Genomic DNA, 72,089 nt, shown 5'->3' with positions numbered 1-72,089 from the left:
GTAACAATGTGTGGATGAAGCAAAGTTGTCCATGTTGAGAAGAAGTACACATGAAGGTCATCCTTTGCATTGTGACTGCATAACGTAGCATAATTGAATATAGGGACATCACACTTCTAGTAGTAGCTGGAAGCTATTGGACTTGCTTGATGAGGACGGTGTATTTAACATGGCCAATCGTGCGGTGCTCACCACAATTGATTGCAATGGTATTAAGGCAGAGTGTAAGAGGGAATTGTGCAAGTGGGTCAGGGTGACAGGTCTAACCATAGGCGAGACAAGCTCCCTAGGTATGTCCTGCCCTTGATGTGCCCTGAACAATTGTGGGTGATGCTAAAGGGCTAGGGAACTAGGGACGGAGCCAGTCGACCAAGGTCACTAGACGTACCTAATTTGAGGACCCCTAGGTGCTGTGCTATAATCGTGGGTACTTCTTATCTTTTCGTTTGTTTCTTTTCTTTTTTTTCTCTCTTTTTTTTCTTTTTTGTTTCTTTTTCTTGTGCTTTTTTCTTTCTTTCTTTCTTTCTTTCTCTTTTCTTTTCTCTTTTTTTTTTTTTGGGACTTGCCTGAGTACAACCATTGCAATATGTTGAGGCTATTAGCCTTTCAATGGGTTGGAAAATGTCAAGCTTCGAAGGCTCAGGAAATGGATATTACAGTGATGATTGTGCCCTAGTCTTGTTGTTAGAGAAGCAGTTGTTGAGATGGGGAGATACATTTGAGACATTGCAAACCTCTTTGAGACACGTGATGTTGGTACAATTGAGGTAACCATTGCCGTGAGCCAACTATAGAGCTTGACCCAGAAAGAGAGCGTAGCCCATGAATATGCTTTGGGCCATGCGATGTGGGCGGTCGGCAAGGGTGATTTTTGCTTTCGGTAGCATGGCTTTGTCGTGGCTCTTTGTGGGATCGATGGTCTTGCGGTGATCGGGCATTGAATACTTTCGCACAAAGACTTGTAACATCCTGCATCCACTTGTCACTTCATGAGAGTACATGCATGGTATATGCCGCAACTATAATAAACCAGTGCAATGCAATGAGACATCACTTATCTGAATTCCATGGTGTTGACTTAGATACTTATCACCTGTGCTTGATTAGCTTTTTCTTTTGCTAAATACGTGAAATATATTAAACGCAGATATGAAAAGTTTGTACAATTGGGAAACATGTCAACACTTAACCATTTAAAGACAAAAAGTCATGGCCAGGTATCATTTGATAAGCCTTTTATACAACATGGGGCTACTCTATTTGTACGAGGTAGGGCGAGTTTGGATGGTCGGGCGATTGAGGCTGTGCTGGTGAGGGGCTCCTGTGAGACTAGGAGGGAAAAATGTCGGCTGGGACCCGGATGGTGTAGTCCTTAGCCGCAACTATTTCCAGAATGCTTTTAAACAATGCGTCAAATTCTTACGTGTCTTGAGCTACCCTCTCCTCTTTCGAGCACCTGGTGCTTGAGCGTCTGGTAGGAGCCTCCACGGCTAGTGTTGCCACGCCCTGTGTGCTCCCTTGAGCTTCTATTCCCTTGGCCTGGGGATCTTTTGGCCTATGTCCGGGCTGGTGTCGCTTTGTTTTTTTGCATACCTTTTAAGGGTAGTTACGTAGCGTTTTGTCAGAGGCACTTTTGCTACATGCTCCCTTTGACGGCTAATAGCGTCCTTGCAAGGCAACTGCACTGGGTGCTCCATGTCGGCTATTGTAGGGGGACCTACAAAATGTGAACCAAGGATTAGGCCTCAAGGCACGATAAAACTATTGGTATAGAAGGGATTATACAGTGGGTTATCAAGCGCATATGATGAGGAGGGGAGAGGTGAGGCATGCAGTGTTTGTTGTAGAGGGATGGCCCCTATGATGATGTTCGTTTTGCCTCCAGCCATTAGTAGATATTGGCTTAGTTGTGTGGACTGGTTGTCATGGAGTGGGGCAGGGCTCATCCTCGGAAGGATAGACCGAAAAGGGGGAAAGGTGTATAGAAAGGGACAGTACCCTGTCTACACCATCATAGTTGTTGGTCAAGGCTTCCTATGGTGGTAATGAGGGTTGCATGCCCTTCACTTGGAGGTGGGAATGATAACACGACTTTTAAATGTGTGATGAGAGGAGGACCTGAGGAGCATAGCCTGTCAAACCCAACTCTTCTCCCTGTGCTTGACTATCATTGCTTGTGTGTGTTGATATTGTCTATACAGGGTCACACAGAAATCATTGTTTATTTATATACATATTTACGAATCCATGTCACTTCACGAGGATAAAAGCCAATTGTAGAACTCCGGATTGTACTGAAGTGTGGCACACGCATCTAGTACTCATGGCAGCTTACTCAATATGGATAGATATTTTGCAATATTGAGTAGCATTAAACCTTGTCCGAGTCTGTTGGCAACATGTAGCTCCTCCTCAGTGAGAACCTTATCAGCCAAAGAGTTCTCTTGCCTAGTTCCAGCTAAGTTTGTACCCCGAATGGCAGTTAGCACTCGAAAGGAAGTTGGTGCCACATAGGTTGGGTCTCTTTGAGACCGCCATTTGGCCAATCACTCTTCTGAGAATGTCATGATTTGGGCTCCTAGTTCGGCCATTGCAACATGGTTTTCAAACCAATGTTTCTCAAATTGACTTTGACCCTTCGATTGTCGCTTTAGCTGATGTTGTTTTCGTTGTTTTCTCCTCTTTTTCTTGGTTAGTGAAGGTGCATAACTTAATGACTCAAGACCCTGAACTAGGTCAGTTGTTTATGTGCTTGGTTGGGCCTCAACTTTCCCTTGCTTTGGTGTGTCCTCATGGGACATAGCCGTGGCCTATTGAATAGCCTTGCTAGGTTGTGAGGGTACAACTACCTTCATTTTTGGAGAGTCTAGCTCTTCCCTTCTGTTTAACTCCTCCAGTCTAGGCTTTAGGTGCTTTGGAAGTGCTAGAGTTGTTAATGAAGTTGGTTGTGACACCTCCTCCACAGGTAAACTACTAAGGACACGTTCCGCAAGGGGCATTGTCATGGCCAAGGGCTGTGACTGCTGTGATCCCTAATTTGAAGTAGTAGCAGCTAGTTCAGTGGAATTGCTACTATTGGTGGATTGCGGTGTCAAGTCCTTAGGGCAATTGGAAGTGGTCGTGTCTTTTGTTGCCCTTAGAGCATTCACTTGCATAGATCGAGTATCAGTTGAGCTAGTCACGGTGGATTGCACAGGCATATCCTTAGGTTGAGAGCTAAGGGTGGGGTTGTGTCCTGCCTCTTGGACATTTAGAAGCTCTGATTGGGATTGAGTAGCCGCACTTGACGAGTGTTGTGCTTCCTGTGTCCGTTTAGGGGAAGAGGGTGTAGGAGACTTGGGACTCCTAAGTGGCTTTGACATTGGCTGGGAGATTTGCTCGTGGTTGTTAGATGATTTTGCTATTTGCTTTGTTGAGCATTTAACCTTGCCATGAGCAATGTTGTGCCTATGATACCTGCTATCCTCTTGGGGAATCAAAGGCTCCTTGGGCACTAGTGGCTTTTGCGTATCCTCAATGATTACATCTGATGTCTGCTTGTCAAGCATGCCAGGCTGAGGATCTACCCTCCAATTGGTCCCGTTGGGTTTCTTGATTTCGACCATGAGGGGCTCAGTCACTCCACTGTTTTTGACTTGAGACTTGGTTTTTCATTTAGATCTCCTCCTACGCTTCTTTGCTCTTGATACGATCTGGCCTTCAGCAAAGGAAGTTTAACAGGGGGTTTTGGTACCCAAATCCATCAGTTACCTGCCTAATACCCTTGAGCACATAGCTACGCTTTGGATATCCATGGTGGCATTGTATTGACTCTCCATCGATGCCTTCGTCTATAAGGCTTGGGCTTCTTTTGGGGTCTTCTACGATATTTGTAAGTCTAAAGGCCATCCTTGGCATTGTCTCCTGACCTTCTTGTTTTAGGCATCACTGGTTCTCGTTGTTCGAATTGTGCTTGTATTAACTCTTCCAACAAGTCCTTGCTCTCGTCAACAGGCTTGACTGTTATGTTAGCACCTTGCTTGCCTTTCCCTCGAGGTTCGATGAGGTCACCCTTGCTAAAGGTCGTGACTATCCTTACACCTGGTAGTGTCAGGTGTATCCTTTGTGCTACATGGTCGGCCTCACACTTGGTCACCCTTTTGAAGGGTCTTCCAAGGAGGGTTCCCTTCTCACAATTAGCACTATTTGGAGGAACATGAAATATGATAGGTAAGCTTTCAGTTTCAATTGTCGCAAGGATTTTACACTTCCGTATGAGTGCTTGTGGGTGTCCCCTCTAAGGGCTAAGAGTTGCATTAGTCGGTGTGAGATCTGGTTGGCCTAGTAGGGTCCATGATTCATAGGTCAAGATATTAAAATCTGCTCCTTCATCAATCAGAGCATCGATAGTATGCTCTCTTTTCACGGTGAGTTTGACCCTAAGATAAGCAGGTGGTACTATGTCTTCATCTTCCGGGTCTTGGCTTGTAAATTTAAGCCTTCTGACAAATGCCCTTGAGTCCCCAACTGCACAACCAGATGTGGATTCTCCACTAGTGCCTTGGATCGTCAGTGTAGTGCTATTCAAGGAGCATCTATCGTCAGGACTGTCATATCTAGTCATTCTTGCTATTGTAGCTTGATGTTGTTACTTTCCGCTTTGACTAGATGCAGTTCGAATGCAACACGTATGTGTTTTTGTAGTGTGGCCTTTTTGCCCTTGTTGGCTAGATGAGCCCATTGAGGTTCTAGGGTCTCTGTTTGTCTCTATTCGGGTACGAGCTTTTGGTTGCTCTTTTGCAAGTGAGAATCCATGCTCGTATAGAGCCATTGTTACACTAGGGTCTGTTTTGGAGGACCTGTCATGGTGTGCGTTTTCTCCCCAACCTACTCGGGGGAGGTGCAGAGGGGGTAGAGCCATTATGGTAAATCCCATACGTGATTTGAAAGACCATTTATAGCCAAATTTTAAACTACTTGCTCAAAGCTTCAGCCCAGTGATCGATCTACGATATGGTTTCGGCTCTATATGGTCTCTCGGTCAGTTTCACTGCCTTTAGGCTAAAATTTGAAAAAAATATAAATTTGGCATGATAGGTCTGAATTGCAGGGGCCGAGTGCCCGATTCAGCCCATCCGAGAGACGAGTAGGAAGGGCCGAATCACATTCGGACTGATTCGGACCGAATGTGATTGGTCCAAATGTCAAATTCGACTAGTCCAAGTTTGGTTGTCTGAGGGCCGAGTCAAGTGGGCCAAGGGCCGAGTCACATGGGCCGAGGGGGACCGAGTCACGTGGGCTGATTTGGTAGGGCGGAGGGCTGAATTTCAAAGTTGGTCCGAATGATCAATTTGGATAGGTCGAGCGGTGGGTGTTCGAGTTGAGTGGGCCAAGTCAAGTGGTCCAAGTGGTAGTGGACCGAGGGCCAAATGAGTGAGTGGTCCGCGGGCCAAGTCTGGTGGGCCGAGGGCTGATTCTGGGACTCGGCCCAGAATCGCCGTCATTCGGACATGCCGAGCGTGGCGCGTTTTTTATCGGCGCAAAGATGAATCTCCCGAATCACACGATTCAGGTCACGACCTGTCATACACACCTCCAGATCAAAGCTATGGATGGAGGGGAAGAGTTGTATATGCCTAGAATAGCCAATAAACTCCAAAATGCAAATCGGCAAACGAATCAAACCCTCATGCCCTGTTATGACAGCAAAAACCCTGATGCTTGTTTTTCTTATTTTTCTTTGTTTTTTCCTACCCTAATGAACCCAAATCACAAAGCAAATAACTACCCTACTCCAACATGCTTTTCCAAATCCAAAAAACCAAAAACCTACTTGCTAAGGAGATGGAATACCTCTTCAAACTCCCTCGCTTCCTACCTATCTACCTCAAGCACTGGTTTGGGGGGAAAACCCTTACTTCGATGCTCGATTCGAAACCTGCAAGCGCTCAAGGCTTGAATCTGTTGGTCTCAAAAACGGAACCAAAATGTGGGAGCTTTCGCTCAACTGCCAAGACCCATGGACCACTTATTGTTTCAAGCGTTCCAAGCCGAGCACTAATGGCTACCTCTCACATAGCCGACGCGCCATCCATATCTACGGGTGTAGTGAGCTTACCTCCATGCCGATCAAGTTACCTCCTCTCCCGCGCACTCCATTAGCTCCACGATCCAAGTGCAAGCTTCAAGCAAGCTCCATCCTAAAGCTCCATGCTCCAAGCTCCATCGCTGTGAGTAAGAGAAGAGAAGAGAAGAGAAGAGAAGAGAAGAAGAGAGGAGAAGATGGAGAGCTTCTCCTCCTTGGTCCCTCACCCTCACCCACTCACTTCCTCACTCCCTCACACTCTCACACTCCCTCTCTCAAACACAAGCTCAAGCAAGCGAGAAGAAGAAGAAGAGGAGAGCCACTTTTGGCCACACACAAGAATGAGCTTCTCATTCACTTTTCAAGTTTATATACAAAACCCTAAATCCCTTTTGGGCGAACATCCCCTTATCCCCTTTTTTACATGGCCGACCGTGGCCTAGGCCCTTTTTCCCATTGCCCTTCTATCTTCCTAGCTTCCTTCCTACCGCCCATCTACCTTTACAAATTGCATGGGTGAGAGCTCAGTGCTCTTTAAATTAAACCATGATGCGCTTGTGCTCTTTTACAAAAGTATCGATTCACGCTTTTTCTTGTGCGCCCTTTTCCTTTATTTAGGACTTTTCTGTATTTCTTGTGCTTCCATATTTTTCTTGGCGCGCCTTCGTCTTTCGTTTCACTTTTGCCTTGGCCTTTGTCTTCTGCTTTAGCTTTTTTAGATTTTTCACCTTGTTCATCTAATGGTTAACAGAGCCAGTAGACTTGGAAAAATCACTTACCAATCTAGCATGGAGAGCAGGTATGCAAGCTAAGTATAACAACATCATGAAGAAAGATACTTGGGATCTAGTGGATCTCTAGAAAAGAGAAAGATTTTTGGTACCAAGTGGGCCTGGAAGGTAAAGTATAAGGTTGATGGTAGCTTAGAAAAAGTATAAAGCCAAATTAGTTACACAGGGATTTTCATAGGTCGAAGGATTTGATTTTCAAGATTCATTTGCTCCAACTATTAGAATGACCACTGTTTGCACAATACTTAAAGTGGTCGCTCATAAGAAGTGGCTAGTTTACCAAATGGATATCAAATTAGCGTTCTTGAATGGTGACCTCAAGAAGGAGGTGTATGTGGCTCAGCCACCAGGGTTTGAGGCCCCCCATTCTAAGAACAAAGTGTGTAAGTTGAAGAAGGCATAGTATGGGTTGAAACAAGCCCCTAGAGCATGGTACTAGCGGATATATAAATTCTTTCTAGGTTGTTTGAATTTCAAAAGATATGCCTTAGATGCTAGCTTGTATGTTTACAAGGATAATGAAAATATTGTAGTGATTGTCCTATATGTGGAAGACCTTCTTATTATAGATGACTATGAAGAAATGATCCATCATTAGACTCAAAAGGTTTAAGCTCTAAGTTTAAAATGATAGACTTGGACTTGTTGCACTATTGTTTGGGGATTGAAGTCTTGCAAGTGCAAAGCAAAATCTTCATATATGAAAATAAGTATGCACAGGAGATCTTAAGAGCATTTGGTACGAAATAGCTACGCCTATGGAGGTCACCGTGAAGTTATCCATTGAGGATACATAAGCAATAGTAGACATCAGGAGGTGCAAGAGGTTGGTTGGTAGTCTCATCTACTTGTGTAACACCATGCCAGAATATTAGTTTTGTTGTTGGTGTTTTGAGCAAGTTCTTAAACAAACCCTGAGAAAGTCATTGGAAAGTTAGGATGTGGTGCTCAGATATTTGAAGGAAACTCTTGGCTATGGTATCACATACAATTCTGAAAGTGTTCTGATGGGAAATTGTGACTCAGATTGGGCAGGTGACAATGATTATGGGAAATCAATTTTTGGATATTGTTTCTCTTTAGGTTCATAACTTTTCTATTGGATCAATAAGAAGCAACCATTTGTGGCATTGTCTTCTATCAAAGCAGAGTACAAGGCAACTTGTTTTGCTGCATGTGAAGCTTTATGATTAAGAAGGATCCTATGGCATATGGGAGTACAGGATGAAGACCCAACAGTGCCAAGATGTGACAATTAGAGTTGCATTGCCATTGCCAAAAATCTAGTTTTTCATGCATGTACCAAACATATTGAGATCTAATATCACTACGTGACTTGATCAAGGATGGGATAGTAGAGCACTGTCCAACAGAGGCTAATGGAGAAGATATCTTCACCAAAAGTTTGAAATTAAAGTAGTCTCTATTCTTCTCATATTTGTTGTGTGCTCTCTACTCCTTGTTCAGATTCTATCTGTTGTGCCGTGTAATTTCTACAAGAGCAAGGAGAGAGTATCGTTGCAACTAGACCCATGAGAATATCAATCCCATGTGACATATAATTGGGCTATAAATACTCAATGATATGATGGAATATGCAGTAGATTTGTTTAGAGGAGTGTTCAAGATACAAAGAAACAATATGGGAACATGTATGGAACTATCCTATGTGATTGAGGTCGCATTAGTGATGAGTGATTCATGGTTGAGTGCTTTTCGGCTTGCATTTCTTAGTAATCTCCTCTTGACTTGACTTGCTTGTTTGCTTTCACTAGCCATAAATCTTGCTTTCTTGAGCAATGACTCACTTTTCCACCCTTCTATTAGGACTATTCTCATTTGATCCATTATATATATAAGTTTTTTTGAAGATGAAGAGGTACATAGACTATGGTTGGTTAGCAAGCTCAATTCATGAGTATCCAAAGGATATTGCACCAAGGTTGGAGGGTTAAATTGGACCTTAAGTTTCTTGGATATATGAAGCAACCTAGAGCAACATGTTATGGTCATCCTTATGTTTTGTTACTTGTTGCACTCAAAAAGATCACTCTTAATCCTACACTCAAATTGCTACACATTTTTTATATTCTTCAAAGTTCTATTTTTTGCTTATGCTAGTAAGCATAGATTATTTGGTCCCAAAGTTTTCTAATAGTAGCTAGAGGGTTAAAATTTCATTAATGCATGCATTATTTGAGTTAGGGTAGAGCTATAAGACTTCCAAGAGAGAAAGAAGATCCCATAATTAATGATATGCTTATATTCGTAGGTGAAGCATTAAAACTTTATTGAAGATTGATCAAAACTAATAATTTGCAAGAGCTTGCAAAATGGGATATTTATGTCTAGCCTCTTGATTGTTGATGGCTACATGGATGGTATCTCTTTCTACTTCTTCATATATAATAGGTATGCTTCTTCCTTCCTATCTAAGAAACAAACTCAACCACTTGCACCCCATCCTACTTCTCATCCTTGACCATTGTTGTTGAAGTTGCCCCTTGCTGGAGGGTTATGCGGAGGATTTGCATTAGCATTGCTTGCCTTGGTGGGGCATTGAGCATGGAAATGGCATGGTTGGTTGTATTAGAAACAATGGAGTTGGGCTTCTTGATTAATGTTGTCATTGAAAGGGATAGGGTGGTTGTTGTTGGGTGGATGGTTTGGTCATTGTTGACAAGATTGAGATGACCCAAATTTTGAGGGCCCATTTGGAGGTTGCCTCTAGCCCTCTTTTGGTAGGGAAATCCTCAGTTTGGAAGGTGTGGGGTTGCCTGAAAGTTGTGTCTAGGGAGTGAGTCTACCAAGGGTTGAGCTTGTAACATGGTATCCTCATTTAATGTAGGGTTTAGAACTTGACAAAAAGGAGATACTTGCTATTTATAGAAATCTTTGGGGAATATTTTAGGAGGATAATAAAGGAGTAGTATCCTTCCACCATCAAACCTTGCTACCTCGAATTAAAGAATTCATTCTTCTTTTGGATTTGGTAAGATGGGAAATGTATCTTCCTTCGACTAATCTACTTCTAGGTTTGGGAGGTCTTGGTGATGGCCTTGACACAATGCCATTGTTTCCACCAGAGATGGGCTTCTACTATGAGAAAGAGTTGGGTAAGCATAGCTTGTTTTTCTATGCTTATCCTAGTAGCAAAAAAGTAGCCCTCACTCGCATGTGAAACAAAGGTGCAATTGTATGTGATGGTTTGAAAAGTTTGGTTTTTGTTACATGTGATATCATGAAAGAAGGCACAACATGACAATTTCAAAATATAGATGGAATTTTTGTTGCAAGAATATTGCTTGCAGAATCAAGCTTGATTGCTTGCGCAATCAAGCTTGATGATATCACCAAGAGATGGGATAGGCATGTTGATCAATCTCTCTCTCTCTAGCCTGATTGTATATATTTGCTTCTTTCAAAATACCTAAGTGGAGGACTAAAAATTATACTCGATGTGTGTGTGCACACGTATGTGTATAGGAGTTAGTGGTGAGACATGATTGCTCCAATAATTGAGACATCTATAAGAAGATTCTTTTACTTTAATGCTACTTGCTTAAATTTTTAAATTTGTATGCAAACAAAGGATGCAACTTGTTGGAAGTGGTTGGAGATTGGAATTGATGATCCAATGAGAATGTAGAAAGAGAAGAGGCCTCTAAAAGCTATGGAACATAGATACAAGTAGTCTTTATGATATTTAGATTTAGTTCGAAAAATGGGAGCAATATACACTATTGGGCATAAGGTTGAAGGTTGAAAAATCTTATGCTTTTGGCCTCTCTTGGGTTTCACATAATCATTGTTACTATAGTCTTATCTCTTTGGTCTCTTTTGGGTCATATATGTAATAACATGATAATTACAATTATCACTTGCAAATCTTAGCATGTAGTCTATTCAATGACTCAAAGAATGAAAATATATGGTTATGCATTAATTACAAGTATACAAAAGTACATCATGTATATTAGTCTCTTTTTAAAGGTTGAATATGTGAGAGAGAGGTAGAATTGGAATATATCAATGTCGTTAATATTATAAAAATGACCCATGGCACCAAATCATGCAATGCTCATAGTCTCATCTCAATGTAATGAGAAGAAGAAGAAGGAGACGTACCTATTTAGACTCAAAAACTAGAACCAACTCCTCTTGATGGTTGAAGATGCAATTAAGTACTCCTACAATTGATATAGAAGGTGGAGTCATTGGCAAGAACACCTTTAGGTCAATCTTCTACACAAAAAAGTGGCCTCTACAGTACTCTCTTCAAATGAGTAAAATAGGCTCTTATCTCAAAAAGGGAGGTTAGAGTTAAAAGCTTTAATAGAGAAATGATGACAAGCTAGTTGGAAGCTAAGGCTACTAATTGCACTATGCTTTGCATAATTTTGTTTCCTTTCTTGAATATGTTTTGAACATAAAACATATCAATGTTTTGAACAACTTTGTTTCCTTTCTAACATCTATTTTGAACCTCAAATGTATATTCATTTATTCCTTGAAACTAAGAGCATAAAGTGTTCAAATCCAACCCTTTGGGGGGAATGTCTATGGAGAATATTCTAATTGGATAATAGGAAAAAATTGACCTACTTTTCATAGTGGGTGCAACTTCTACATGGAAACTTTACTCTTTGGGTGGTGCTTGCATCACATTGTTATGTATGGTCATCTTGTGGCCCATATTTTCACAAATATGAGAAAGATTTTCCACACTCTACAAGCTCAATGTCTACTCAAATGAAAACATCTACTTACAAATGAGAGGAGATGCCAATGATGAGCTTGGGGTGATGAAGAGAAAAAGAGAGCTTCATGAACCATGTCCCTCACACTCTCTTTTCACATGCTCTTGCTTGTATTTACAACTCACTAAGAAGATGGGATGGAGAAGAAGAGAAAAGGATGTAAGAAGCTTCTCATTGCAATGTCTCTTGATCCACACAACACGTACTCTCACGCTCCCTCTCCTTCACTCTCACTTAAGTAAATAGAGTAGCAAGAAAGCTAGAAGGCAAAGTTTGCACACACATGAATAGCTTGTTCCATTATTTTTCATCTTTTTTATACATGAGTTCTAGGATCAGGGTCCCACCTCCCTTGGACATCAAGGCCCTTATTTGTGAGTGCATGACTGGAGTTATCTTCTATTGTATGTACCTAGACCTTAGTCTTAATACAAAAATTGAGTAATTCACATTGTAACCACATGGTGCTGCTGATTAGATACAATTTCCATAGGAGGGAGCATGGCTCTTAATGAAATATCCAACGAAATTTTACAACAATCTTCATTTCAAAAAAATTATGGGCTTTTCTCTTTATGGTTAATATTATGTCCCCCCTTCTAGACAAGTGCCAATCATTCCAAGGTTAACTTTCTATTATATGTGATAAGCACTAAGAGGATCAATAAGGAGTTTTGGTAGAGAAGAGATGGAGGTTTGATGTTATAGAGCTAGGGAAGAGGTTGGAATGCCGATGTTAAAGGATTTCATGCTTTGATAGTCTATCTCAACGAGAGATGGAGTAATGGTTGGCCAAAGATTGATGGACCATGGTTGTTGTGGGCTGCTGAAGTTGATGTGTCTACAAAGGAAGAGGTCTATTGTACTTGCTATATCACTTGTACTCTCCCAAAGGGGTGCGCCTACCTTATCTATGTAGTGTTTAGCATGCATGCATGTGCAAGTGGGAGCTCGTTGAATTTCAAGTAAATTTGGAATGTTATTCCACGCTTGAGGACCCAATTGGTATGAAGTTATTGTGTTATGTTAATCCCAAGGTGATAGATTGTTTGAGCAAGCCCAAGATCTCCTGCTCTTAATGTGACCTAAGATGGTGATGTGGGATGTAAGGGCTACGGGTTTACCCTAAGTGCAATGGAGGTGTAACATGCTTCTCTATTCTTTTTTTTTTCTAAATGTAATAAATAGACTATAATATATAAGTGAGTGCATATAGGCAACACATCATTTATGAAGTGGCTTTAGTGTTTGGTGAAGGCATCCTATACTGAGAAGATACTCCTTGACAGATTCATGTAGTTGCAACAAGGACTCTTGATAGTGAGGATGGGTGCACATGGTGAACTTAGTATCCACCATGACTTTTAGCAACTATACTCAGAATGTGGGCAATAATGTAGCTCTAAGGTGAAGCCAAACCATTACTACTCAATCAATGCTTACATTTATGTCAAAAAATAGTGGTAGAAACCCATCTTCATATAGTGTCATGGATTGTTGTAGGAGCTTGATGAGGAGCTTGAGGTAGTTGCATGTTGTGATGAAGGAGGAGTTAGGAAAGTTGGCGGATTCTCCTACAAAGTGAGTGAAAGAGGATACCAAGTCTATAAGTTGAAAGAGATAGATTTTATTAGTATGGGTGGTTCTTATGTTTGGGATCCTTGGAAAGTTGTACCTACCATGTTGACTTTTTTTATACTCCTTGCCATTCTATAATGGGCCAGGAAAATAGAGTGGATCCACCCATTGTTCTTCACATGAATGATAGAAGGCTTCCCACACCCTCTTTTTACTGATATCATGTATATACACAACTGCAAGTGATGAAGAAAGAAATTACAAATCACTCTACTTTTTATACTCTCTCTATGTCTCTCCATACAATATATAGAGTGTCTTCTCATCTTTTTATCTTTATCTTCTAGCCCATCATCTTTTGTTCATGGTATCAGAGCACTAGTTCTAATTGTCTAGCTCGTCAATTATTTCGTACTATTTCCAAAGCCACAAATTCCTTATTCTTTCATCTCTTTTTATTCTCATTACTCTAATCCAATGGCTCTTGTCAATGCCACTACTTTCTACAACCACCACATCAAGTTCGAAAAACTCAATGGCAATAACTATCAAGTTTGGAAGTTGAGGATGGAACTCTACCTAATCTCAAGCCAACCTTTGGAACATCATCAATGGAAAGAAGAATTCCTTGAACAAGAAGGAATGGACCAAGATGATTTGATGCAAAGAGATGTAACTGTGAGAATGGAGGTTCTAGTCCATTGTGGAGATTGACAAGTGCAACTAGTAAGAACAACATCCATTGCAAAAGTTATTTGGGATTTCTTCAAAAATACCTATGGACACATAGATATTCGTATATCAAACTAGTATGTTCAAAAAGTTAACCACTACCACTATGTGTAAAGATCAATCTGCCACCCAGTTCTTGGAACAGTGGTGGTAGCTCTTGTTGGATGAAACTAAAATATTTGGCTTTAGTCATTTTTGAAGAACTACAAGCTATGTTTCTCCTCTTCTCCTTGCCTCTATTTTGGAGAGCCTTTGTCGTCACTCAAACCTCCATTCATAAGTTCAAGCTTCATCCTCTCATTAATAGAATCAAGCAAGAACAAGTCATGAGGGATATTTTTTCACTTTCTCTACCCAAGAAACCAAAGCTCTAGCTATAGCTACCTATAATCCAAAATATCTTCACAAAAGGCCTCAGGCCTTTTATCAAAAACCCAAAATATCTCCTCACTCTAACTTCAAAGGAATCCTTGGAAATCCTCATCATAAATCCAATTTGTCAAAAAAGAGAGAGGTTTAACAAGAATCCCTCAAAAGGAAAAGCTCACTTTGTTAGTATTTGACACTATAACACAAAAGATAAACTAAACTCCATCATCAGCCTAGCTACAGCGTTAGGAAGAATCTTCTTAGCATTAATTGTTGAGATGACAAGCTCAACACATGCGAACATTAATGATGGACTGCCTACTTAGATGGGTCCACACATCTACACTTAGCATGTTGATGGTCATTATGACTCTCATATGGCCACTGACTCATTACTTATTATATTCAAGTTGTTACACCTATTTACAACTAGCATAGTTATAGCGCCAGTTGACTAGTGTAGTCGGTTATGCATTGTTTGACTTAGTAGGCCACTTTCCTTTATGTTGTATCTTATCTATACTTTGTGTACATTGAAAAGTGTGTGGATGAAGAAGAAGAAACCAACAAGAAAACGTTTTGGCCTCCATCTCTCTTCTTGTCTCTTGAGTGAGCTTCTCCTTATGCATTCTGTGTGTGTTCGGCACAGTATCTTGAGCAAGTCCCCCCACCACACGATTCATGACATGGTATTAGAGCTGCACCATTGATTGAGGTTGGTTTTGAAGGCTAAAGCGAAGGAGAGGAGCCAAGGATTCGAGCAAGCAAGCAACGGGAAGCTCTTCCATTCTCTACTTCTTTTCTTGGATAGTGCTTGTGGAGGCGTCAGAAGCAGGGCAAGCAAAAATCTCAGATTGCAGTGAGATTTGGTGTGCGCGTTGCTATTTTGGCCATCCAAGGTCATTTCAGGTCCCGTTTTAGACTCGCAAGGTTGTGGACGCAATTTGAGGTATCCTGTAATTTCACATGTGTCTACCGTATACAGGTGTACATGTTACAGATTTTAGATCTATAAGTTCAAAGGTGTTTACCAGCGAATAAACACACGATTTATCTACAAACTGGTTGCAGATTGCATGTATTGTTGAGCAAATAGTGAAAAAGGCTGTCTGGTGTATTGTTGTGCACTACAGGTCAAGGGTTGCAGAAGAATTGCTTGTTGTTTGGTATTAGTTTTGTGATAATGGCAGAGAACAGTGGAAACCCTATCATTGAGAAGCTCGACAAGAACAACTACCCTTCATGGAAGTTCCATGTCATGAACTTCCTTATTGGAAAAGGCCTCTACAAGTTTGTTTCAGGTGAAGAAAAGGAGCCGGAGGTGAGTGATCCTCTAACTGCAGAAGAGACAAAGGCACGGAAGGAATGGAATGCAAAAGACAAAAAGGTCATGTATTGGCTATCTGTAGTAATTGACAATAATATGCTGGGACATATTAGAAATGTAGAGAATTCATATGCAGCTTGGACCATACTTGAAAGTATGTTTTCCGTAAATACAAAGGTATGAAATATTCAACTCAAGCAAGAGTTGAATACATTGAAGAAAGGGAAGATGTCTATCAATGAGTATGCACTGAAGGTAAGGAGCATTGCAGATGCCTTGGCAGCAATTGATGTAATGCCCGATGATGATGATTTGGTGTCGTCTACCTTGGGTGGACTTAACAATGAAAAGGCTTGAAAGTCTTTTGTAACTTTCGTATATGTCAGAAAGCCATTTCCAGATTTTGATGAGTTGGTCTCCCTTATGATCACCGAAGAGATCAACATGCAGAGTGAGACATCTGAAAAAAGTGGTGAATAGATCCAAGCTTTCTACTCCAATTCAGGAAGGGGACGTGGCAGGTCCTCTTTAAGAGGCCGTGGTAGTGACAACTAGCAAAAAAGATTGAATCAGCAATTTGGCGATATGCAGGTTTTAGGAGGTCATGGTAACTTTAGAGGCAGGGGGAGTTTTAGAGGAAGAGGTGGATGGCAGAACAGAGGTTCAAACAACTTTGGTATTGTATGTCACTACTGTGGCAAAACAGGTCATATTGCAACCCAATGTTATGCTAAGAAAGATGATATTTGCAATGGTAAGTTGCAGCAGGAAAACTATGCATCGTCTTCACGATAGAATGAAGACAAAAATGAACGTCCGTTTGTTATGTAGCATATGCTGAATGCTGTTACAGAAAAGGGAACACATGATGATGTTTGGTATGTTGATTCAAGTGCATCCAATCATATGACCAGCCATGCAGAATGGTTTGGAGAGATGCAGAATTTGCAAGGTTATGTGCAGACGAGTGATGATTCATGCCACCCAATTTCACACATTGGAAAAGTTTCCTTGTCCTTGCATGATGGTAAGATAAAGAGTTTTTCAGATGTATTACATGTGCCATCTATTACAAAGAACTTGGTGTTAGTCGGTCAGATGGTAGAGCAAGGGCTGCAAGCCAGATTTAATGCAAAGGGCTGCTTTGTATAAGACTTCAACGACAAGTGCAGGTTGGTTGCAAAGGGAAGTAGAGTTGGACGTATGTTTACTCTGGATGCTGGAATTCCTACTATGAATGCTGCTATGTATGCTAAAGGAAAAGGTGTTGTTGTAGATATTGAAATTTGGCACAAAGGCATTGAATATGCAAATGTACAAAGGCTGAAATTAATGCAGTCCAAAGGGTTGGTTACAGGTTTGCCTACGTTTAGAATTGCAGAATTTCATAAGGTATGCGAAGCATGTCAGTTTGGCAAGCAGGCAAGACAACCCTTTTCACATGACAGAGGTGTAAGCAAAAATATCCTTGATGTTTTGCATACAGATATTTGGGGGCCTACACAAAATGTATCTCTTGGAGGTAGTTCATACTTTGTCACATTCATTGGTGATTGTTCTAGAAAGCTGTGGGTATAATTTATGAAGGAAAAGAGTGAAGCGTTTGAGCACTTTAGAACTTTCAAGGCTACAGTTGAAAGAGAAACATGCTTGAAAGTTAAGTGCTTGAGGTCAGATGGAGGGGGAGAGTACCTCTTGAATGAGTTCAATGATTTTTTGAGGTCTCATGGGATAAAGAGACAATTCACATGTAGGTATACCCCATAGAAAAATGGGGTTGCAGAAAGGAAAAACATGCATATTGCAGAAGTTGCACGCACCTTGATGGCTGAAAAGAACATGCCTAAGCATTTTTGGTCTGAGGCTATTCATAGTGCTATTTATATTATGAACAGAACTCCCATAGTTGCAGTTCATGGTATGACCCTCGAAGAATGTTTTACAGGTAAGAAGCCTGATGTCTCACACTTGAAAGTGTTTGGTTGTATTGCATATGTTCATGTGCCAGATGAGTTGCGGAAGAAACTGGATCCAAAGGCTAAAAAGTGTGTCTTTGTTGGATACTCTTTAGAGCAAAAAGGATATCATTGTTATAACCCTGTCACATGTAAGTTCAGAGTGAGCAGGGATGTCATCTTTGATGAAATGAGCAGTTGGTATGCATCTAGTGGTGATCCATTGGATGATGATGATGATCATGACACTCATGTGCAGGCTGAAAAGCAAGAATCATGGACTCTTAGTGGACTAGAGACGTCATCTGGTAGTCCTTGGTCTGGGGGACTAAGGAGTAGCTCTACATCTTCAGGTGCATCTAGTAGCACTACATGTAAAGACAAAGGAAAGAATAAAGTGTCAGATGGCATTGATGCAGTTCTTGATGAAGACTCTAGTGGCTCAGAGAGCTTGGATGATGACCTTGACATTCCTTCAATGAGGACTCCAGGTGTGCAGAGAGCATGCATCAATGCAAAGACTCCATTGAGTGATCCAGTGTTACGCAGGTCTAGCAGGGTGAGATACCCTGTTAACAGATTTGGTTTTGAAGGTTATGTAGCTCACCATTATGCTTATATGGTGAAAGTGATTGAGGATGTTGAGCCCACATGTTTTGAGGAGGCTGTTGGTCATGCTCAAGGATGCAGCAATGGATGAGGAGATGGCTGCATTAGAGGCCAATAAGACTTGGGATCTAGTACCATTGCTGAAGGGCAAGAAAGCTATTGGATGTAAGTGGGTTTATAAGATTAAGCATAATGCAGATGGTTCTATTAGTAGGTACAAAGCTAGGCTGGTTCAAAAGGCTATGCCCAGACATATGGCATAGATTATGAAGAAACCTTCAATCCAGTTGCTAGGATGGCAATTGTCAGATGTGTGATTGCTTTGGTAGCAGCCAAAGGTTGGAGGTTGCAAAAAATGAATGTGAAGAATGCCTTCTTGCATGGTGATTTGTAGGAAGAAGTGTATATGGATCAGCCAGCAGGTTATGAAGATTTAGAGCATCCCACATATGTGTGTAAGTTGAAGAAGGCACTCTATGGGTTCAAGCAAGCACCTAGAGCATGGTCTAACAAGATCAGAGAGTATCTTGTCAATATTGGCTTTTATGTTTTTGATGCTGATCACTCACTTTATGTGAGAAGGGGAGATGCAAGTTTGGTCATCATAGTCATCTATGTGGATGACTTAATTATTACAGGTGATAGTGATAGTGGGATTGCTGAAGTCAAGGACTTTTTGAAGAAGAAGTTTGAGATGAAGGATTTAGGTGAGCTAAGGTACTTCATTGGCATTGAAATGATTAGATGTGATGATGGTATATGGCTATCCCAAAGACAATATGGCTTGGATATGTTGTCCAAGTATGGTATGACAGCATGCAAATCACTTTCAGTCCCGTTGGAGCAGAATGTAAAGTTGAGTGCTGATGTTGGGGATGAGATAGAAGACCCTACTATGTTCAGGAGGATAGTGGGGAGTTTAATCTACATGACCATTACAAGGCCAAACTTGTGAGCTACGCTGTTGGTCTTGTGAGTCAGTTTATGCAAGTACCTAGAAAGCCACATTTGGATGCAGTCAGACGCATATTGAGATATGTGAAATCCACATTACATTATGGACTTTTCTATGAGGCAGGTACAGATGTACATGTGTTTGGATATACAGGTGTAGATTGGGTTGGTAGTATGTCTGATAGAAGATCTACCAGCGGATACATGTTCTCTCTTGGTAGTGCAACAGTTACTTGGAGCAGCAAAAAGCAATCTACAGTTGCTTTGTCGAGTACAGAGGTTGAGTATAGAGGTGCTGCTATTGCAACATGTGAGGTAGTATGGCTGCAAAAGTTATTGGCTGATTTATATGTGTAGGTGGAAGGTCCAATTGTCATTTATTGTGACAACATGAGCAGTATATAGTTGGCTAGGAACCTTGTGTTCCATGCCAAGATAAAACATATTGAGGTACACTACCACTTTGTGAGAGAGAAGGTACTAGCAGGTGAGATTGACTTGGTGTATGTCAGCACACAGGATTAGATAGCTGATATCTTCACGAAGGCATTGGGTATAGAGAAGCTTCAAAATTTTTGAAGCTTACTTGGAGTTGTAGAGATGCAGTTGAGCTTGAGGGGGAGTGTTGAGATGACAAGCTCAACACATGCGGACATTAATGATGGACTGCCTGGTTAGATGGGTCCACATGTCTACACTTAGCACATCAGTGGTCATTATTACTCTCACATGGCCACTGACTCATTACTTATTATATTCAGGTTGTTACACCTACTTACAGCTGGCATAGTTATAGCTCCAGTCGACTAGTGTAGTCGGTTATGCATTGTTTGACTTAGTAGGCCACTTTCTTTTATGTTGTATCTTATCTATACTTTGTGTACATTGAAAAGTGTGTGGAAGAAGAAGAAGAAACCAACAAGAAAACGTTTTAGCCTCCACCATCTCTCTTCTTGTCTCTTGAGTGAGCTTCTCCTTGTGCATTCTGTGTGTGTTCGGTGCAACATCTTGAGCAAGTCCCCCCACCACGTGATTCGTGACATTAATGAACTCATTTCTCAAGCCTCTCTCACTAGTCACTTCTTCAAGGACCATTGTTTTATCTAGCTAATTTTATCCTCTATCAAACTCACTTGCCCCAAATTAGGAAGGCCTTACACTCTTTTTTACTCAATCCTTAAACATGTTCCTAGTCCTTCTGCTAATTTCACATCACTCTCCTCTACAAGCTCATCTCAAGACTCTCCTCTATGGTACTTTTGACTTGGTCATGCATCTCAACATATCCTCCAATAGCTTCTCCAAAAGGCTTGTCCTAGGCATCCCCTTATCTCTCTCTCATCTTCCCTTTTGTCAAGCTTGTGCTCTCAAAAAAGCCACTCATGATCCTTACTCTAAATCTCACTCCATTACATCTCAATCCCTTCAACTTGTCACTTGACATTTGTGGTCCTATCAATCTTTCTTCTCTCACAAGAGCAAAATATTTCATGGTGTTAATAGATGATTATTCCAAATATATTGTGGTATATTTTTTTACAAAGAAGTCACAAGTGTTTTCAAAGTTTTAGGAGTACAAAGAAGTAGTGGAGAATAAGTACCTACAAATTAAGGCTCTACGAATAGATAATAGAGGAGAGCACACCTCAAATAAGTTTTAGAATTATTCAAATATGGGGTTGTTTGAGCTGAAGGTAGGGCCATTTTATTAGTAGGAAGAAAGTATGTTGATGCCTTACATTCCAGGTTTGTTGGATATGGTGCCATCTATGAGTTGCCAATCTGTGGAGAAGGAGAGATGGATGAGATGCCACGCTATCTTGTGTCATCATTGTGCTTTAAAAAATGGTGGTGAGGCATTGCAGGAGCTGAAAACTTAGATTAAGTAGCATGTGCATGAAGATTTGGACAACTAGGATAAGCGTGAGTAGGCTGTGAGTTGTAATGGGAGTTATTTCATTTGGATAATGTTTTGTGTTAGGTTGAAACCTTAGAAGAGCTAAACTCTTTTGACCATGTGAAAGAGCATTGTCACATGTGGCTTGGAGGGTGGGTAAGTTTACATTAGATAAGGTTTGAATTCCTAGGAGTGAATGCTTCACATGAAACCCATGCTTGAGATTGTGGTGGTTAGTAGAAGGAAAGAGTGATGTGGTTGATTCAACTAGTGCAACTGGATATAAGGAAAGAGATTAAGAATGAGTGATAGGTAAGGATCCCAAAAATATATTTAATTTATGAAATATTGCACTCTGGCCAAATATAAAATTTTTATTGAGAGGATCAAAGAATATGTAAGCTTTGTGGTCATAAGGCTCACCATATCTAGTGAGGACTAGCTGTATGACTCAGGGTGAAAATTTTGATTTGTGGTTAGTATTAATTAGAAAATCTATGCATCCAAATATCTTGAGATATATAAGTTAGGAGGGTAGCCAAGCCATAATTCATATCAGGGAGTATGGTTGCGAAGAGAGATAGAGTACAACCTATTTTGGAGATAAGCTCATGTGGCAATTGCTTCTTCTCAATATTCTTTGTCAAGATGGCCCAAAGAGAGCATGGCACTTGCTACATTTAAAAGGGTACTATTCCACCAAAAAGAGGTTAGAGCAACAAAGAGACATCTTCATCAGTCCAGATACCCATGATATTAGCTTACATTGCTATCATGTCTTCTACTAATAGCACTACACCTCCTGATAATCTTATTGTCTTAGAAGCATCCATCCTCCTTCACCCATTTCTTCATCTAAATCCATCACCATCTTCAGCTCATCAGATTCAGATAAAGAAGAAGTGCTATCAATATCTATCCCACACTTCAAAACCTCGGATGATCTTTCATTCCAAGCAAACATTGTTGTTGGTCAAGCAAAAGATTTTCTCAATGCAAGGATACTTGAGACTCTAATGTGCCTTTAAGTAACTCAACCTCTTTGAAGTCTTGAAGCTCATCATTGGAAAGCTACCATGTTTGAAGAATATTGGGCTCTACTCCAAAATCACACTTGGACTTCAGTTTCTCTCCCTCCTCCTAGACAATCCACAATTAGTTGTAAGTAGGTTCTCACATGAAGCTAAATCCTAATGGGAAAATTGACAAGTACAAAGCTAGTTTAGTAGCTTGAGGATTTGAAGAAACATAAGGCTTGCATTATGGAAGTACCTTCTCTCCAATGCTATCCATGACTTCTTTACGGGTACTTGTTTCCATGGCTATTTAGTTCCATTTTCTTTTGCATCATGTAGATGTTAAATCTGCATTTCTCCATGGACATTTAGAAGAAGAAATCTACATGTCCAAGGCTCCACATTTTGTAGATCAAAGGTTTCCTAGCCATGTGTGTCTCCATAACAAATCTGCATTTCTCCATGGACATTTAGAAGAAGAAATCTACATGTCCAAGGCTCCACATTTTGTAGATCAAAGGTTTCCTAGCCATGTGTGACTCCATAACAAAGGTATATATAGTTTAAAACAAGCACCCAAAAAATGGTATACCTAAATACATACCCATTTAGGACACCATGGTTTTTAAAGGCTCAACATTGATCATAATATTTATGTTATTATGCAAGACAATATTATCATTTGTTGGGGATAAAGGGACCTATACCTATACCGCTCATGTATTCACTACACTTACAGTACTCACACAATTATATACTACAGGTGGTGGGATCACTCGCATGCCTATACACTACAAGTGGAGAGCACCCATCATTGTCACTTCATTGTTTACTTTTTTAGTAACTAATGAATAAGGGAAGGCTAGTCACACCTTGTAATTATTGGAGTTCCCACATCTTGAGTCTCGCTCTCTTGCTCTCTTGCTCCATCCACCATAGCTCACATCTCCCTTGCTTCCACTTGCTCGTGCTCCCACTCGATCTTCTCCCTTCAATGAATATTAGAGCATTGGTTCAAGGAGCTTCATTAGTGATTGATTTCAGCTCAGATTTGAAAGATTCAGCACTTGACTCATGGCAGTAGCTTCAACTTGCAGGGCATGCATTTGATGCTTCCCTTCTTTTTGGTTAATCAAGGCTTCTTCAAGACCTCTATTGAGCTTTATTGAGCTCCCCTTGAGCTTCAAGTGTGCCACATTCAACCCATTTACAACAACAATATTGTGAATTGTGCCTACTATTGTTGGCCCCATTCTTGGGTTTGTTTGACCTCTTCTTAAGCTCTTGTGGCCTCTTGGCAAACTTAGCAAGGATTGATATCACTCTCAACATTGGTTTTGTGGCTTTGGGCATTGATTTGAGCCTCTACACCTCTATCATTTGTTGTAATATATAGTATACTTGCTATTACAAATGTGGAATAGTGTACTCTTAGAGATTGTGGGTCCCATATTTCTCATACGGATGCTCATTTGATGCTAGATATTTGGTACATGCTTGGATAATGTCTTGAGATGCTCTTGGCTAGATTTGAGTTTCCATGCTTAGTTTATGTAGGGTGTCTCACTACTATAATATAGTGAGTAACAAGCATTTACACAAGGAGAGTTTATGCCTATTGCTCTTTGATGCCATTCAAGTACTTCTTTGGATGTATTGATGTATGACATTGATGCTATACACCTAGATATGCACTTGAAAGCTTTTGTGCTTCAACTTTGAGCTTGGTGACCATTATATTGGTAGTGATGGTTACTTGACATAGTGCTCCTATGTTTACAGGCTTGAGAATCTACTATATATATTGCTCTTGTATGTATGGTCTTGACGTATCTTAGCTTCCAGATGCTTGTGCCTTTCATGTGTTGAGCTCGCACTTATGCAGTTGGCATTTGGCTTTGTTCTAGTGGGAGGCACCTATTACTTGGATATTTGAAAAGAGCTTTGGATTTACCTAGTTGAGCTTGAGCTTCTTTCATTGAGATAATGGGACTCATTGAGCTATGTATATGCTCTCTTGATGCTTATTGGATGCAATTACTTTTTAGTGGGTTGATTTGATTTATGCTTTGGATCTGGCACCTATCTTTGTCAATGTGATGTTAGTGATGTATACACACTGCTTGGCTATGTATTGAGCTTTGTTGCCCTTGCTTAGTCGATCGTGCATTTGGAAGTTCTCTTTTATTCCTCCTGAGACCTACTACATGCATGATGTGTATGCCTACTAGATATATATTTTACTGACACATTGAGGTGTGATAGAACTTGATACTGATTGTATGAATCTTCACTACTAGTTATTCTTACATAACCCTGTTTGTTGTCGGATATACCTAGAGTCTAACTCGTCCCACCCCATGAACCTACCAGGCCTCCACAAGGCAATAATCAACTGCGCTTAGGATTTTGCTTTCTTTTTCTTTTTCTTTTTAGGGTTAGAACCCCTTTTTACACACCTCTATATTTTTTTATTTCAAGTATATTCAAATTTTCCTCTTCTTTATACTTTGGCTAGCTTCTCTGATTGCTTCACACTAGCAGGGACTCCTAGAACAGCTACCTAGCACATCAGACTAGTAGAATAGGGTCACTATGACTGCCTTCTAAAATAGGTTTGGTGTAAAAATTGCAAGGCACAAATATGGCAAGTTTTGGTGTAAAAATTGTAGATTAAGCCAGTGAGACATGAGGATGTAAAGCCCAAATGCTGTGATGTGGAGGTATTCTACAATGTTGTTTTTGAAGGGTAGACTACCTAGAAATTATGGGAGAAGATCCATGATGTTTATGATAAGTAGAGCTCTGCCCCTCAAATGTATTGGTTGAAGTATCTCATGGATCTTCATACAAAGGAGGGGACTTCCATGTCCACCCACATAAATGAGTTTCATTATATTTTTAGCAACTTGTCTTCACAGGGGATTGACTTTAAGGAGAATCTTCCACAATTGTTCTTACTACTTATATTGCTCGAGTCATGGGACACATTCCGTACTGTTATAAATATGCTTGATGATAGGCTAAAATTACAGGATGCAGAGGGTGCATTATTGAATGAAGCAGTAAATAGAAAGAATGTTGATGTTTCTTATACCTCTCATGCTTTGACAATTAGAGGCATTAATTGAAAGGGAAGTGGAACCCAAGAGGAAGAAGCTTGGTGGTGAGAGCTATGGCGGATGGAGAGCAAGAGCAAGAGAGAGAGTGAAACTCAAAGTGGGAACTCCAACAACCACAATGTATGGCCGGGCCTTCCTTTATTCAATCTGTCACTAAAAGAATAAAGGATAAGTGACTGTGATAGGTGCCCACCACCTGCAGTGTGCAGTGGTAGATACTGTCAGTGTAGTAATACATGGGCGACTAGGCGGAGGCGCCTTTACCCCCACAACCTCCCACTTAAAGGTGAATCTGCCCTAGTGAGAGAGAAAAAAGAAAAGATAGTACAACATGTACACATGTACAATAGGATAAGGAAAAAGGCGTCATCTCATCCAATGCCCATCAATCTCCTGAGGAAGGCAAAGCACTCGGTAGTGAGGCTCTTCATGAGCAAGTCTGCAGGATTCTGCTCAGTCAGTCAGAATCTTGACAAGGTCAACAAACCTGTCCTCAACGACCTCGCAAATGAAGTGATACCTCACCTCAATATGTTTTGTCTTTGCATGGAAGACCGGATTCTTGGCCAACTGAATGGCACTCATAGAATCCGAATGCAGTGTAGGCATAGCATATGTCATACCAAGGTCTGCAATCAAATGGCCTAACCAGATAGCCTCCTTGCAAGCCTTTGTGGCTGTAATATACTTGGCCTCTATAGTAGAAAGAGCCGTACACTTCTGTGCCTTGGACATCCAAGAGATAGCCCCTCCAGCATAAGTGAACACATCGCCAGAAGTGGACTTCCTACTATTTGCATGTCCTGCATAATCAGAGTTAGTGTACCCCACGACTCCTATATCCTGGCTGCCATAGCAAAGGCACATATATGCTATGCCCTTCAGGTACCTCATGATACCCTTCACGGCATCCCAATGTTTCTTTCCAAGTGTAGCCATATAACATGCCACAACTCCAACTGCAAAAGCTATATCTGGACGGGTGGCTATCATGGCATACATAAGACTGCCCACGGCTGATGCATAGGGAATCTTGGCCATCTCGGCCCTCTGCTCATCTGTCTGTGGACAATTGGCCTGTGAAACCTTTACATGAGAAGGTAATGGATAACTAATAGGCTTAACATCCTGCATGCGGAAGCGCTCAAGCACTTTATGAATGTACTCCCTTTGTGACAGATAGAGTAGTCCCTGAGATCTATCACGCGTCATGCACATACCAAGTATATGAGAGGCCTGTCCCAGATCTTTCATCTCAAAGCTCTTCTTGAGCTGAGCCTTAAGAGCATCTAGCTCCTCATGAGCTATCCCTGCTAAAAGCATGTCATCCACATAAAGTACCAAAATCAGTAAAGAACCATCACGGGCTTTCTTTGTGTACAAGCACGGATCCATATCATTGCGGCTATAGTCATGTGACTACATGAATGCATCAAACTTATTGTACCATTCCCTAGGTGTGTTCTTCAAGACATATAGACTCTTCTTTAGCTTGCACACTAGGTGTTCCCTGCCAGGGTCTGCAAAGCCCTTAGGTTGCTCCATGTAAATCTCATAATGCAAGTCCCCATGTAAAAAAGCCATCTTGACATCCATCTGGTAAAGTCTAGGTCAAGCTATGCAACCAAGGCCAAGACTAAGAGTAGGGTGGTCATCTTGACCACAGAAGAAAAGACTTCATCAAAGTCAACACCATGCTCTTGCTTAAAACCCTTAGCAACCAATTGAGCCTTGTATTCTGGCTTGGGGTGTCCAAGGGTACTTTTCAGCTTGTACACCCACTTGCATGGCAAAGCCTTATTACCTTGAGGCAAGGAAACCAAATCCCAAGTCTGGCAATGAGTCAAGCTCAGACTGCATAGCCCTCTCCCAAGAGTGACAATCACCCCTGTGCGTAGCCTCATCATAAGTGAGAGGCTCTCTTGCATCTATAACCAATATATAATCCATAGAGGGCACAAAATAGTCAGGAGGTCATCTATCTCTAGTAGAATGCCTCAACCCAGGCTCTGTTGCTTGACCGACATCCTGTTCTTAATGAGATGCACTACAGTAGTAACTGCCTCAGCCCAAAAGTGTTGTGATAAGCTAGCCTGGCTAAGCATGCTACGAACCCTTTCTTGAGTGGTACTATTCATGCATTCAGCCATACCATTTTGGGGAGGGGTGTAAGGGGCGGTCAACTGATGCTTAATACCCCGCTCATCACAAAACTGCTCAAAAGCACGTGATACATACTCACCCCTATTATCTTATCTTAAGCATTTTAGCCTTTTCCCAGATTGGTTCTCTGCCACAATGCAAGCTAACACTAAATGTGTCTAAGACATCGGATTTTCTCTTTATGGGATAAGCCCAAACCTTACGTGAGTAATCATCTATGAAAGTAACAAAATACTTTGCCCCACCAAGTGGCTGATAGGACATGGGTCCACATACATCTGAGTGCACAAGAGCCAAGGGCTCACCCATGTGTTTCTTACCAGAATTTTTATGTGTATTTCTAGTCTGCCTGTCATACAAACAATAATCACAAGAAACAAAATGCGAAGAGTAAAATGCGGAAGATATTGCAAAGCACGAAGCATTTTCATTCCTTTAAGGGACATATGCCCCAAACGGGCATGCCAGAGGGATACATGGGGGATAGAACCCATAGACAAAACATAATCCAATGTAGCTCCAGATACAAGTAAAGGATAGAGGTTGTCAGACTTGGCACCTCTTGCAAGCATAAGCCTGCCATGAGTAATCTTCCATGCAAAGTCTCTAAAAGACACAAAATACCCTGCATCATCAAGCTGTCGAGCTGACATAAGGCTGTGAGTCAACACAGATACATGGCGTACATCATGCAAAACAAAAGAACTGTCAGAGGAAAACTGCAGCCTAACATCTCCCATGCCAACAATGTCAAGAGACTTATCATCACCAAGACACACAGAACCAGAGATGGTATGATAGGTATAAAACCAATCTCTACAGGGTGTCACATGAAATGACACACCCGAATCCAAAAGCCATCACTGCGCATACATAGAATGTATCTCAGAAGCCTATAAGGCATCACATGAAGAAGCTACAAGTATGTAATCCTCATCTAAATCAATGGCCTGTATGACATTAACCTCTTTTATCTTCACATTGGACTTTGCAGGTACAATACTGCGCTCAGAAGACTTTTCTTGCACTTTTTCTTTTCCCTTTTCCTTACGCTTATCATTGCGTATCTTATGACATTATGGCCTAATATGTCGTGCTTTCCCACAATAATGACAGGTAAGATCAAACTTCCGTCCACGGGACTTACTGCGACCACGTGACTTGGACCTGGACTTTTGAGAGTCGCTGCCCTTATGATCATTATCATACCTGCTATCTCTGCCACCTCTAACGGTCAATGCATGTGAAGATCGGGAAGCATCATTATTTCTCCTGTTGATTTCCTCAGTCAATAAAGCACTCTTAACATCTTTGATTTTCAGCCCATCAAGCTTGTTCGTGCATATGGCAGTACGGAAGACATCCCATGATTTAGGCAAGGTGCCAAGCAAAAACAACGGGTGCAAGTTGTCTTTGAACTCAATACCCTGTGACAACAGATTCTTCATGATAGCATGAAACTGACTGAAATGAGATGATAGGGATGTCCCCTCCTTCATGCGATCCATTAACTACTTTAGCCAATATATCTGTGACGCAGGACTCTGCTGCACATAAAGCTCCTGAATCTTCTCCCATAAATCCCATGCACTCTTATTCTCATCTTCAACAACATTATGATGGACCTCTTCTCAGATAATGGTAGACTTGCATAGCTCATCAACTTCCATCCAAACATCATCATCCATATCCTCAAGTTTAACACCCTTGAAACGCAAGGGTTTAATCTGGAAATTCTGCACCAAAATCTACCATATCTGGGACTTCCAATACCCATAGTTGGTACCATCCAACTTGGCAATGTTAAAGAGAGCTGTGTCTTCAGATGACCAGCCATACTATCCCAAATCAAAGAAAAAATGCAAAATTGCAAGTTGCTGTAATTAGCAGAAAATGCACTAAAACCACTGTGAAAACTGGCTGAAAGAGTGGATATCACCAAGAGAACCATTTGTCCACCAAATATGACCAATGCATAACCATCAAAGATGCATCCAAAACTGATAAACCTGTGATAGAGATAGGTGCCTGCCCCAATAGGTGCATGAAATCAGCCCATTACAGACTAACTGCAGACATAAAGCTCTCAAGAGAGAAAATGCATGTAACTGTCCCACAAGCTCAAGCTTAAGTGTAAATAAGACTCTGCATACATCCAAATATACCAAGAGAATCCCACTAGAAGTAAAGTTAGATGCAAACAGAGCAAGCAACGCTCTAATACATCGAATATATAGCATCAGACATGCCAAATCCCAGTAGGGTACATCTAGAGCATAAATCCCAAGCTATCTCAGACCCATAAAGCATAAGCCTGAAAGCATGGCAAAGAGCATGTAAATGACAACCAAATGTAATGCCCAGTAGGTTCAAAATGCTCAAATACATCTGAAGACGAAGCTCCAAGTAATTGTCAAGCATGGGCAAACCAAGTGGCATCCATATCTGACCAAAGCATAAATGCAAGAAGCCTAAATGTCAAGCAATGACAATAGGCATAAGCCGGTCCAAAGCATGCCAACTGAAGCCAAATGCCACTGAAGGATGACCAAGTTGGATCCTAATCCAAGCTCAAAAGCATTTCGAAACCAAAAGGAATCATTTGACAATCTCCAAATACATCGGTATGATCATTCAAACCTCCAGTAAGCACCCAGTATCCAAGAACCAATGCATACACCAAGTAAATGAGCTTCAGCCCATTGTATTACAGCAGCATATTTACTATTAAATGAAGCTCAAACGGTGCCCAAACCTGCTCCAAATCAGTCCCAAAGCATAGACATAGTATCCCATAACATTCGGGCATCATTGGGTATCAATAGACATCAAACGGGCAATGCCAAGAAGCATCAAACAGTAAATGTTGTGCCGCCCTATTTTGACAGTTCTAGGACTATGTATACAATAAGGGCTGAAGGGGGAAGCACTCGAATCGATCACCGGTAGCCAAGCACTAATGCCGGGGAGTCTAACAATGATCGGGAAGGTCACCAAGAGTGTCGAGAAGTTGGGGAAGAGACGGGAAATGCCAGGAGCAGGTCAACCCGGTCCCTTAAAAATGCACTGCATTTTGCGCTGGCTATTCCTGGGAGCTAGGGGTCTTCAACAGTGCTCGGGAGCACTTGGCAATGTCAAGGGGGCTCCGATGCAGTCCTGGAAGATGCCAATGAAGGTTCGGAAGCTCGGGGAGGAGACGGGAGATCAAAAAATACCTGCAAATGAAGGTGCCATGGCTGCCATTAAAACTCTAGTTGAAGCTCTTCAAATCTGGGTTGAAGAGAATGCCGGGCAAGCTCCAATGCCTTTGCTTTGATATTAGTTCAAAGGGAAGTGGAACCCAAGAGGAAGAAGCTTAGCGGTGAGAGCTATGGCGGATGGAGAGCAAGAGCAAGAGAGAGAGAGAGTGAAACTCGAAGTGGGAACTCCAACAACCACAATGTGTGGCTGGGCCTTCCTTTATTCAAACTGTCACTAAAAGAATAAAGAATAAGTGACTGTGACAGGCACCCACCACCTGCAGTGTGCAGTGGCAGGTACTGTCAGTGTAGTAATACATGGGCGGCTAGGCGGAGGTGCCTTTACCCCCAATAGTAATGATAAGAGCAGTAATGATTGCTATGGGAGAGACTCTTAGAAGTCTCATTCTCAATCACATTGATAGTCTCATAAGTAAGTCATGTGGCCATAAGTCCACATTGACTTGTCATTATTGTGGGAAGCCAGTTCATATTTGGCAACACTGCCATAAAATGCATGATGATAAGTACAACGAAAAGGAAAATGGAAAAGTGTAGGAAAAGGATGATCGTCACAACATTATCCCTACTAAGTCTAGCATCAAGATTGAAGAGATTAATATAGTGTAGACTAATTGGGATGATAATTACATACTTAGAGCTTCTTCCTTTGATGTTTCAAAGTTGATTGATCCCTCTTTTCTTATTCTCAGTGTTGGTTGATTGATTTAGGGGCTTTATTTCATGTTATCCCTCATTGAGAGTGGTTTCCTTCTATCACAACATGACAAGATCTGTCAGATTGGACAATGACTTGGCATTGGATAATATTGGTATTGGAGAGGTATGATTGCAGTCTGCTTCAAGAAGAATCTTTACTTTGCATGATGTAGCCATGTTTCGACTTTGACCAAAAGTCTATTCTTTGCTGGACAATTGGATGATGTAGGTTACTTTGTATCTTTTGCCGATTCCTCATGGAAGATTACTTGTGGGAATCTTGTCCTTACAGGAGGTGTTAAGTCTCACACTCTTTATCTCTTACTTGTATATGGATCTATTGACTATTTTTTGGCAGTTGTTGCAATATCACATGTATCATTATGACATTGTCGCCTTGGGCACATGTCCTTAAAGGGAATGAAAATGCTTACTTGTTTGCAATATCTTTTGCCACTTGACTATAAATGTTTTGACTCTTGTGATCATTGTCTTCATGGCAGGTAGACATGAAATTCACATAAAAAATCTGGCATTGTGCACATTTGTGAGTCTCTAGCTCTTGTCCATTCTGATTTTTGTGGACCTATGCCCTAATACTCGTTAGTAGGGGTGTGAAGTATTTCATTACTTTCACTGATAATTACTCACATAAGGTCTGGGCATACTCCATAAATTAGAAATTGGAAGTATTGGCTACGTTTCAGCATTTGCTTGCTCTTGTTGAGAAGCAATCTATATATAGACTAAAATGCCTACAATTCGACAATGGGGGTGAGTATGTATCTAAAGCCTTTGAGTAGTTTTGTGATGAAAAGGACATTGAGTGTCAATTGACCGACTTGTACACCCCACTGTAAAATGGTATGGTTGAGGGTATGAACATGATGATTTAGGAGAGAGTCCATAGTATGTTTAGCTAGGCAGGATTATCATAGCATTTTTGGGTTGAGGCAGTTACCATTACCATATATTTGATTAATAGATCCCCATGCACTACTATTGACTATCAAGTTCTAGAGGAGCTATGGTTTGGAAAACCTTCATCATAGGCTCATTTGCATATATTTGGTTATAAGTGTTTTGCCATGTTCCCAAGGATAATTGCAATAAGTTGGATCCTAAGTTAGTGAAATGCATCTTTCTTGGTTATGGGGATGTAGGTGAGATGGGATATTTCCTATGGGATCTGCAAGCTTCAAAAGTCATCAATTATAATGTTATTTTTCATGAAGAGAAAATGCATAAGTAGCTTGAGCAAGTAGTTGAGGTACACAAGGTGATATTTGGGAGGAGTCTTCTGTTACTATAAACTAGCTAGACAACCTACAATTGATGCCTTAACGGCCCATGACCATGATATTAGATAGGATGTATAGGCACCACAACCTATTTTGCAATGGTCTACTAGAGATAGATATAAGCCTGATCAATTTGTGCCTTCCATGGACTATGTTATGGTGACAAATTTTGGTGAGCTTCTCACCTATGATGAGGCCATGTGAGAAAGATGATAGTCACTCTTGAAAGAGAGCCATGCAGTCAGAGTATGGTTCATTGTAGAAAAATCATACATGGAATTTGGTTCCCTTGCCTAATGGAAAGCGTGCTTTTCCATGCAAGTGAATGTACAAGTTGAAGTGTACCCTTGGACACCCCAAGCTAGTGTATAAGGCCAGATTGATTGCTAAGGGTTTTAAGTAAGAGCATAGTGTTGACTTCAATGAAGTTTTCTCTCCTATAGTCAAGGTGACTATCCTATGCTAAGTACTGGCTTTGGTTGCATAGTTAGATTTGGATCTCTATTAGATGGATGTAAATATGACTTTCTAACATGGGGACTTGCATGATGAGATTTATATACAACAGTCTAAGGGCTTTGAAAAAAAGACGAGGAACACCTAGTATGCAAGTTGAGAAAGAGTCTTTATGGCCTTAACCATGCACCTAGGGAATGGTACTGGAATTTGGATGCTTTCATGCATTCATAGAGATATACCCGTTGTGATATAGATTCATGTTTATACACAAAGAAGGTCCATGATAGTAGCCTTATCATTTTGCTACTCTATGTGGATGATATGTTATTGTTGGAAGAGCTCATGATGAGGTGGATGCCTTAAAAAGTCAACTCAGGTAGAGTTTTGAGATGAAGGACATGGGATATGCCTCATATATGCTTGGGATGTGCATCACACACAATTGCTCAAGAGGCTCCTTTACTTGTCATAGAAGGAGTATATCCAAAAGGTCCTTGAGTAGTTTCATATGCAAGATGTTGAGTCTATTGGTTGTTTTTAACCTTCTCATGTGAAGGTTAGTCAAGCTGATTGTTTGCAGTCTGATCACTAGAAGATTGAGATGGCAAAGATCCCTTATCCATCCATAGTGGGCACTTTAATCTATGCCATGATAGCCACTCATCCTAACATAGCATTTGCAATGGGAGTTATGGCACAATATATGTCTACTCTTGGCAATAAACATTAGGATGCCATAAAGGGTATCATGACATACCTTAGGGGCAATGCAAATATGTGCATATTTTATGGTGGCCATGATAAAGGAGTCATGGGGTACATTGACTCTAATTATGTAGGACATATAGACAATAGGAAGTCCACCTCTGGCTATATCTTCACCTTTGCTAGAGGTGTTATTTCTTGGATGTCTAGGATGCAAAAATATGCCACTGGATCAAGGTCATTGATTCTCCTTCTTTTTGTACTATAGGATTTGTTTGACTTTAGTAGAATACGAAAAATTGAACTAATTATAAATGTTCAACCCACTGTATCCTCTGTAAGTCATATTTTATATCACTTACTAAATCAACATAGATGGAGTAATAAATAAGCATCAAACTCCAATTGAAATAGTCGGACCAGCCTTGGATATTAGCATATTGAAAATTTACAAGAGTGAAAATATTTTCCGTGGTTCGAAATATTTCCTCTCCTAGAGAGAAGCTACACTAAGATCATGACCAATATTATCTTGAATTTGTATGATGGATTTTTTCTTTAAAAAATCTATGATTTTTGTCAATGCTTATCATAATTGCATCAATTATACTCTAATAACACGTGTAATGTACCTACTACCACTTAATGTAGAAGGTGATGCTTGGTAGTCATCCAGGGTCTATCCCATTTGCTACAATCCACAATCCTTAGGAATAATTACTTATTGGCCTACCTCGTTGTTGTGAAGCACTTGGCCTTAGTCCATAAGGATTGACCTGAAGGTTCCTAAAAGTCCTTACAATCTCGAATAACATTCTAGCGCTCACTCAAGGTGATCACATTACAATCCTTTAAGATTGAGAGCACATCAATCGCTGCACTTGGTTCACAAGGAGTGAGAGACGTCGGGGAGGAGGGAGTTGAACTCTATCTCTCTACTTGTAAGGAAAAATCTCATCTCTGTTCCCCTAAAATAGCGTGTGATTGGGATTTGAGACTGAATCTTAGGAAAAGTCAGCATGCAATTCTTGTCCTAAATTTCCATATAAGAAAAGCACCTAACTTATTGGGTCCACCTAGCCATTTATCATTTTCCATCAGGGAAAGATGATCACCTGCTTCAAAATTGAATGTGGTTTTTCTTTAGTTTTCTAAACAAAGCATGCTAACACACTATTGACATTTAGAAGCAACTTTCTTTATTATTCCTTAACACTGGATACATTTTACATCTTCATTAAGCACAAGATGAAAGTAACGAAGATAGTCCTTTCAAAACATTTGCATTAATGATCTTTACATTGGATTCCTACTTATAGAGCCAAATTAAAAAATCCACTCTCTTCTCTAGAGCGATATAACTAGCCCATGATTCCCAACCTCCCAATCGTGTCATATTTAAATGAAGTTCTTCTTCATCATAAGATCAACTACATAATTACCCTTTTTTACCAGAGCACCTCTGGTTACGTATTGCCATAGAAGGGAACCTTCTATATAGGACCTTCCTTCCTAGACATTGGTTATGAGATCACATGTAGAATAAAACTAGCTCAAACCAATAGTTGTCCTTGGGGAAACTTGACTTTTCATCAAATTTTCCTAGCATGTGGATTGAATAATAAGTGTAGGCTCTTTAGGCCTTACGATACTTAATCATTGGATGGATACATCCATTTCATTTTATTTTCTAAAATATTTATAAGTATGAATTTTGTAGATCCTTTTGTCCTTTAAGATTCATTTCCTAATTATGAGAGTAGTAGATTATAATTTTTATGTGATTTTAAGTAGGTAAGATTAGGTTATCTATGATACTTAAAAATATTAATAATTTAAGATATGAATTAAAGAATTTAACTAATTGTAAATGTGTTATTTCTAGTACTCGACGCATTCCTCATACAAGATTGCTAACATCTTGATTTTTCTCTTTTGTTCTTAAATTAGTGACATGCATGTGTGGGCAATTTAATGGTATTTTATTTCTTTAATCATTTAAAAAATCTTATCAATGATGCATTCTATTTATGGGTAATTCCTAAAGTACTTTGTCAATATATTATGAGCCCCAACAAGATATCCACTATTTTGTTAAAGTGAGGTAGCTAAGCTTATATGTATGTATAATAAGGTTTCCTTAAGAATTACAATTTCCATGTGTTTTTCCTTTTCTCAACAAAATGAATCGTATGAATATTGAGAATAAAAATACATGGTTTTATATGTTAGAATTAATAGCATTGTTGGCCCTATTTTCCCTACGTTGAGTGTCATTGAAGATGAACCCATTATGTTGGAAGTTCCTACCTTGTTAAGTGTGTTGACCATGGATGAAGAAAAAGAAAATGGGTATGATAAGGCCAAGGGTTTACAGCTTATGGGAGAGTGCTTCAAGACCTTGGTCTTTGCCTTCACACACACACACACACACACACACACACACACACACACACACACACACACACACACACACACACACACACACACACACACACACACACACACACACACACACACACACACACACACACACACACACACACACACACACACACACACACACACACACACACACACACACACACACACACACACACACACACACACACACACACACACACACACACACACACACACACACACACACACACACACACACACACACACACACACACACACACACACACACACACACACACACACACACACACATTCTTGTTGCTCTTTTCTTTCTACAGTCATTCTATCATCACCTATCTCTCTTGCCTTTTGCTCTCAATTGGTCTTCCTTTTATAATTTTAGGTGGTAGGGGGATATGAATCTCACTTACGTTATGGGATTTTTGAGGTGCTAGTGTGTGGTAAGAGGAGGAGAAAAAAATAGATGTTTTAATTCCCAAAAATCCAAGTATCAATTAGGGGAGGGAGAGTGCAAAATATCTTTAGGATATTTGCTTAAAAATGAGAGAAAGAGGATACATTTAGAAGGGGGAAGGGGTGTAAAGTAAAATCGTCTCTCTCCTTCTTTTTATTTTTTAAAATGTAAAAAATGATTGGGGATAGGAGGAGAGAGGGGAACTATTTTTCTCTCTCTTCCTTCTCTCTCATTATATCTTTAAAAAGTTGGAATAATAGGGATCCTCTTAAACTAATTGGGGGATACGAGGAAGTTAATTCAATTAAAAATATTAAATATTAGGGAGAAGTTACTAAATTGATAGGGAGTAAGAGATATAATAATTAATTAAATATTAAATATTTAAGAGGGGGTCATTTAATTAATAAAAGTGGGGGATGTAAGGTGATAGCTATTGGTTAGGGGTGGGGAGAAGGGGAGAGATGATGATGATGGTGGTGGTGACGGTTGTAGGAGAGGTGACAGAAGAGAGGGAGGGAGAGATGGCTCTAGAGAGAAGGAGCATGTTGAGACAACACCCCCCCCCCCTTCCCCCCATCATTGGGGGGGAAAGCCTTTAAATTTTTTTAATAAAAAAATATGGGGGGAAATCGACCAAGATGGTGGTATTATTTTTTGCATGTAGGACATTTGTAAGAGATTCATAATGTGGATGGGGTCATTACATCTTGCTAAGAGTGAACAAATCACATAAGGCCCAAGTACCATTTTTGATAATAGTATCATTCTCATGTTGCATAGTGTGCATCCAATTTTCTGAAGTTTTTGCCTCTTCAAAAGTCACAAGCTGATCCTCATCACATAATATAAAAACGATAAATGCATAACAATCTGATATCTAAGAGGCACTATACGAGCCACCAGAATGAGTATGACTAGCCAATAGTGCATCCAACTTACTCTGCCATGCAATGTTTGCACTAGCCATTTTAGCATAGTCCTAGATCGCTTAATCTCTACTCTCTCATCAAGAAGTGCATCATCCACATCTACATTAGAGATAGGATGATTTATGTTATCATGAGAAACTTGTATAGGCTGAAAAGTTGCCTCATTTGGCACTGCATGGGATTGCAACATAAAAAGAGACAATATAGTGTTATCGATATCCTCTAAGTATATATATGTCTCTTTTGTATATAAAAGTAAAGGCTGAATAACAACTTCCACAAAGACAACATCATGGCTAACCAAGATATACTTACTTTGTGGATGGTATAACTTATAACCTTTGCTATCATTATTGTACCCAACAAAAATGCATTCTAAAACCTTGTCATCCAACTTCTTACATTGTTGCGCTAGTACCAAAGCAAAAGTAAATCAAGAAAAATACACAAGTGAGCCATTGATGGATTTTTACTATGAGAAGCCTCATATAGAGTGATAGACTACAAAGCCTTAGTAGGACACTTGTTAAGTGCATACGTTGCACATAAAATAGCTTCAAGCCAAAAACTATGTAGCAATAGTTGACTCTTATCATACATCATGCGATCTCTATGAGTGATCTATTTTTCCTCAGCTATACCATTTTGTTGTGGTGTATATGGCACTATACATTAGTACTTTATCCCATGCTCAACTAGATATGCATTAAATTCCTTAGACATATATTCCCCCCTTGATCAGAATGGAGAGTGTCCACTTTACATTTTTGAAATTTTTTAAGTTATGCTAATAAATTACTTGAAGCATAAAAGCATTTCAGACTTAGCTTTTGAATCATATACCCATGCATGCCTTGAGTAACCATCAATGAAAGTCATGAAACACATGTAGTTGCCAAAAGATGCTATTTGCATTGGACTACAAACATCATTGTGTACAAGCTAAACTATATTTTGGAAGTGAAGCACATTGCATTTTACCCAATATGCAATCTTCACACACAAATGTATTTCTAGGTGCCTCTTGTAGGCAAAAAAGAAACCATATCAAATTTATGTAGATGTAGCAAATTAACAAAATTCAGATGACCAAAATATGCATGTTAAAGTTTTGCCTCTAAAACTGCCTATGAATTTGCAATAGTACATGCCATTTCTTCTCTTCACATTTCCCATAGTTATTGAGCTTATATAGCCCATGGCACAATGAACCAAATATAGTATACTAAATATCTATTTTGTATTTTATGCAACATTTATAGATTCTAACTTATAAGAAGAATCATCTAAAACAACCATTCTAGCCTGTTTCATAGCTAATTCAGGATAGTCCTTTATGACATAATATTTTGCCTTAAAATTGCAAAGCATTTGACTCTCTTTTTTCTTCTCCTCCTTATCAGTCTTCTTTGTCTAAGCATCAACTGCAGATGTGTGCTTGCTAGAAGAAGAGGAAGTTTAACCTTTACCTTTCTGACTAGTTACAAAAGCTTAGTCTACAACATGCATAACACATATGTTTTGCCTATATTGTTCATCTTGTAGCAAAACAAAAATCAACTCATCAAATGACAAAGAATTTGAATTTCCTTTCATCATAAAATGAAGAGTAGATACAAAAATCTAATAAGAATAATGAAGATCATTGAAAACAAATTGCACAAGGAAACTGTCCGACAAAATCTAACTTGCAATAATCAACTTCTCCTTAAGATCTTTGATATTTTTCAAACAACTGTCCATTGAGTCTGTCACTAAATTGATTGCTTATTATGCATTCTCTATTTAATAAATTCATGTCAATAAATTAATTACTCACTTTTCTTTAAGTGTTGATGATGATCTAGCATGGCCATGAGACCATTTAGAGACCAATATTCCTAGTGCATCACTTAATGGGGTGATTAGAGCACTGTGATAGGGATATCTGGTACAGGCAGTACAAGTTATGAAGGGAGAAAGAAGTGTTTGCCAACTGTAAGAGTGTACACAAGAACCAAGGAGTTACACATAAATGAAGATGGATTAAGTTCTAAGAAGAGGAAGTGCATTAGCATTGGGTATATGTATTTATGTGTGCATTCAAGGATGCTTGGGAACGTTTACTTGTGTGTAATGAGCATTGCATTCATTTGGGGTCATCCTCTCCCTTACAAGTCAAGGTTTAAGGTCTTTTCTTTCATGAAAAAAGACAAAAGAGGATTCTCTCACTAAGAAAGACAAGAGACGCGATCCTCTGGAAGTAAGAAGAGAAGTGATTTTCTCTTTCTAAGGTCTAAAAAGACACAAGCTTTTGTGTGGAAGTCAATTTTAAGGTCGAGGCCCAAGGCAATTTAATGAACTCTCCTTAAGGTGGTTGCATGGACCACAAGTGAAGAGTACAATTTGAGAAGCTGTTCTTTTTAAAAAAGACACGATGAATCCATTTTTAAAATATATCGTGATAGAAAGACAATCTCTAAAAATGGGACACCAACATTATCGAAAATAGCGAGATCTACAACTTTCGTGTTGGATGTTTTTTCATCCGAACAACACACAGAGAGATATCTCAAAATTAGTGCTCCAGAGTAGGTCCTGGAACAACCACATCTTGCATGAAGATCAACTCAAGTCTCTCTCCAAGAAGAGAAGCTCTTGAAAGCCTATAAAAGAGGATGCTCTCCTTGGGTGTGGGAGAGGAAAAGGAAGCATCACTTTGCATGCATCCAAGAGGAGAAGGGAAGGTGCAAGTGCTGTGGAAGCTCTGCTGAAATCAAGTGCTGCGGAAGCTCTGCTAAAATCAAGTTCCAAGAGGAGAAGAGAAGGTGCAAGTGCTACGAAAGCTCTGCTGAAATCAAGTTCCAGGAGGAGAAGAGAAGGTACAAGTGATGCTGAAGCTCTGCTGAAATCAAGCGCCAAGAGGAGAGCCCTACACATATTGTGTAGTAGAGAAGGAGACTCAAGAAGGATCAAAAAGTGCCAACTTCCAAGTTATCCAAGTGTTAGCCAGTTGTATACCGTGCAAGGAACCGTGATCTTGTTTCCAAGATCTACAAGTAAGAACTTGCTTATGTGTAATGGAGGAGCTTGCTCCTTGTCAATAATATAACTCCACAAGGGGGGGACTAGCCTATCTTCTAGTCCCTAGTGTGTTGCCAATTTCTCTACCTCTCTCACTCTCTCTCTCTCTACATCTTTCTTTTCTCTCATCTATTCTCCCTCTGGCTAGCATAATATTCACCATATATATTTTAATTATATAAGAAAGTCGAGCGTGTCTCTCAGATCTTATAAAAGAGTTGCCTTCATCTATATGTTCACTTCCTAACTACTTATGCAAGTAAGTAACATGGGCCTCATATATTCCTTGATACAAACATGCAAGAGTATCTCAAGTATCCTTAGCTCTCTTACATGATCGAATATGTTGGATCATGGTACGTTTAACAAACAATGCAATCAAAGCATAAGCCTCTATATCTTTGCCATCCCAATGAATCTAGTTAGGATTAGGTGATGGTGGCTCTCTAGTATCAAACTAGAGTAAAATTGAAACTTGTAGCATCCTCAACAACACTTATTTCTGTTGCTTTTGTTGCACTTCCAGCTTCTAAAACACCCTTAGGATATTTTTTAATTCCATATATAATGTTGCAAAGCCCCTTTGCAACTAATACATGACTTATCATATAAGCCTATAGTGGAGATTAGTTCCATCCAACTTGTCAGCAACCAACATATGGAATACATCATTGTTTTCAACCATGGCCATTGATTGTACTTGATGCTAAAGTTTCTCATGTATAGAAATATGTACAAAAAGCTAACATGTGCTATGTATCATAGTATAAAGGGTGTTGAAAGGGCTCTTACTTGTAGAAATGAATGATATCAAAATTTCTACACAAAATGATAAAATAGCTTGTGCATATTGATAGTATTGCAAATGGAGGTCAAAATGAACTTGAATAAAAAATCTGACAATGCCAAGCCCCTAAGTGCTTGCATGTAGTATTTATCAACCTACAAATGCTTGTCAAATCTCTTCCCAATCTGAGCAAATCAAGTGGAGGGTGTCAATGACTATCCAAGAGGTTGAAGCTTACTTTGATACCGATTATTGGGTGTAGAGTTATAAGAATATAAGTATGTAGCTTGGAGAAGAAGAAGATTGTTGAGAGGTATTAGTAGAGCCTAAAAGTGAATAGGACTCCTAAAGAGGGAAAACAATGTCTTGGTTGTCCTAATTATGTTCATGTACATCACTACCAAAATATAGTAGCAACCAAAACATGTATTCAATGATGGCTTCGAGCTTACAAAAATGGAGGCAACATATCAAGATTTCCATGCCTCTATGGAGTGCCAAGGCTATGCCCTATACATGCATTCTTGGGGGGGGGGGGGGGGTGTGTGTGTGTGCATGTGCACGTGTGCATGTGTGTGTGTGTGTTGTGTTTTCATAGGACGTATGTCTAAAGGTCCTCACAAGAACACGTATGGAAACTTGAAACACTCATAAATTTGTTGAAGCATTATATTTGATCCTTATGTGCTAACATAGAAGATGTGAGATTTATTGGATGCCATAATATTTTGACTTTGGATTGATGCATTCAATGTGCCATCCTTCTCTATATTCATGTGGAACTCATTGGTCAATTTGATCTCTACTTCACAATCTTCCCATCTTTGTATTTAGGTAGAGCATGGCGTCACGACCTCATTCAAGGGAATTCTAAAACTTCACCAAATGAGGGTGTGGTGCCATTCCCCAGATACAAATATCTTAAAGAGCCACTCCAATTGATATTGATTGATAACAAACATACAAAAATCGTGCTAGAGTATGAGAGAGAGAGAGAGAGGGGGCAAGTGCACTCAAATTTTTTCTAAGTTTTATAAAATTCTATTTGAAAAATATGTTTTTATGACATATTTGAATTCATTGTGCTAATATGATGTAGGCTTAGATCAAATGTAAGGCCTTCAATTGAAACTTCTTTTTCTAGAGATAAATGAGGGTGACAAATTAAGAAGCAAAAGCATGTAGGAAGTAATTGATTTGAAGTACCTAAGGGTAAGTTGCTATTGTGATGACGTAACACACACATGCACGCGCGCGCACACGCACACGCACATGCACACACACAATGCTGCTTCACCTCGTAAGCTTCACAATTTTGCCAATCATGGGAAGCACAATTAGTGGGTCTAGTCACCAATGCTAGCCAAGCTAGTTAGTCCTATCTATGTAGCAAAGAAAAAGGCCACCATGGCTCATACCTACTCTTTCAACTAATATTTGGAGGGGAGTTGCCCCCTTGTGGGTATTCAAGTGAGTGTCATCCCAAAAGAAAATGAGTGTATCTTGTTATTCTCTATGTATTCAAAAGGTTATTTCACACTATTTACTCAAGAGTAGAACTTGTGACAAAATTCTCTTGCAAAATTCTTTGCAATACCTCAATGTTAGGTTGCTTTTAGTTTTGAGCTACTCCAAGTTCTTAATGGTGTCATAACATTACTTTATGACAATGGTAAGAAACTTTATTTTGATTCTTTATCTGTTATCTCATTTTGGGTGACACAAGGCTCTATGATTTTATTTTGGGACTCCAAAAACCTTACTAGTGCTCCTAAAGTGAACTTTATGCTTTCTCTATCTATTAGTAGTCCACTTTCTCATGTAATATAAGAGAGCATCTTATGTTGTGATCTTAGTTCTTAGTAGGAATGCATTGCATTGAACATGTGTATGGGTGGTGGAAAGTAGGTATGTGAAAGGTAAAGTTCATAGAATCATGATGTGTGAGGAAGGGACAAGGAATAATGGTGAGGTGTAGAGAAGAATTAATCTGATATATGAAGTGAAATATACTAGGTCACTAAGAGCAAGATTGCTCAATGTGGGGAAAATTCATGTCTATTTATTGTAAAAATAACATGTTTTTCTACTAGTCAAATTGAATATGCCACACTATGAAGGTCCACTTTAGTAACGCATCACCTTTTTGCTCAAATAAGAAATATCCCATATAAAGTCATCATTCTAAGTTTTTATGTTGTAAACTTCCCAAAGACAAGGACTACATAACCATTTAATGTGACAAAGATGATGTAAGATGATGGACAAGTCACCATGCTCAAGATGGAGAATGGAGGTAAAGTTAGAGGAGACATAATTGTTTAAAGGCTCTTGCAAAGACATGAAGGCCAAGTGCCTTTTATATGGATAATCATGGATTGGGTTACTAGACCTTCCCTTGATTTGAATAGCTTGCAATTTCAACGTTCTTTTACATGACATTGATTGCCACTTTATAAGATCTGATCAAAATCTAAAGATGAGATGCCCATGCATATGTAGCGCACATCAATGGTTTTGATGTATACATCATGGTCAACTTGTTCTTTTATAAGGCTTTGATTGCCACTTTACAAGATATAAAGAGAAACCAAAGATGGGATGCCCATGAGTGCACATCAATGGCTTTGATGTATGTAAATCATTGTGGACTAGTATGCAAGTGACCAAGCCTCTCTCTCTCTCTCTCTCTCTCTCTCTCATATTAAAGAGATTAGGAAGTTGTCAATGTGAGAAGTGATTCTCAAGAGGATACTATATTTGCTTCTCCTTGAGCTAAGGGAGACTCAGGAGGTTGCTTTTGTTTTATGTGTTTCTAGCTTTTGTGTATACATGGTATATTTTTTGAGGGGCTTTGGAGCTTGCTCAACAACCATTCAACTACCGCTTGCTCAGCCCCGGAGGCCTGCAGCCGGCTCTCTCTCTCTCTCTCTCTCTCTCTCTCTCTCTCTCTCTCTCTCTCTCGTAACTCACCACCTATGTATCATCACCACTATCATCCTTCCTCTTCCTCTTCTTCTTCTTCTCCTTCTCCTCCTTCCCCTTCTGCTTCTTCATCCTTGGTTGATCCCTTGCCTTCCTTCTCGTCAATGCAGCCTCTCTTTCAATAGCTCCCCTTTTCATCATTACTGATTCGGGGAGGTTATTCATAGGATGGTAATGGCGGCGACGCCGAGTGAAGGGGGAGGAGGATCAGGGTTAGCGACGTCGGCATTGATGCAGCAGGGGATTCCGCGATGGCTGGAGCCCCTGTTGAACACCCAATTCTTCCTGTCTTGCTCTACCCACAGCGGCGAATCGGCAGCTGGCGGCGGCAAGGCAGAGTGCAACCAGTACTGCTTGGACTGCGCCGGACCTGCATTTTGCCCTTTGTGCGTCCAATTGAAGCACAGAGGCCACAGAATTGTGCAGGTATTTACTTGCTATATACTTACAGTGTAGACGTCGTATCATATGCACGAGAGAGAGAGAGAGAGAGAGAGAGAGAGAGAGAGCAATCTTAATCATTTTGCACACGAATTCCCTTTCTACATTACCAGCTCCCACAGTGGAGCTACGATATATTGAGGCTATAGGGGCTGAGGATTGCAAGCGCACACTAGATATGGGGTGGCTCCTTTGCTGCAGCTATGATGTTAACATTATTTAGCCCGTGCATTGTGGGACAAAGTCACAAGAGGAGAAGAAGAAGAAGAAGAAGAAGAAGAAGAAGAATCTTAATCATTTTCCACATGATTTCCCTTTCTACATTATGAGCTCCCATAGTGGAGCTACAACATATTGAGCTTAAACACATACTAGGTATGGGCTAGCTCCCTTCTTGTAGCTATGATCAATAATGTGGCTAGCTCCCTTCTGGTAGCTATGATCTTAACATTATTGAGCCCATGCCTTGTATGATAAGGCATGGGCTCGATAGCTACCCCATACTAGGTATGGGGTAGCTTCCTTCTTGTAGCGATGATGTTAACACTATCAAGCCCATGCCTTGTGGGACAAGGCTCATAAGCATAAGCTAGGTATGGGGTGGTTGAGCTACGATATTAACATTACTACATGGGAAGAACATAAAAGTTTCATGCAATGTGTAATGACAAGAACACACACACACACATTTCTTAAATGGCCATGGAACAACAACTAGCTCAACATACCACATTCACCATGAGATCTTGGATTTGATGCCTCTATGTGTCACTTTAGAGTGAAAAAATGGAATAAGACATTAAACATAGGCCTCCTTTATCACATATTCTAGTAATGTATTCTTAGCATTTGCAAACATTGCAATTTTTGTTCAAAGTGTTTGTTTTGATGTGTTTTCTACGCATCCATCTTACAAGGATTTTGTGCATGATGCTTCATTTCATAATAAGATAGCCTAGATAACCTCATTGTTGTTGAAAATGTTTTTCTCTATGGACAATGTTCTAACTATGTTTCTGGGCTTTGCCTTTCATGTGTAGATCAGAAGGTCCTCATACCATGATGTCATTCGTGTTGCTGAAATTCACAAGGCAGTGGATCTAGCTGGCATCCAAACTTATGTGATTAATAGTGCTAGAGTTGTCTTTATCAATGGAAGGCCCCAACCTCGACCAGGAAAGGGTGTTACCAACAAATGCCACGTGTGTGGGAGAAGCTTACTTGACACCTTCCGATATTGTTCGTTGGGATGCAAGGTGGGTAAAACTAAAGGAAAATCTAAGCCTTTTTTTCACATTTAGAGGAAGATTCCACAGGTTAAGTCAACTAACTCAACCACTTTGGCAAAGTTGGACATCTCACCATGATCAAGCTAAATCATGTTAGATTGGCAAGTTCTCCCAATTAGAAACACCTAACACACCCCCATTTTTACTATGAAAAATAGTAAAATCTTCTACCAAGATCTATTTCGAATACCTTAAATGAAGTGCTTTTGGCTTGGCGGCCTTCATGAAGGGACCTTATTTCGAAGCCTTGAAGGGTGTAACTTCCCATGAAGGCTTCAACTTTCACTTGGAGATACTCCCAATTTGTAGTAGGCAATGCTTGTAGCTCTCCAAAAGGGCAATCTCATAATGTGTTAGGGCATCTAACCATGCTGTGATGAAAGGCTAGAGGATAAGGCAACATCAACTACTAATTACTCAAAGTGAGTATGAGGCATAATGTGGGTGGTGTCACACCCGAGCACTCTACTAGAGTAGACTTTCAAAAGTCTAGCAAGTGGAAGGTAGTCACATCTGTAATAACAAAATCGCATACCACACCATCTTCACTTTAGAGCCCACATGTGGTAGGTTACTTAACCTACACGAGAAACTAGCTGAAAACAATGTATAATGGCCATGCATAAGCAAAAGAATGGTGGACCCTCACATGGTAGGTCATCAAGGATAAGCAAATCCATTAATCGAGGATAGAGAACACCCGAGCCCGACCAATGCATTAATGCCACAGAAGCAAGACTGTGGCAAGTAAACATACTACCCTCATCCAAGTTAATTTTCAGGAGTGAAAATTCAAGTCAAGTAAAGCGATCACACGTTTAAAACCGACTCTAATGACAAGTGCGAGTCGAAACGACCTTCACATGTGCATACGCGTGTCTTAGGCCTTACAAAGGTGCAGCAAGAGGGGGTGCAAGGCCTTATGAATGATCAAATTGCTTAGAGTGGTAGGAATAATATTCTCATGCGTGTCGTGTATTTTAACAGCTCGCGGGAATCAAGACACACCAAGACATGTCATTTGTCTTGCCACCAAACTCAACGTCAAGCGGGGGCGTTGTTGCCGTGTCCGTGTCGGATCACGTCCCTGTCGGCGACTCAGCAGCGACGGCCCAGCAGCAGGGGCCTCCAAATGGTGACGCGGCACGCGGCTCGGACGACGGCCCTGTCCCGACGGGGGGATCCCGCCAGGGCCCCCCCTCCTTCCTCCTCCATAAAGGCCCCAAAAGAAGGAAAGGAAGGCCCCAAAGAGCGCCCATGGGCTTATGCTTCCACTAGCTAGCTAGCTCTCTCTCTCTCTCTCTCTCTCTCTCTCTCTCTCCATACATTTATATATATATATATATATATATATAAATATATATCTCTCTCAATCTATCAAATTAATCAAAAGAACTCCCATCTCCATTGTAAATCTTCTACATTCACCACCACACCCACCCTCTCCATTAGAAATCCCACCTCCCACAATCCCCCTTAGCCTTTACAAATGTGGTGGTACCATTGCCCCATACCTCCATAACCATTCTTTTCCACATTCCTTTTGCATATGCCATCAATAATACAAGAGCAATATTGTCCTCAACATGTGTGAGGACTTAGTTACTTTTAAACACCTTGATTAGCATGAGGTTGTTGAACACTCGTTTCTTCTCTTTACAACTAAATGCGTCTCCTTGCCAATGTCCATTTGTTCTACAACAATTTTCTCCTTTCACTGATGTACACTCGTGATGCACATATTTTCAAGACATTATTGAGAAACATTCTTTCGTTTCTCCATAGATATCACTCTATTATATGTGCTTCATCCAATTTGAAACTTAACATTGAATACTGGAAACTTAGAAGCCATAGCATAAGACACATATGCCACAGAAGACTAGGAACCCATGAATAACTTGTAGCATAGCTAAATCTAAAAAAAGCAATCTAGTTCACACTTGAGAGCTTGTTAACCAAATTTTGGAATTGCTAAAATAGCAATTGTGAAAAAAATGGTAATTGATGGGATCAAATGGAAAGGAAACTACCAAAGGCATTAGGAGTTACTTGAAGCATCATTTTCACAAGCTGTCATAAATAACAATTACCATAAGACTTAAGAGTATTTGCAATAAATAGTGAGTGATGGGCTAACACTTCGAAATAGCAAGAAAATACTAAGGTGAGACCTAAGAAATAACAAAATAATTTTCAAAGATATTTAATGCCTTGATATCTCTCAAATGTATATCTATTCATTTTCCACTCCCAAATTAGTCCATTGTATTTCAAAGTCAATTGTAAAACACTCTAGAACGTAGAGAGTGGTTATTGTAAATCCGAAGTGTTAACCTCACTCCATGCAAATTATATGAATCTACGAGTAAAACTAAAATGTCAAGCAATGCTCACATGTAGTACTAAATACTGCAGACTAAATGAGAAAATCTTGTACATATATTTCAATATTGTATGTGCAAGCCACAAATACATAATCATAAGACTAAATAATATAAATGGATAAGAGAGGAACCAAAGAGTCGAGGGTGCCCACCCAAAAGGAAACCCTCTCTATATAACGTGTAAAAATGAATAGAGAGCTCATTCTTGTGTGTGACATTCTTAAGCTCTTTATTAGTCACATTTTTAAAGGATTAGCCCAAGGACACTTATATATTTTTGAAGATAGTTTGATTAAATTGTATTAAATGAGGGTTGAACTTACCCTCATGCAAGTTGTCTCTATTTTCATGGATACTAATAGTTAAAATGAGGTGTGCAATATAATTTTCCATCTTAGAAAGGGCCTTGGACCTTAGGAAAAGCATGTAATGAGATTAGAACCAATCATGAGGCCATGAAATAATCACGATGCCCAAGAGGGTGGAAACCCTAGAAATTTTGTGTACAAGTGATGAAAGAGAATAGAACAAGTTATTCATGTATATGTAAACTTTGATTCTTCTTGTTCTTGCTTTCTTTTTGTATGCTTGTGGGAGTGAAGAAGAGGAAAAGAGTGAGAGTGCGTCAGGACTAAAAATGGGCCTGACAATGGCTCTAGGGCTCTAGCCAGGCTCTTATGCTCACCAAACCACCCTCATGGCCTTGCGACAAGGAGCGTCTGGAGACTATACGTTGATCCAGCTAAATCGTGTGTTTGTATTGATTTGTAGTCCAACAAAATTTCCCATCCCAACTCCAACAGAGGAAGTATACCACACATACATGTGACTAGCACCTCATTGCACACACATACAGAGCACCCCCCCAGCTGATCGCGATGTGGCTCTTATGGCTCTCCTACACACCAGGGATTGGCCCCAAGATTCACCGTCTCAATACATAAAGAACAACAAAACATACTCCCCTCTTTCCTCATTAATATGCCTTATGGCTCATGTACCTCAATGGCTTGGATGTACCTTGTATACTTGATCAATAGAATACAATTGCAATGCGATGGAAAATGCAAGATTATGCTTGTATATAAAATGTGAATGAATGTACATAAACATGTTTAATAAGACAATCAAAGTGTGAATGTGCATAAATCATTTATTTATATCTTTTCATGAATTTTCTACTCGTTGCGGTGTTGCTAAACACACCCTAAAGACACTGAGTCCTCTTGACTCATGCTATCTTTGGAAAATAACACATGACCATCCTACTCATGAAGTGTAGTAAAAAAGCATTCTTTTCAACAATTATTTTTTGATTTTTTACATGGATTCCTTTAGCACACCATGAACGGCACCGGGACCACTTCCCTCTTTGAAATGCTTTATTTAGACATAAAATGCTTGCTTTTATTATTTTTAAATATATATGTATAATATAATTATATTTTATAGCTCTTGGATTCATTCTTATTATTTCACTATTTATTGGTATTTTTATCTATTTTAATGATTTTTCATTTTCTATCTATTTATTTAATAGAAATTTAAAAGGACTGCAAACAGTAAATGTGAAGTACTGAAAAGTAAGTATTTCCATCCCTTTTCTACCTTCTAAAATAGTTTTTCAATCCCATTTCATTTACTATACAAATTAATGAACTTGCTCGAAAGCTGCTTATACGTCGTAACACGAATGAGGTGCCATGTGGATTATAGGACCGCTAATGCTTGAGATAGCCACTAACATACTTGGTGGCACTCCACAATGCTCCACCAATATGCCACAAATCGTATCTTTCACAAAAACTCTCACCTCTCCCTCTCTTTCACCCATCCCCCTTCTCTCATAAGAATAGCCATTATGCAAGATGAAAGGAATGAGAGAGGAATACTATTTTGAGAGAGGAGAGAGAAATACTAAAAAACCAAAAATTTTAATTATTTATATCATGCCACGAAATTTGCATCACTGTGTAGGACGGCGAGGGGGCTTTGTTTCATCCATCACACACGTGAAAAATGATGAGGATCTCGTGTGCAGTAATCATCAAAAGCCCAACATGATGGCTTTTTTATTTTTTGCCCACTTTTCCCCCTTCTTTCTCTCTTCCAAATGACTAGACACATAAAGAAAAAGCACCCCTTTGAGACCTACCATAAGTGTCCCTCCAAATTGGGCATGTCCACATGGTTTTTGAGCATTTTTTGGCGTCCTTGGCTGCCCACTCTACATTCTCACATAAATTAAGGTCTTGCAGTCTTAAATTCCACCTCAAGTGTGTGGAATTAATACCCAAGTGATGGCTAGATGCTTCTTCATTAATTCTAGACTCAACTTGGCACTTCACTACATCACAAACTTCAAAATGCTTTGTCTCTTGTGCCTTGATTGCTTTGCACCACGAATCACTTTGGAGCCTAAAATCTTCATTTTTTCCCACAAAAACCTTGTGGATCTATCTAAAATTGTCAAAAATCCCAAAAAGTGTACCTTTGACCTCCTGGATACTATTTTCAGCTTCTAAATCAAGTGGATGCTTTATAATGCCAAAGCTTGCGGCCATTAAATAGGGGGTCAAACGAACTCAAATCGATGAATAGACACTTGCATTGGATTCGCAATGTCGAAATGCATGTAGGAAAACTCTAGCTCCCTGATCTGTGATATGCTCATTCTTTGCCAAAACTGCCACTTTTACAGATCTCAGGTTACTTTTGTACTTTAAAATTGGCTCTAAAATTCAACTCTCAGAGTGAGAGGGAGTGAGAAACTAGATAGATGAAGCTCTATCTCTTCTTTTTCCTTTCTATCCATCCCTTCTTAGTGAGAGGTGAAGTAGAGGATGTGCATGAGGTTGAATGAGAGAGAGTGAGGAATAGAGTGAAGCTCTTCTTGCCCACATCTTCTTCCCTCTTCTCTATCTTCTTTCCTCCACATGCGCATGAAGCAGGTGGCAAGAGCTTGGATCACAAAAAAATCAATGCTTGGATCATAGAGTACGTGACGAGTCTTGGAGCAAGATTATAATGAAGAGGTAAGTTGATACTCACTAAGCTCGACATCAATTTGCAACTAACTTTTCTTGGATATGTATGGTAGGTCCTAGATTGGTTTTGATTAGAGTGCATGTAGTGGTTATGTGAGAGGTAGCTACCAACAAATGTGTCAAATAATAAAAGTATGACCTTAAGTGTGGCATGTTGTGCACATGAGTCATGACACTTTGACTTCATTATTGAAACTTGACCATGAGGTCACTTGCACTCTCACTACATAGTGGGATAGGATGATATCATCATATGCAACTCTGAAACGCTTATGGCTACTAGTATGAACAACATCTTGAGCTTAAGAACCAACAGCTCAATGTCAAAGGGACTAACAACTCCATAGACAGATTTTCAATAAGACCATAGCAGTAAATCTGATCATTTGGTCCTACAAATGAGTTACCATGGATGTCTCCAAACAACTAATGGTAAGTAGGAAAAACAAACGGGTAGAAAGGGAGCTCAAGCTCCATACTTTCATTGCTCAAGATACCATGTCAAAATATTTGAAAGAGGAATGAGAGGCAAAGAAAGCACACAAGTACAAGAGAAGCAAATTGTGAATACAATGAAAATAACTTATTTATTCATGAAGATAGAGTGCCTTTATATAGCCTTACACACAAGTGATTTAGGGTAGTGGTTTTCGTAGGTATCTTTCTAGTAGTGCTTTCTAGGTGGATAAGGTTTGTGGCTAAGTGTGGATTTGCATAGTGCAAAGGGTGTAGGGAGCTCGTAGAGAGACTCTCCCTTTGTTGATGGATACAAACCATAGGACAAAGCGATTAACCTAGGCAATGTGACCCTTTGTATAGCCCCCAAATACATATCATGTGTTTGTGATTTTAATATAAAGGTCTTGCTTCATTAATGAATTTGATAGCATCAAGGCACCAATCCCCAATATAAGAGGGAGCCAATGATGATGGTGGCGGTATCTTTTTCTACACACACACACACGCACGCACGCACGCACACGCACACGCACACGCACACGCACACGCACACGCACGCCCACACACACACACACGCACACGCACACACACACACACACACACACACACACACACACACACACACACACACACACACACACACACACACACACGCACGCACGCACGCACGCACGCACGCACGCACACTCGCACACGCACACGCACACGCACACGCACACGCACACACACACACACACACACACACACAACAACAACAACAACAACAACAACAACAACAACAACAACAACAACACAACACTCCCTCTTTCCCTTTGATTGCGTCCCCTATAGAATCACAGAGTGCTTGCTTTCTAATGAGTTGCTCAACTCTCACTCTAAACTAGTGCAAGTGTGTAACATTTACTAATGCTACCCTAAATCATGCTGAAAATACACCTACAACATGTGAGCTACTATTACAAAAGTTGATGTTCCATTTTGACAAACTATGCTGAATCATGTGCTTTATTTCCTTGAATCATGCTATTGATCAAACTTTCTTTTTAAAGCTTAAGTGTTCACTTACTAATGCTCGAATCTACTCGAGTCCATCTTCTCTAACTATATGTTGTTGTTCAATTTTCATGGAGCTATTGTCCATGATGCTATTCAATTGATGTGGAAGCTGTTGACTATTGCCATGATTAGCTTCAGGAAAACAATGCCATTGTAGCTAATGTCCAATAGTGAGTTGTGCCTAGATGTTATTCATTTTCCTATAAGATCCAATACTCATAGCAAAATAAGAAGGTAGATTTTAGCATTTATCTCTAGGTGCCATCACTATTGAAACTACACATGTCTCTAAGCTAAAAACACATGGGCTATAGGATAGATTTATTGCTCTTGTTTTGATAGATCTACTACTCTCTACTCTGAGCTTGTTGCTTTGGATCTCACTAAGGGCTGCCCAGAAATGCGCCTGTAGTAGCTGCTACCATGAATTGCAACTACCTAAAAATCTATATGGGTTTCTCTCTCTTGGTCAAATCCATTGTTGCACTCCTTCAATGGCAAGTTATTGATCTTTATAAAAATATATTTAATCAATATAAGTAGACCAGCTGGGTAAAAGTCATCAATACTGAGCTAAAAGTGCTCATGTTGTACCTTTTGTTAATTGTTGTTATGAGCTACTTCTACTGTCAGAAATCATGGCAAATGCTACTTAAATGAAGTCATCTTCTTGCTGCTATCATTATAGTTTATCAGATCTGGGATATGAGCTTGTTTATATTGATTTATAGGCACCATTGCTATTATTAAATATTGTATTAGATCTGACCCCATCTATCAGCTCATCTCTCTATTGTCCTAAGCTATAGTGAGCTATTCATATTCCTACTAAGATCTTGTGTTTCTAAATACAACATGATGGCTTCTAATGGTGAAAATGGATCCATCAAAGTTCAAAGGTTATGCATTTCATACTTGACAAACAAGAATCAAATAGATTCTTATGAAGAAAGGCTTATGGAAGATTGCCAAGGGGAAAGAAAAGAAGTCTTAGGATGGAGCTCAAGTAGTTGCATGGGAAGTGAAAGATGACAAGGCCCAAGCCATCATCGAATTGGAGCTGAATGATACTTACATCCATCATCTGGATGGATGTGACATTACAAAAGATACTTTGAATCAACTCAACAAATTGTTTGGAGCTCAATTCATTTGAATCACATGAAAGGATTGTTAAATCAACTTGCAAAAATTGAAATTGAACTTAAGGTTGAAGAAGACATTGCTATTGGTGTCTTGCTTTAATCCTTGCCTAAAGAGTGTGGCCATGTGGTCACTACTCTTATCAATATGCCCTCTCTTAGGCTAGTTGAAGTTGAAGCTTCTCTTCTAGAAGAAAAGAAAAGACAAAAGTTCAAGTAAGAGATTGAAGCATGAGGCTCTCTACACCAAATCCAAGGTCAAAGGGAAGAACAAGGTTCATCACAATGAGCCCATTGTGTGTGACTTTTGTTGCAAACTTGGACACAATGAGAAAAATTGATTTCATAAAAAGAGAGCTCAAAAGGTAGTTCGTATGAAGGCAATCCAAGAGAGTGATGAAGAAGGAGAAGAATACAAGGAGGAAGTGGAACTAGAAGAAAAAAGCATCATGAAGCCCTTTCAATGACCTTCAAGAAGAAAAAGGGAGCTATGAAGGCTTATTCTTATCCACCTAGAAACCACTAGTAGAAAGGTACCTATCGAAACCACTACCCTAAGCCACTTGTGTTGTGCAAGCCTATATAAAGGCACTCTATCTTCATGAATAACTAAGTTCTTTTCATTATACTTGCACTCTTCTTCTCTTGTACTTGTGTACTTTCTCTCCCTCTCATTTGTCAAATATCTCAACACTTTACACCAATGTCTTCCCACAGCTCAACAACTCATCATTCAAAACCCACAACAACCACATACTTGTTGAGAGCTTCACCACTACTACATAGGTTCTATTTTTTTAAAAATGCTATTGACTCCCCACACATGTATCATACAATGCTTCTGAAGTTGGTTACCTTTTAATGTAAGCTACATGTGTCACAATCATTGGTGAGTGGTATTCTTGTTATGTTGTCTATTATTTCCACAAATAGAAATGTATTTTTAATGAATAGTGTGTTAATGTTCACCACATGAGCACAAAGCATGCTTAAGCTCATGGGCACAAGTGCATTACAAGCATCACTCGAATTTCACTTACCCAGCCATTAAGCCCTAAGCACCCATGTCTATCCAACTGTTTTTTCTACACTTGACTCCAGCTTTACACCAAACTCCATTTTCTACACCCCACTTGACTCCCTCTTCTACACTCGAATCCCTCTCATCCAAAACTTGGAATCAATATATTGCTCTAATCCCACTTGACTCAATCTCACTCATACTTAGATCCACATTTGTCTCCCTTTGCTCATACTCAGATCCATACTCAACTCCATCCATTCATACTTGGCTCCAAACCCACTTGGATCCATGCTCAACTCCACACCATCCAATTCTCGAATCCATAGTCTATTCGACATCTATCTTGATCCACGAATAAGCTCCCATACTTGGCTTTGTCTATCTACCACCTACTTTGTTGTTCACCACCCTTGAGCCTACTCATCTCCTAATGCCTACTATCCACCCAACTCCATAGACTTGCTCTCAAGTTGAATGATCCATACTCAACTTGGGATCACTCATATCCGTACTTCACTCAAATCCATTCTCTCCATCTTATCCACTTAGATCGATTCTCCACTTCATCTCATCCACTTGGATCCATGACTCCATCATCCTTGCTTCCTACCTAGGTTTGCTAACCTTTACTAGACTCCATCACCCTTTTGCCACTTGAATCCGTAGGCCTACTGTATACTTGACTTTGTATCACAAGCCACTTGGAGCCCTATACATAAGCCCCACACAGATGCATGCAATCAAAGTCATCATGATCCTAGTTGGAGCCACCCATGACAACATCTTTGCTTTGATCCTAACTGAAGCCACCCACTACCACATGTTCACTCAGATCTAGATACCATCTGGACCATTAAGGGAGTTTTGAGGTCTAGAAACAACCACATAGGAAATCCTAGAGAGAGAAAATTTTTGGTTAAAACAATCATTTTGTGGTTTTTTTAAAATTCTATTTTTGATAAAGAAAAAGATCTAAAATTACAAAATGTCATAATCATAACATACTCATGGCTTACATTGAGCATAGAAATTTAGGCCTACATATGATTGGGAAATAAAAATCTTACATTTTAGTCATAAAAGTGACAATGAATACTCAATTTAATTTTCCTTCGACTTTTGATTGGTTCCCTTCTCATGGCCTTCTACCTTTCTCCTTCTCCTTAGGTAGTGTATTCATTATTCTTCTTCTTTCTCAAAATTGCACAATTTTCTTAGAATGATCTTCAAACCATGTCCTTACTATGGATCAATCATCCAATAATTCATGTATTGTTGGTAAAAGATATCTTTATCATCTTCATATTGAGCTCAAAAGTGAGTATGAATCGATCAGGAAAAGAATGAAACCCAATATTCATTAGGGAAATTATGGACTCAAAAAGGGCCTTTTAGCTTAGGAGTTAATCACATTTCTAAGCAAAGGAATTATGACTGGTACTTATGGGAGAGGAGGTGGTGTGCACATTTTACTCCCTTTTTACTTATATCAAGATTATTATTTAAAAAAATCAATTTACATTGATTATTAGATGATTAACTTTTTCAAACTCTTCTATCTCTAGAAATATGTCCAATGAGAAAACTTGCACCACATTGTTTTTAGCCATATTTTCAGCTTTTAAGATTGCTGAAATTTCAACCATATCTACAAAGTTCAATCCATCAAACATGCCAATAATACGCTCATCTACCAAATCCATGCTTTTTCATCCCTACTTATATACAATCTTTCAACTCTATTCATAAGCAAACATACGGAACTTGTTGCTTTAGATTGAGTAATAACAACAATCTTTTAGCTTTATTCATAAACTCAATCATTTGCAAACATATAGAACTTGTTGCTATAGATTGAGTAAAAACAACAAAAAAAGCATATGTGTTTCATACTAGCCTCACAATGAAAAGTTTTTTAAATGATTTTCCAAGGTTGCTCATGTGGGGCACTATTGAAATAAATCCATGTACAAGTGCCACATGTATGGTAGCCCCACCTTGGGAAATGAAATGTGTATTTTTTGGGGGGAGGCCATCATGATTCACACTTGCCTCATAGTGATAAGTTTTTTTTAATGATTTTTTGCAAGGTCGCTCATGTGGGGCTTGAATCATGATTTTTTAAAGTTTATTTCAAGCAAACCACACCATGGTTTTTCCCAAAAGGTCTTTCCTTCTCATCATGAATTTTGAGCCCCTTGGAGATTAGAAAAAGTAATCTTTTCCTAATCCATTTGTTATAAGGCCCTTTTTGAGCCCATATTTCCTGTAATAGTTTTGAAGTCCATGGAGCATGTGTTGAGATATAAAGGAAAAACATCTTGATTTTTGATTGGATGGAAAGTTATGTTCCAAAGATCGTATCAAATATAGCACACCTTCTTTCTACAATTACTTGCATTGATGAGGTTTCTTGGTGATGGTTATAATAGGTTTTAAGGATATATACCCAATCCTGTTGCAAAGAGAGATGTTCTAAGATTGGTTAATCACTTATAAACAAAACATAGAGATGAGGTCTTGCAAAACTTATAGGATTTTCAGTAGAAGATCCATTCATTGGAGAAACATATTAAAGCATATTAGCAAAAACAAACTATTTTAGGTCTTTGAAACATATTAAAAAATCTAGAGTACATTGAAAATCTCAAACAAGGAGGCATTGGCTATACTAAAAGTATCCTAGCAACAAGTTGCTCCTTTTCACATGAGAAACATTCAATTTTACTTTGTTTAGAATTATACTTGACATGATATTAACACTAGTCTTTGTTGAGATTTAGCCAATCACACCTAGTGTAGCCTCTTTGTATGGAGCAGTTTGGGTAAAGGATATGCAGGCTATCCAGAATCCCATAAGCACAAAGCAAAAAAGTAGACCTATCCTAAAGCTATAAAGTAGTGCACTTTTCTTTCATTTTGAATGCAATATGATGGTACTTTTGTCCTTTCAGTCAAGTGTCTGAATCATTGTCCAACCACACAAGACTGTGTTTATGAGTCCAAGTCTCAATCTTGGAACCTAATTCACCGATGTGACACTCTATCTTCAACTCTATGTCTTCATGAGTTCACTCTATGTGTTCAAGCCACCATAGCCATGCTCAGATCCATGCATTTTAACATGGTATTAGAGGCATGGTGAGCATGGATAAGCTCAACAAACTCTTCTCTCAGCTCCTCTTTGCCCATGTCCATAGCTGATGATTCCATTTCTCACTTCATCTACACTCTCCACCTCTTGGAGACCATAGCTAGCCTACACTCTACTTCCTTTGAGCTCTTGGATCTCACTCTACAAGCCATATCTTTGTAAGGTTTCTTATGGGGACTTTCTCTTCTGCTCAGGGCGCAACTCTATGTCACTTCACTTCATGACATTGTGTCATCTGTAGCTTAGCATTGTCAAGATTGAAGCTCGCTCCCTGAAATCGTGTATGCAACCTATCGTACGATTTGTTCTCCCTCCACACAACATGATTGATCCTGCGAGACCAGAGGACAATTCAAGGTCGGTTCATGAGCTCTTTCTCCATCAAAGGATTCATCAAATGGTTGCCTCTATGGGCTACTGTGACTAAAAAACCAATCGATTGCTAAACCCTAGAAGAAGACTCCATTCCATTTCACTTGAAGCTCACTTTTGTCTTCATTTTCTCATTCTTGCCACTTGGATCTAACTGAGCACTAAAGGTTCCAGCAAGCTTTTCTCACTTCAAATTAGCAAGGAGGGGATTCAAGATTCAACCTGAAGATCAAGAAGACCACCTGAAATCAGGCAACATCAAGCCTGAAATCAAGCTAGTATCTTTTGATACTATTTTACTTGTGTCCTTTGACACAATCAGCTCATTTGTTGATCTCGTCTAGATTTTTGGTGCTAATTTGCTACTGTTCCAGTCACCCAACATGGGCAAAGACTCTTTGATGTCACTTCAAAGGAGTCGAGTTTCATACCTGGCAAACACATATAAAGCTTATCCTGATGAAGAAGGGCCTATGGGCCATCACTAACGGACAAGAGAAGAAGCCCAGGGATGCTGCCCTTGCAACAATCTAGTAGAAAAATGATGACAATGCTCAAGCCATCATAAAGCTTGAGTTGGATGACAGCTACATTCATCATGTGGATGCCTATGACACATCCCATGACGCCTAGGATAGATTGGGCACATGCCTAGTCAAAGTCTTCTAAGTATGGATTGTTAATTGAATTCTTTAGACTAGACATGAAGCCTAATACATCCCTAGCATCTCATCTGAACTACATGGAAAGTCTCCTAACCCAGCTTGCAGGAATAAATCTCAAAATGGATGAAGATATTTGTATTGGTGTTTTGCTAAAAATTTTGCTTCCTGATTATGATAATGTTTCAAACGCTTTAATCAACACGACAAACCCTAAATTGCTTGACATTAAGGCCTCTCTATTGGAAGAAGAAAAGTAGATCAAAAATAAAGAAGAGTCAAGTACTTCTAAGGATGAACAAATGTTGTATGTCAGTTAACAGAAACAAAGGAAAAAAGGATCAGCTATTTTGTGCCTTCTGCAAAAGGATCAAACACACTAAGAAGTTCTGTCATGCCAGAAAGAGGTCTCAAAAGGCCTATCTTGCAATTGTAAAAGAAGAAAAAGATCATGGAGCAAAGGAAGAAGAAGAAGACCATCATGAGCAGAAAGACAAGCCTCACCAGTCCTTCTATTCCCAAGGGCATTACAGCCTCTGTACACTTTGTGAGGCCCTTGTTACAGCCTCTGGATGTCCACTATGTTTTTGGTACCCACACTTAGCTTTTTTGCGATAGCCTCTAGTGTTTTCCGTGTTTGTGGTGTGTCCACACTTTACAGGTGGTGACTCGCTAAAGCCTCTACACATTTTGTACCTTTTAGGTTGTGATTGAGGAGGGGTGTTGAGATTTAGGCAATCACACCTAGTGTAGCCTCTTTGTATGGAGCAATCTGGGTAAAGGATATGCAGGCTATCCAAAATCCCATAAGCACAAAGCAGAAAGTGGACCTATTGTGAAGCTATAAAGCAGTGTACCTTCCTTTCATTTTGAATACAATATGATGGTACTTTTGTCCTTTTAGTCAAGTGTATGAATCATTGTCCAACCACACAAGACTGTGTTTATGAGTCCAAGTCTCAATCTTGGAACCTAATTCACTTGTATGACATTCTATCTTCAACTTTATGCCTTCATGAGTTCACTCTATGTGTTCAAGCCACCATAGCCATGATCAGTTCCATGCATTTTAATAGTCTTGTGTGACAAAAGATGCACTTTGGTCAAATTTTGAATCCTTTACAAAAAGTTCAATTTCTCAATCATATAGATTAACATGAATTGGTTTTAGGGAAATGTGACTAACACAAGATACTAGTTGAAAAGAAATCAAAAGGGGCAAACCAAGCTAGGAAGTGTCTATTTCTATGTCGCCCATTTTTACATAAACTTAAAAAAAATAGTGCCTCTAATCAAAACCATCTTACAATATTTTTTTTCAAGATAAAACTTTTGTGAGGGATACTTTTAAGAATACAAATTAATGGCATAGTTCTAGTCTGTCACAGTTACAAGCAATGCCATTAATAGCTCATTTTAGGCGGTGTCGCTTGGGGCCTCTTTTCAATGTGTACCTCTTAAGCGTAGGCTATATCACTCTGGTGGAGGCGCTTGTGCCTTATGCTCCCTTCTACAGAGGAGAGTTTCCTTGCATGCCAGCTACATTGTGTACTCCATGACGGCTACTGTGGGGAAATCTGCAAAATGTGAACCAAGATTAGGCTTTGAGGCAAGATAGAAGTATTTGCATGAAAGGGATTAAATAGTGGATTATCAAGTGCATATGAGGAGGAGGGGTGAGGTGTTGCATGTAGTATTTGTTATAGAGGGACGGCCCTCGTGATGATATCCGTCCTGCTTCAACTACCGGGCATATTCTAGCTATAGCAGATCTTGGCTTATGCTAAGTTGCATGGACTAGTTGTCATGGAGTGGAGCAAGGCTCATCTCGGAAGGATAGACCGGAAAGGGGAAAGGTGTATAGAAGGGGACGGCACCCCATCTATGCCATCAAAGATGTTGGTCAGGGCTTCCTATGGCAGTAATGAGGGTTGCATGCCCTCCACCTGGAGGCGGAAATGGTCACATGACTTCTAGACGTGTGGTGAGAGGAGGACCTGAGGAGCTCAGTCTGTCAAACCCAACTCCTCTCCCTGCGCTTGACTATCATTGCTTGTGTGTTGATATTATCTATACAAGGTCACAAAACTCATTGTTTATTTATGTACATATTTACGAATCCATGCCACTTCATGAGGATAAAAACCAATTGTAGAACTTAGGATTGTACTGGAGTGTGGCACATGCATCCAGTACTCGTGGTAGCTTACTCAATAACGATAGATATTTTGCAACATCGAGTAGCATGGTACCTTGTCCATGTCTACTGGCAACATGTAACTCCTCCTTAGTGAGAACCTTATCAGCCAAAGAGGACAAAAACCAATTGTAGAACTTAGGATTGTACTGGAGTGTGGCACATGCATCCAGTACTCGTGGTAGCTTACTCAATAATGATAGATATTTTGCAACATCGAATAGCATGGTACCTTGTCCATGTCTACTGGCAACATGTAACTCCTCCTTAGTGAGAACCTTATCAGCCAGAGAGCTCTCTTGGCTAGTTCGAGCTAAGTTCATACCCCAAATGGCACTCAGCACTCGAAAGGAAGTTGGCGCCACATAGCTTGTGTCTCTTCGCCATTTGGCCAATCGCTCATCTGAGATTGGCTCCTAGTTCGGCCATTGTAATGCGGTTTTCAAACTAACATTTTTCAAATTGACTTCGAATCTCTAATTATGGCTTTAGTTGCTCTATCTCAAAGAGATTTGGTTGGCAGAGCACATCATTGAATGCCACAGTTAAGCGTAGTTCGTTGACTTCCTCGTCATAGATGAGTCGCATGCGTTCACGTAGGAGCCTGTCATAGTGCTCGTCAAGATGATCTTGCTCTTCCCAGGATAGGGGAAATGGTAAATATTCCCCAAGCTACTTCTTGGGGAATGCACCCATGTCCACAAGGACATAGACAAGTGCGAATACTTTGAGTTTAGCATCCAACTCAGTTAAGCATTCTGCGACACTTGTATGTTCAATGAGGGCTTGCTCAATTGCTATCTCATGCAAGGTTGTAGGAGTTTCCCTAGGCTTTAGCATAGCTGGGGGCTCATGCCTAGATGAGCAAGATTGGTCAACTGTAGGATTGCTTATGTCCTTTATAGAACTCTGACTGAAGCTAGTGGACTAATTATTCAAAGTTAGTTGCCACCTCAAGTGCCCACCAAAATCAATGCTCTATGTTTGAATGCCCCATAACCACTCAACAAGCAACTAGCCCCCTCAAGTAGCCCACAATTTGATACGAGCAGCTACTATCACCATTGAGGGTGCCCAAACTTGAGCAACCCACCAACCTTGAGTGGTGTGCATATCAATCAAGTGGTCGACATGGCCCTAGCATAGTTGATTGGTTGCCAATCCACTTGAGTGATTTACACCCAATTGCTACCTTCACACCACTCTCAATCGATACCATACTCAAAATGGTTGCCAATCCACTTGAGTAATTTACACCTAATTGCCACCTTCACACCGCTCTCAATTGATACCATACCTAAGAGTGGCGCCTTCCCCTTGAGCATTGACTTCAAAACAACTTTCTCTCAAGCAAACTCAGATGGCATAAAAACCCCCTTTAGTGCACTTAGATGTCACTCGAGATTGAACACTTCATGCTCAAGAGCTACGGCTCTCAAGTCCATTCCCTTGATCACTATCATAAAGTACTACAAGTAGTTATCATTCAAGTCTCATCGAGAGGTGCAACACTTAGAGTGCCTACACTTGAATCGAGAAAGAGCGCTCAAGTGGTTCAAGGCCACCATCCCTTGAGGGTTTAGACAAGCCCGAAGTACCTTGCTACTTGAGTGATAGCACTTGATGCTCAATCAAATGGGGACTAATTAACTAGCATTCACATTCACTCTTGAGGTTCACATAATCTTGAATTACCTTGCTACTTGAGTGATAGCACCTACTTGATGCTCAATCAAATAGGGACCAATTAACTAGCATTCACGTTCACTCTTAGGTGCACTCGTAGCCCCACAAGTCCAAATTAGGTTAGCCACTTTTAAGCCTCATAGGTTAGGCTAGTCACTATATAGAGCCACCCATCAATAACACATAGTCCCATAGAAAAAAGGTACCAATAGTAGTCCCCTTGAATGCATAGCTACCATGCATAAGGCGCATAGGTCACATGCGTCCACCTAGGCATAATCATATCTTTAAGGTCTCACTTATTGCACTTAATTTAGAGTGCACCATCCTTGCTTTAGGTAGAACCTAAGCACATAGGTGGCCTTATTCCCTACATGAACCTTATCACACCTTGAAACCCTAGATCACATACAATTCTCACACCCTAGGTTTAGTCACTTAGGAGCTAGGATCACAATCCACACAACTTGTAGCTTGCAAAAGTAATAGGACATCACATATTTAGGCCATCAAAATTATACCACATAGGACATGTGCACTAAGATTTTTAGGTACATCTATTGTAGTGTGGCATATGATAGATCTACAATTAGGAAATATACATTTCCATCAAACACCTAGATATCCATTTCATCATGCAAGGTTGGCCTCTTAAATCCCCAAGGATATTTGAGGGTAGATACTTAGGTCCTTGGACCACTAATGCACAACCATTAGACCTTAGGCTAATTCACCCGTTTGAGAAACTTAGGCTAGAAACACACCTAATTCTTAAGTCACACAAACCTCCTCCTCGATTAAGTTATGCACATAACCCACCTCTCCTAGGCATGTCACACTCTATTCTCTAAGATAGAGTTATATAACCTTACACACCCCAAGTGTCCAGCACATTAGGGTGCATGGGTACCTCAACTAATGGTAAGGTCACCTATGGGATATGATCACATGACCACATAAGGTGCACACATAGGAGACACTTCATATGACATCAACAAGAGGTAGATACACAACCCAAAAACCAAACGAGTAAAAAAACAAAAGATGACTTACTGTAGCCACAAAATTCTCATAATACAAACCATGAATTATTGAAATGAATTATTTGTAGACATCACCAATTGACCTTGAAAAAGTGGAAAAGCTCTGGTTGCACATCAATACACATACATAGGATATTAAAATCAAAGTTGATAGTGCTAAAATACAAAAATCATAAGTGGAAGATATAAAATAACTAGAAAGAAAAGTCTAAAAACAACAAAACTTGGGGAACTGGGAACAATCACATAAAACTTTAATCACACAAAAAGGGAACATCACAAAAGATACAAAAGTGAACACATATTATCATGTCAGCAGTAAGGGCCAAGAAGATGCAAGTGCATTGTAATCTAGAAACCTTAACCCCTGATAATAGCCAACCATAAACTCCCAATAGAACAAGAAAGAAAAAGACAAACAACTCACAACATGGAGAAGAGGAATAACTTTTGCAAAATGTCCCTTGTTTGAGTCCTTGGGTAATTTCCATGGTACGATAGAAATGGACTCAAACCAACTAACACAATTGAATTTAGAATACTAGTACCAATGTTGGTGGATTAGAGTAAGGACACCCTCAACAAACTTATGAATTTGACCATAGTAGCTCAACGTGAGAGAGAGGACATGCAACATGAGATTAATGCTATAAGGACATTGCTACTTAACACAGATATAGCAAGATCATCGAATACACTGTAACTATCCTTGTATAAATAAAATTTATTGATAACACAAGTGCTATATAGGTTGGAATGCATGTACCTAACACATTGCTCATGGTATGGGTGTCACACCCAAAACCAAAGAGCAAGTGAACATCACCTTAATGGTTGAAATTTTGCAAAAATATAGAGTGATGGATACCCCTTTATCTTTATAGAATAGTTTGAGCAAGCTTGCGAGGTGAACAATCTTGCTATCAACTCAAAGAAGGCACAAGTCTTCAAGTTGTGCATTAGTGATGACAAGAGGCACATTGGTTTATGGGATTAGAAGCTAGTGAGAAGTTACAAATTTCTAATTTAAAAGGACTCTTTATAATGCACTTGGCAAAAGTCAACTATGGGGAAAAACTCATCATATGGCTCATGAATCTTGAACAAAAAGAGGAGGACATAAGAGACTATGTCTTGAAGGTTCGAAGGCTCGACAAGAGGATTCAGTTGGGGGTTAAAGGATGCATGTGCCTAGTTGCCCATATTTAGTGCTCGCACACTTGTACACTGCAAGTGGCGGTCACCCATCACTATCATGTTTATTCTTTATTCTTTACTATGGAATAATAAAGGGAAGGTAGGTCACACATTGTGATGGTTGGAATTTCCACATACCAATCTTACTTCTTGAGTTCAAACCTCCATAGCCATTGCTCTCTTGCTTCTGCTTGTGTTTCTTTCTTACTCTCACTCTTGCTTAGCCTCTAAATTGGCATCAGAGCAACATGCATTTGAGGAGCTTCATCTATTTTTCTTTAGCCAAAGAATGAGAGCTTCAATTGAACCTCCATGGTAGCCACACCTTCTCTCAACTAAGGTATGCATCGGCTTTCTTCATCCCCAGCTTGTTTTCTAACCTCAAGAGCATTTCCTTTTGGTAGCAAGTTACCTTGAAAGATCAGCCATAGTAGGGATAGCCCTAAGGAACAACTTGCAATTTGCAGTGCACTTTTAGGGGCTATCCTTACTAATGGATTCTTCCCAGCATCTTGCACTCCATCTTAGGCACCATTTTGGGTAGAGATGATCAACAATTGATTCTTTGTTGTGGATAAACCTACTAATCACAGTTTGGGGCAGCATACCCTTGAAATTTGTACTTGTTTGATGCTTATACACTAAAGCTTTCATGCTAGGATGATATATTAATGCTCAAGAAGAATCTACGATTGATTAGAGATTGTTTTCCTCAACTTGGAAGATTTATTGCTATCATAAATAGTGGAAATCAAGCTTATGTGTTGGATATTAGTGAAATACATGCTTTTATGCCACTTGATAATGCTTTTGAATTAAATACATGCTTATCATTGCTAGTTATGCTAAACATGCTCTTGCTTAAGCTTTGAGCTTTGATTTCAACCTCCTTTATATTCATACTTGACAAAGGTTGCTTTGTTTGGTGCTTTACCACTTACGAGCTTAGATATTTATATCATTTGTATGCTATTGTATGTATTACTTGGCATTATTAGGATTCTAGATGTTATCATGTATATGCATTGAGCTTGGTTTTACACTCTTGTTTGCTTCTAGTGGAAGCATTTCTAGTTTTGTATCATGGAGCTTGGCCTTTGGAGCTTGTGTGATCTTTCTTTATGATCATGTGTTTATGTAGAGCTTATCCTTCCAGTCATATCAATCACTATGGGCTAATCTTTCTTTGATATTGTGCTATCTAGTACTTCCTCCTATCAATTAGATTATCAGTCATGGATACATGCTTCATTATGTAATGTTATTATCACAAAGCATTTTATCAATGAATGGGAAACACTAATTATTTTAGAGTTATGTTTTAAGATATATTGATTATAGCTTTTCTATTGTATTGATTGTATACAATGCATTACATATACATTGTCATAAGTGTACAATGCTCTACATGTTTCGATTATAACTTATGTGATGATCTATATTGATGGTCTTAATTTGTATTTAGTAGAAGAGATTGATAGTCCTTACAAACATCAATCAAAGTACAAGACCCTTCATAAAGGCCTCCCAATTGAGTACATGATTATTTATGGTAGTAGTGTAGAAGAGCCTTGCATTTAGATCAACCTTTGTTATGACTACCAAATACTCAATCATGTGTAACTAAAATACAATGAGAAAGATGCTCGATAGAAATTTAAGTAGAGTCTATTTCGACGGAATCATCGCTTAAGTATAATAATGAAGGCATTCAAGACTTGGTTCAAAACTCTCATCACCATATTTGGAGGCCACTATATTTCTTCAATATTCAACACATCTCTTTTTATTCTCTCTACTTTCTACTTCCTCTACTCTATACTCTCTCTATTTTGATCTATTTCTACTCTTTACTCTCTCTTCTACTAAATACAAATTAAGACTATTAATAGAGATCATCACACAAGATATAATCGAAACATGTAGAGCATTCTGCACTTAGGACAATGTATATGTAATGCATTGTATACAATCAATACAGTAGAAAAGCTATAATCAATATATCTTAAAACATAACTCTACAATAATTAGTGTTGCCCATTCATTGATAAAATGGTTTTTGATAATAACATTGCAGTTGTTACATGCATGGTCATTTTGTCAAAATAATATCTCATATTTACATGTTCTTAAAATTTGGCAAATTAAATCTATAAAATAAGTTGTCAATGGTATTGCTTTAACTATGACACACTAGAAACATGCAATTTTGTAATTGTAATACTTGCATTATTAAAAGTATTCCTCACAAAAGTTTTATCCTGATCAAATTTTTTTAAAGACGGTGTTGATTAGAGGCACTAATTGTTTTTGAGTTTATGTAAAAACTGGCTCAAAGGTGGACATAGAAATAGATGCTTCCTAGCTTGTTTTGACCCTTTTGATTTCTTTTCAACTAGTATCTTGTGTTAGTCACATTTCCCTAAAACCAATTCATGTTAATCTTTACGATTGAGGAGAAATTGAATTTTTTGTAGAGGATTCAAATTTTGACCAAAGTAGGTCTTTTGTCACAAGACTAGTGTTAATATCACGTCAAGTATAATTCTAAACAGAGTCAAATTGAATGTTTCTCATGTGAAAAGGAGTAGCTTGTTGCTAGGATACTTTTAGTATAGCCATCACCTCCTTATTTGAGATTTTCAATGTACTCTAGATTTTTTAATATGTTTCAAAGACCTAAAATAGTTTGTTTTTGCTAATATGCTTTAATATGTTTCTCCAATGAATGGATCTTCTATTGAAAATCCTATAAGTTTTGCAAGACCTTATCTCTATGTTTTGTTTATAAGTGATTAACCAATCTTAGAACATCTCTCTTTGCAATAGGATTGAGTATATATCCTTAAAACCTATTGAACCATCCATGTTCCTACTTTGACCAAAAGCCTACTTTTTGCTGGATAGTTGGATGATGCATGCTATCATGTATCTTTTGGTAATCCTCATGGAAGATTTCTTGTGGGAATATTGTCTTTACTCAAGGTGCCAAGGCTGGAAGCCTCTATCCCTTGCTTGTATTTAGGTTTATAGACCATGTTTTAGTTGTGGCTAACATACCACATGTATATTTATACCATTGCAACCTTAGGCACATGTCCTTAAAGGGAATGAAAATACTTACTTGTTTGGAGACTCTTCTGCCTCTCTTGACAAATGTTTTGATTCTTGTTGTGACCATTGTCTTTATGGCATGCATACACGTAGTTCTCATAAGAAGTTTAGCATTATGCGCAATGGTGAGCCTTTGGCTCGCCCTCTCTAGTTTAACTCTTCTTTGCAAAGAGAACATGTCTTTGCAAAGAAAAGTTAAACTAGCAATTTTTTTCCTGGAATTTATAATACTTTTTAAAAATTTTAAACTAATTTTCTTAATTAAACAAACTAACGTGTCTAATTAATTTTAGTTTTTAATATAGTTTATTTTTAATATAATTTTATCATATTTTTAATATTTTAGATATTATTTTTACTTTTTTAAAAGATAAAAAATCCCAAAAATAAATAAATATTGTCCTATTAAATTTAAGTAATATTTTATTATTAAAATTAATTAAAATATCTAAATGAAAAATAAAAAGTTATTTATTTTTTAACATAATTTTCATAGAAATTTAGGTATTGTTTAAGTTACTTAACAAAAAAGTAATAAAATATTACACCTTGGCTATAGTGATAGCCATATTTTGGGTATTATGGCAAGATTATGCTACTCGAGGGTTCCATTACATTGATGCATCGACAAGGGACATCCTGGATGAGAAGGATAAGAAAAAGGGGTCTTCGAGGTAGGGGGATGGCACGCGAACGGCCTCTAGCTCATTTGTGTAGAGCTTCTACACCTTTAATTTGTGATTGTTGCTTCCTTATTTACTCTTAGAGTTGACTCTTCGTCATTGTGTATTGGAAATGAGAAAAGGGGCCCTCTTTTATATAGTTTTAAGAAGGGGGGAAGGGGGGGGGGGGGGGGGGCACGTCATTTTCTTTAATGAGTCTTAAGAAGTAGGAAACTATTTTCATTTTATTATGAAAGAAGTTTCTTTTGTTTTATATGGAAAAAGAAAAATTTTAATCAATTTATTGCAAAACTTTTAACTTGTTTCTTTGTCTCATGAGTTTAGGGGCAGGGGTGTTGTCTTTTCTTAATGAAATTTTAAAAAAGGGGAGGAGGAGGGGGGTGAAAGAGGGCGGGGGGTGTGCATGTGTGTGTAAGAGGGCACGCATGCACACCAGTCTTCTTCTTTTGTCATTCTCCTTCCTTGCTCACTTTGTTGGTGTCTTAGTGATTTCTACTATGACAGTGGCTACTCTATATTCCTTGAACCTCTCAATTGATGTAAGTGCTTTTGATTGCTCCGTCAAGCTTTTGTGGCAATACTCTACACCTTGATTAGTTTGATTATTTTTCTAAAGTGTTTTACATTTGCTCAAGTGTGTGTGTGTGTGAAATATGATAAGAGAAGCAACTTGCTTTTATTGGATGCCTTTATTTTTAGTGCACATGCAAGGCTTGACACCTAGTGGCTATTTGAGAAGGGTGCTTATCCTTCTTTTTCAATTCTATTTTTGGTCCCTTTCTAAAATCTTTCATCATTTGTTCATTCACTTGCCTCACACTTGAGTTCTCCATGTGAGTGGATGGACTCCTTGGAATGCCATGTACTCTTACCTTCTCTTCTTTACACTCAAACATAGCACTTGAGTGCACATACTTTCATTTCTCTAAACCTTCTTCTCTTCTCTAATCCTTCACCACACTCAAGAGCTCATCCTCTACTACTGCACTCAAGTGGGTGAACTCCACCATGTGCTCTTACTTACAAGTTCCCACTCCTTCCTTCACCTACTTGGATTGAGTAGTTGAGTGCATCCATGGAATTTGATTTTGATTAATTCCTCTTGATGAGGTGGTAGGCTGCCCACTATAGTGTCTAATAATGGACAAAATGTTTTTTATTCCTCCTCTTGTGTTGAGCATGCTCATACTTTAATGCACTTGAGTGCTCTCTCATTCCAGAATACTTTGAGTCCCATAGTAACAATCCAAAGACTAAAGCTCTCACCAAAACCACTTATCTAGTACTCTACTCTAAATTACTTCTCACCAATGCACAAGTCAATAATCCTTCTCACACCCTACCATCATGCCCATACATCACCAAATCCTTTATGCAATAGAAAGTCATCACATAGATCAATGGTATGGAACATCTTAGCCTTTTTTCCTATTTCTTTGTGATTTTTTAATGTGTGTGTGTGTGTGTGTGTGTGTGTGTGTGTGTGTGTGTGTGTGTGTGTGTGTGTGTGTGTGTGTGTGTGTGTGTGTGTGTGTGTGTGTGTGTGTGTGTGTGTGTGTGTGTGTGTGTGTGTGTGTGTGTGTGTGTGTGTGTGTGTGTGTGTGTGTGTGTGTGTGTGTGTGTGTGTGTGTGTGTGTGTGTGTGTGTGTGTGTGTGTGTGTGTGTGTGTGTGTGTGTGTGTGTGTGTGTGTGCGCGCGCGTGTGCACATGCGTGCTTGCTTTGACAATGAAATGCTACTAAATTGAAAAAAGGACAAAACATTGTTTCATGTCTTAACCTAATCATGTGTCTTTCAAAGAAACTATGACACATAAGCAAGGGAATAATTTCTTATCAATCGATCTTGCATATGTACACAATCCTCCTCTTCCTACATGCAATAAGAAGGTGAGAACCTTGATTGGTGGTTCCACCCTTAACCAATAAATAATTATTTTTAAAATTAAAATGTATTTTTAAAGATTTATTAAAATTTTACACAACTCAAGTTATTTATTAACTTGAAAACCTTGTCTAATTTTATTTAATTATTTAAAATTATTTTTAAATTATAATCAATTGATATTAATCATTGAGAATTTAATTAATTTACATACACTTTTTAATTTTTTTCACACTTAATTTTTCCTAAACTATCTCTTATAAATCCTATTTTGTTCCATGAACTTTGTTTCAAATATTTTATATATTTGTTACAATTTCATAACTATACAGACACACGAACTCACACATATAAAAGAAAAAAAGTCACTAAGGTTATTAAACTTAAAATAAAGAGTAAAGGGGACCCACTTTGGGATTCCATTGATGTGATTGCACAAGGTAAGAAGCAAGGAAGAAGAGGGTGAAGGAGGGAAACAGAAGAAGGAAAGATGCTTGGAGAGGAGAAATACAAAGAGCACCAAGGATCTCAACATTGGGAATGCAAGTATGAGCAACATGTCCCTCTTGAGCTTCACTATTCATAAGCACTGAGTTGGTTGTATTTTGGTAGATCTCCTTATTTCTCAGAGATCTCTTATGCACATTTAGCTTATGTACATGGTTACCCCTTTGTTTAGGATGCATCTATGTATCTAATACTTGGGAACTTTGATAGTATTTGTTTGGTACTTGGAGTTTTATGCTCTTTCTTGGGGACACTACTAGTTATATTGTAAGTCCTATTACTATTTGGACTTCCCTAGTAGTTGATCACTCTATTTTGGATTTTTTTTCTACATTTGTCT

The 72,089-nt window shown here is 39.3% G+C and overlaps 1 protein-coding gene across 1 annotated transcript; it reads left to right on the top strand.

The window, feature by feature from the left end:
- Nucleotides 1–43,961: 43,961 nt before the first annotated feature.
- On the top strand, nt 43,962–47,974 carry LOC148037393 (protein RGF1 INDUCIBLE TRANSCRIPTION FACTOR 1-like). The gene is made up of 3 exons (XM_087676300.1): nt 43,962–44,832; nt 45,888–46,103; nt 47,124–47,974. Exons 1-3 carry the CDS (start codon nt 44,575–44,577, stop codon nt 47,412–47,414), a joined length of 765 nt encoding a protein of 254 aa, XP_087532426.1. The 5' UTR covers nt 43,962–44,574; the 3' UTR covers nt 47,415–47,974.
- Nucleotides 47,975–72,089: the final 24,115 nt, after the last annotated feature.

Source organism: Lygodium microphyllum, chromosome 4 (assembly GCF_053477565.2).
Source record: "Lygodium microphyllum isolate KBCC chromosome 4, Lygodium_microphyllum_v1.1.10, whole genome shotgun sequence".
Lineage (NCBI taxonomy): Eukaryota > Viridiplantae > Streptophyta > Polypodiopsida > Schizaeales > Lygodiaceae > Lygodium > Lygodium microphyllum.
Note: the sequence above shows the minus strand (reverse complement) of the source record. Positions and strands in the feature narration are given on the sequence as shown.

Excerpts from the sequence above, each read along its gene's own strand:
- LOC148037393 (XM_087676300.1), top strand. The coding sequence starts at position 44,575 with ATGGTAATGGCGGCGACGCCGAGTGAAGGGGGAGGAGGATCAGGGTTA. Across the intron at positions 44,833-45,887 it reads GAGGCCACAGAATTGTGCAG|ATCAGAAGGTCCTCATACCA; the intron begins GTATTTACTTGC and ends TTTCATGTGTAG. Across the intron at positions 46,104-47,123 it reads ATTGTTCGTTGGGATGCAAG|CTCGCGGGAATCAAGACACA; the intron begins GTGGGTAAAACT and ends GTATTTTAACAG.